The 72,089-nt window shown below is 38.0% G+C and overlaps 1 protein-coding gene and 1 long non-coding RNA gene across 2 annotated transcripts; one reads left to right on the top strand and one right to left on the bottom strand.

Moving 5' to 3' along the window:
* The first annotated feature begins 10,749 nt into the window (after nt 1–10,749).
* Nucleotides 10,750–11,617, top strand: LOC110872050. The gene is made up of 3 exons (XR_002554098.2): nt 10,750–10,909; nt 11,031–11,096; nt 11,338–11,617. It is a non-coding gene; the product is annotated as an uncharacterized LOC110872050 (long non-coding RNA).
* A 21,214-nt stretch (nt 11,618–32,831) lies between these two features.
* LOC110927306 lies at nt 32,832–33,401 on the bottom strand. Its single transcript, XM_022170971.1, has one exon. It carries the CDS (start codon nt 33,399–33,401, stop codon nt 32,832–32,834), a length of 570 nt encoding a protein of 189 aa, XP_022026663.1.
* Nucleotides 33,402–72,089: the final 38,688 nt, after the last annotated feature.

The raw sequence follows: 72,089 nt of genomic DNA on the forward strand, positions 1-72,089 counted from the left end.
GGTTTTGTTAATCTGAGGTCCATACTTTAGTACAAAATATGATGAATTCATCACAAATTTCATAACAACAGTTGAAATCAATTTGGACTGAAGATTATCATACCATAGTTACCAGATATGTCTTCAGATCTGAAAATTATGGGTGATTTGTATATGACATCACCAGTTGTATGAGATTTGTGAATCTTATGACATCTTGGTTGTTTTACAGAGCTTTTGAGTCGTCATTTTGAACATGATTTCTCGTTACTCTGTTTTTCAACTAAAATACGGCCAACCTTAGTATCAATGAATTGTGAGCTGAACTGTTATGTCAAATTGATTGTTAGATCGAATTTGACTGTCCAAGCTCTGATACCAATTGTTAGGATCGGAGGCTCTCATGATTGTGTTTGTTTGTATAAATTGAACAGTCAGAATATATGAAATGATATAAAGTGCAGCGGAAATGGATACAAACTTTGTAAACACAATCAAAGAGGAAAATAGTTTGATAAACAAATGCTTTTCATTAAGTTGAATGATTGAAATACAAAGCAAATGATTACAGCATGTTTACAGAACTAAGCTCCCCCTCAGCCTGATACCTCAAGGTTGGTTGCACAAGATGAAAGGATTGGACTGAAGAAGAAGATTCTACTCAGTCAATCAAATGTAACAGTACAGGGTACTGCTCCATTTATAGGCAAACCAAACCACTGAAGCATCTCAGCTGACGTCCCCATGATAGTGACATCTAACAAACTAACAACCTATATACACTGTTCTAAACAAGCTACTGATATGCAACATCTGATTATTAGTACAATACAAACCAAGAGATAACAACTGCTTCACGTTCCACTATTGTAGCCTGAGCACTGATGTTGAACTTCAGTGCTTTCTTCAAAGGTGATCAGTCTTTGAGTGGGCAGTGCCTGTGTCTTTCAGCAGTACTTAGGAAACAACAGTAGATAAAGAAACAGTACTTTAGCAGCATCAGTCATTAGAAACAACAGTTGTTACAGGAGCAGTACTTGAGTCATCAGATGTTGGAGCCACTGTTAAGGGGAAAGTTTAGTGCAAACCGCTGCTTATGATTAATCCACTGTTGTGATCCGGTTTTGGCTTTACATCATCTGTTCCTCTGTAGGGTTCAATCCCAACAGCAACTAAGGAATACCTTACAAGACCTGCCAACTAGACTGCACCCTTAGGAACATATGGATAGTAAGAGTGATCATATCTTGCTTAATTCTTCGTCTTCTCCATTGTATCTTAGCATTAAAGTAAATGATTTGTCCTTAGTGCCTTCAAGTTCAGCTTATGCTATGGAGTTCTATTACCATTGTCCAAAATAAACATAAATTGTTAAAGAAATAAACATAAATTGTCCAAAATAATAAATGTGATCATTTGAAGTTTTAGACTTAGGGTTTACATATCTTTATTCAATATGTTGACCCGTTTAAAACAAAGTTTCTAAAAATCTCATTTGAATATTTCAAAATGCACCTTAAGCATCTCCTACCCTTTTGATTAAAATAGGTCATTTGAGTAAAACAACAGTTTAGACTCAGAAAACATAATATAGCACCTTAAGCCAAAACAAATGGCTTTTGAATGGTATTTTCTATGAAACTCAACATTTCGGTTATTCATTTCCATTTTTTTCTTCAAATATGTTCTAAGTAATATTTTTATCATTCCAATCTTAACTATGAATGCTTAAACATACTTTAAAATAAAATACCCAATCTGGGTCAAATTTGGTCAAAATAATATTTTTTCCTTAGAATCTTCATTTTTTTTCTTTAAGCTAACTATACATAAATTCATGTTGTTTCAAGCATCATCTTAACAAAAACCCATTCTAGACCCGAACTCTTTAACATTCTTGGAAAACACTTTAACTCTGATTACAGAAGCAGAAGCAGACAAGGGTTGATCCCACCCCCCCCCCCACACACACACAGTTTTGACCTCTTGGATACTAACCATAATGTTATTCAACCATGAAATCTAGCCAATTGCAATTGCTCAAAAACAAGATAAAATTACCTTATGATAAACTTCGTTGGTCGTATGGTGGTCGTCTGGTGGTGAGAAAAGAAAGCTCTGGTGGTCAGGCGTGGGTCGAAGGTGGTCCTATGGTGGTAGTGGGGGTTCGCCAGGGGGGAAAATCAGTGATGGTGAAGGTGTCGGGGATGGTGGGTGTTCATCGTGGGGTGATTTCAATGCAGGTGGAGGTTCGTCATCGGGTGATTGCGGAGCAGGTGCTGATTTTGTCGTGGAAACCTTTTGCTCCAATTGGGGTTTTGGGGGAGAAAAGCACAGGGAGGGAAAAGACACGCCTTTTTTTTAGGTTATTAGTCATACCATAAAACACCAACCGTTGGATCTACCACTTATCAACGGCCAGAATGAATGCGCACATGGATCAGCCCATGTCGCCCTATGGGAAATTGATTTTGGGAGAGATGGTTTAATTTGAGAGGGAAAACTAAAAAAAAAAGAAGAGGGAAAAAATTTAGAAGAAATTTTATTAAAGGGTTTTTAGGAAGGAAAAGGAATGCTTGAAAATTTAAGTTTTTAAAATTAGTTGAAAATTTAAGTGGCATATATAAAGTGCCATTAAAAATTCATATAAGCTTCAGTGGCACATACAAAGTGACATTAAAATCCTAAATTAGTGGCATAAAAACTAAATGACATTAAAAATGTGTACTAAGCAAATATGGCATACACAAAGTGCCATTAAAGCCTAAATTAGTGGCACAAAGGCTAAATGCCACAAAAACGTGTGCCACTAAATGGCATTTTTTTGTAGTGATTCCAGTATATAAACAATATACACTTTTAACTCATTTAATATTTTAATACTTTTTTCATTTATCATTTAATTTTATTTTTCTATAATAACCTGCAAATTTATATATAAAAATTAAATACGCTGATTTTTTTCTTTTCAACAAAACATTCCGATATAAATTTTATTGAAAACAGAGTTATATAAGTTTTGGTATCATAAAATAATATATTCAGTGTTGATACTATTATGAAACGAACTAATGTAGAGCAAACAACATTGATACCGGTATTGGTATTACCGGCTTTGGTATCAGTATTCAACTAACATGTCTCTCATGGGGATGCAAACGAACCGAATGAACACGAACAATGCAATTTTTAATCTCCGTTCATTAAGGAAATGAACGTGCTTGTGTTCGTTCGTTAATTTTAGGTTACGAATACAAATGAACGTTCATAAACACAAACAAAAGTTCATGAACACCAATGACCACAAATGAACTCAAATGAACACAAACAAGCGTTCATGTACAAAGTCGAACATATATTAAATTTCGAACACAAAGAACATAAACAAACAAGTTACCAAACGTTCACGAACATAATTGAACAAACGTGGTTGTTGTTCATGTTCATTCATTTAACTAAACCAACGAAGTTTCATGTTCGTGTCCATTCATTTATTAAACGACTAAACATACACAAATGAACTTTTGTCACACGGTTCATAAACTGTTCATTGAGTTCAGTTCATTTGCAGTCTTATGTCTTAACATTCCGATATAAATTTTTATTGAAAACAATATCATAAATCATATAGCGTACCAATACTGTAATGAACCGAATGGTACCTAGCGAACAACATTGTTACCGGTATTGGTGTTATCGGAATCAATATCGTTATTCGTTAAACACGTATTTTGGTATTGTAAATTACACCAAGCTTTGATATCGTCCCGGTACCATAATGAATCAAGCCGATACCGAACGAACAATTGCGGTAACGATATCATTGTTCATTAAACACGTGTTGAGGAATATCACTACTTTATATTTTGGGTTACATGATATACTTTTGTGTAATTAAACCAGTGTGAGTAAACGTTTTATTTTATTTTGTACTACACATAATTTTTTTACTGAACCTAACCAATACCGTCTTGGTTCTTGGTTTCAATACCAGTGACTTTCGGCATTTCCTTGTATTTTTTTCATTGTCGATACAGAACGACATCATACTCACAATTTATTTTTTTTAATTAGGTCTGACACTATTACAAACATTATTTTCTCGACATTTCCCGTAGAAATTTAACTCAATTTGCATTGGAAGGGAAGTATTGATTTGGGTTTGAGACCATATTTCTCAAGTTCGAATCGGATCCTAACCAGGTTTTACCGTAGTGAGTCTTCGGGCTGTGAGTTTTCCCCTGAACTAAAGATGGTGGGCTTGAGCTACCCTGTGTTGTTTGCGGTCGTAGGCATGTATAGGGCCACCTTTTGTCATTGGATTACCCAGGTAGCTGAGAATTTATTCATTGGTCATCTTAAAAAAAATAACAATAAATAACCAACCCTCTCTTTTCCAACCTAATTGTCTTCCTCATTCCCACCATCAAAATTTCCACCGTATAACTTCCCCCACAATCCACGTTGCCTTGATTGTCGCCACCATAATCCCCGCTAAAGCCTTTTGATCACGTGGGTTTTATGTGGTCTCATCAACTGGTCGGTGTTCTGTGTGGTTGTCTCAAATGCATAGAATAACTTCATAATTATCTCAACTACTAGAAATTATTTTATTCAACGAAAAGAAAACTCCTCCAAACATGAAACAGCTGTTGAGCGGGTTCATTGGGGGCTGTAAACGAGTCGAGCCAAGGTGGTGTCGAGCTCAAGCTTGAAATTAATTCAGGCGGCTAAACTCGGCTTGAGCTTTACATCGGAGTTAAACGAGCCTAAGAATGAGCCAACGAGACGAGCTATGGGCCGAGACGAGCTTAGCTCGAGCTGGGCTCAGTTACAAAATGAGCCATCTTGGTTCACATCATCTCAAATTGAGTTTTTTTAGCTAGTTTTTCTTGAGCTTCTTTCGAGCGAGCTACGAGCCGAGCTGCGAGCCGCGAGCTTTATGAACAGTTTGACGAGTCAAATAAAATGAGGAATCGATAGGGGAAACATGTTTGGCTGATCGGATAGTTTTCAAATTAGAACCAAGAAATATGTTCACAGCAACCAAAACCACATAATACACTTGTATCAGGTAGATAGATCAGCCTTACTTCGTGAGGTCAGGATGAGGTGCCCTTCTATTTCTTTGTGGGTGTAATTTCTATATGGGCAGCCAGCAAGATTGTATCTTGGAGATGGACACATTTGGTCTACCACGGGAGTTCAGCAAGGGGACCCATTGGGACCACTTCTTTTCGATCTTGTTTTACACCCCCTTGTGCATCAGATTAGAGACAAATGCAAGCTTCTCTTTCATGCTTGGTATCTTGATGATGGGACTGTCATTGGAGGGTCAGAAGAGGTGGCTAGAGTGTTGGACATCATTAAGGTGTCGGGTCCAACATTGGGTCTTGAACTTAATATTAAGAAAACTGAGCTATTTTGGCCTTCTTGTGATGGTAGCAAGTTTCGTGAAGGGTTATTTCCTAAAGACATCGGGAGGCCATTAGTGGAGGTCAAGCTTCTTGGGGGAGGGCTGTTAGTAGAGACGCAAGCTTTATTAGTGGGTTGGCAAAGAAAAGAGCTGCTAAGGCAGTAGATTTAATGCGTCTTCTACCGAAATTAGGTGACCCGCAGAGTGAACTACTCTTGCTTCGAGCCTGTATGGGCATTGCCAAACTTTTCTTTGGCTTGAGGACATGCCAACCTGTACACATGGAAGATGCAGCGTTGTTCTTTGATAAAGGATTGCGTGAGGCGATTGAGGAATTGGTGGTTTGTAGAGGTCCTTTCTTTGGAGACCTCCAGTGGCGGCTTGCTTCTTTACCTATTAGGTTTGGAGGTTTGGGCTTGTATTCGGCTGTAGAGGCTTCATCCTATGCTTTTGTGGCCTCGAGGGCCCAATCGTGGGTGCTACAGGACCACATCTTAAGAGACAGTGGCATATGCGGTATGGATTCTGATTATGTTTGTGCTTTGGCTTGTCTTCATGATACGATTCCAAGCTTTGACTTCAGCGATTTCACTAATAAGGACACCCCCCCCCCTAAAGCCCAACATGCATTGGCGAGTGCTCTTTTTAGTAAAATTGTCCACGAAATCGAAGTACAGTTTGACTTGACCATTAGACAAAAAGCCGTTTTTGAGTGTCTCTGAACACCACATGCACAAGATTTTCTTCTTGCTATACCTATATATGGGTTAGGCCAGCATATGTCTCCGGTGGAGTATCGTACTATCCTTAAGTATCGCCTCATGATTCCTTTATTCCCAGTTGATGAGGTATGCCCGGTTTGTCACAAGGCGTGTTTGGATTCCTTTGGTGAGCATGCAGTTCATTGTAGAGAGCTCCCGGGGTTCAAATACCGACATGATTTGGTTAGGGATGTCCTTTTTGACATATTCAGGTGCGCTGGTATTTCTGCTAAGAAAGAGGCACCCGTTAATTTCTTAACAGACCCGTTGGAAGGGAGATCTACCCTTCGACCAGCTGACATTCTGGTCTTTGGATGGGTAGGAGGAAAACATGCCTGTGTGGATCTAACAGGGGTTTCCTCGCTTGTGGGCTTATGGAGTAGTGCTTTCACAGTGGGTCAGGCTGCTTCGGGTAAAGTGATCAAGCATGAGAAAGCATGCCTTGACAACCAACATGTGTTTATCCCATTTGCTTTTGATACTTTTGGTTTTCTGGCGCCGGAGGCTGTGGACCTACTTAGTCGAGTTCAAAGGGTCATGCATAGTAATGTTATGACCCCGAGATCTATGGACATAGTTTTTAAAAGGCTTAGTTTTGCTATTCAAAAAGGGGTAGTGGCGCAGCTTGTAGCCCGTTTACCAACTATCTCGATATAAATTATCATTTATATATATTTTACAAATCTATACATAGTTATTTCTTTTCATGCATTATATAAAAATGCATTATGCGGTTAAAATGGTTTTCACATATTATTGGTTCCGAAAAGAATGCGTCCGATAAAAACTAAAAAGACAAGTTTACTAGTGAACTAGTAAAAAGTGATATGTGGAATACATGGCACCTATATACAATGGCACATGAGTGTGAAATAGTAAGAAATGATATTTTAGGCCTAACCATTAGGTTGTGCATGGTTTCTACTTGTTCACTGTAGAGCTATGGTGGTTTGTTGTATGTCTATATTCAACATAGTGTGAAATTGAGAGAACCAGTGTTATAAGATGGTTCATGATGGATGGATGGTCTCTCAAAAACAAGAGCAGAGAACGAGAACAACTTTCTGAACTATTTTTCTGCTCTCTCAATTTATAATCACAAGTTCTTTTTATAGGCTACAATGCAATGCCAAGTAACTTAATAACCACTATGACACTAACCCACTACTTACTTTTTGGAGCACACATGCCTTGTAAAAAGGATAAATTACTTTCTAGAAAACACATGTTATGAACTCAAATCTGTTGTTCATATAAATTAATTTTAGTCGATTAGCGTTTTTGAAATCGATCATTCTTGTTATACCCAAACTGCACTTCGTACCTTTCAATATAAACTCAAATCTGTAGCAAAACATGAACATAAAGGTTGGTTTTTTGCAATTTAGTCAATATTCTATATAACATCATGAATCATCTAGTGTGTAGTTATTTTGGAATGGTCAATCTTGAGTAATAAACCTTCGTTCAAACGTAGATATTCTTGCGTGTGGCCAAAAGGGCATCTAATAAACTAGAGTGCTAGACGTTTGATCCTTGAAATGTGTTATTTATTGAGGAATTTTTTAAAAAAAAATGTCTCTATATCTAAATTATGGGCCATGGGCCATGTTGTGCTCCCTCCCACGAGTTGAGGAGAACTGGACCGGAGATTGTTGTCCTTGTCCATGAGCCCCATGTTGTCTAATTATTGTTTTTGCTTGTCAACTTATTTGAGATAAGAGCCGAAGAGGATTATCTTCTAACTTTAAAAAAAAATATATATTTTCTAGAGTATATTCGGAAGTCTAAATCTCATCTATACTATATAATAAAAGAAACCATTTATGGGACACATGTCACTCATTGAAGCCATCTATTTTTTAGTAATTAATTTAATTAAAAGATAATTATACAATTGAATTTAATATAAATTTAATTATTAATTTTACATTATTATTATATTAATTTTACATTATATTGGGGAGTATTCCTTAATGATAATTGTTTCCGTTATAGGCAAAGCAATATTTGAAACAATAGAAACATAGTATATAACGATGTCTTTGTTTGATTATGACTTGAATATTTTAAAAAAGAAAACAGAAAATCTATATCTATATATCTTAATAAAAGAAACCATATCTATTATTTAGTAATTGATTTAGTTAAAAGATATTTTTACAATTGAATTTAATACAAAATTAATTATTAATTTTACATTATATTAGAGGATTTTATTCAATCTCTGGAATCAAATGTATCATAATACAATTCGATTCCCTTGACAGATTATAAAATTTTCAATATTATATGGACTAAACGTAACTATATCTTTATTTTTTTAGAGCAAGTAAGATATATATTGTATTTGCATCCATCCATTTTCTTTATTACCCATACTAGGTTAGAACCTCGTGATATAATAAAAGAAACCATTTATGGGACACATGTCACTCATTGAAGCCATCTATTTTTTAGTAATTAATTTAATTAAAAGATAATTATACAATTGAATTTAATATAAATTTAATTATTAATTTTACATTATTATTATATTAATTTTACATTATATTGGGGAGTATTCCTTAATGATAATTGTTTCCGTTATAGGCAAAGCAATATTTGAAACAATAGAAACATAGTATATAACGATGTCTTTGTTTGATTATGACTTGAATATTTTAAAAAAGAAAACAGAAAATCTATATCTATATATCTTAATAAAAGAAACCATATCTATTATTTAGTAATTAATTTAGTTAAAAGATATTTTTACAATTGAATTTAATACAAAATTAATTATTAATTTTACATTATATTAGAGGATTTTATTCAATCTCTGGAATCAAATGTATCATAATACAATTCGATTCCCTTGACAGATTATAAAATTTTCAATATTATATGGACTAAACGTAACTATATCTTTATTTTTTTAGAGCAAGTAAGATATATATTGTATTTGCATCCATCCATTTTCTTTATTACCCATACTAGGTTAGAACCTCGTGTATTACACGGGTTAAATAAATATAATTTTATATATTAAATAATTAAAAAAACCCTGTATATTTCACAAGTTGAATAAAACTAATTTTATACACCAGATAATAATTATAAAAAGTTTTATTTTTAAAACCCCCATGTATTACACGGGTTGAATATATGGAATTTTGTATAGTAAATAATAAAAGAAGTTATATTTAAAAAAAAACTTTGTTCATTACACGTGTTGAATAATCTAAATTTATATACCAGATCAGATAATTATAATTATTATCTGGTGTATATAATTAATTTTATTCAACTTGTAAAATATACGGAGTTTTTAATTATTTAAATATATAAAATTATATTTATTCAACCCCCTTACCAGACATAAACCGCGGTATGCGGTGACATAGCGAAATCGTAAATAACCCAAAAAACGTCACAGTTCTTGCTCCTAGCAGCAGCGTAAAGTATATCAGTCACACCATACTCCCCTTCCCCGAAAACCAAAAGCGGGTCTTTCTGCAGCAATTCTTGAACAAAATGCAAGTCACCAGCAGAAGCAGCAGTGTACAAAAGCCACCCTCCATACCCAGATCCGATTAACGAGCTTTTCCCTCTTTTGCATTCGCCCTCGTGTAGCAGCCTCCGGGCGACGAAAGCTCGGTTTTTGGCGACGCATTCAAACTGTTCTTCATCATCCCAGACAACCTCGAGGCGGCGTATACGGCGAAGAGATGTCAGTTTGATTAAATGGTTGCCGTCCATTCGAAGAAGCTCCCGGACCAAATCGTAGTGCCCGTTGGCCGCTGCCCAGTCGATCGGAGAGGCGAACCACCATTGGTCCCCTGTGCTCTCCCATCTGAGGGGAAAATATGTTGTTGGCATTGATCTATAACACACACCCACTAAATGGTTATCAATTTCACCCTAATTGAAGTTCAAGATCACTGCAATAACAGAACAAGAATATTATTAAGCTTAATGGGTGAAAAAGGTATTTTGAAGGCCTCAAAACACAATCAAAGCATAAACATCATGTGAAAGTAACCACTATAGCTTGTCAGAGGCATAAGCATGCTCACTTAAAGAAATATTAACCACTGTGGATGTACAACCTCTATTGCAACAAAATGTTGCAAATTAGAGTATTATATAATGAGTTTAAGTTTCGAGTTTATAGTTGTTTATGAAACTATTCTTATGAGCCGAGGTAGAATATAGGATATAGACCTCGAAATAAGAGAAACTCGACCAAGTTAGCTAGTAAAATCTCTACTTAACTCCTTTGCATCGTTAAAAAGTTTCTAGTTTCGTGATCAAGTATGATAGAGTGTGGACCTAGCTCACTTAGGAAATGTATATGCCTTTTAGAAGTGAGGTTTTAGGTTTAAATAAGGGCAAATATTGGTGTAATAAAATGTTGCCATAAAAAAAGGGTATGATAGAGTGGTTCGTTTATTTTGAGAAAGTTGATAACATACATGAAATTCAACCAATAACTCAAGAAGTGATGGTGATTGGTGAACCGTGTGGAATATAACAATTAATTATGAACATACGCATGTGATATCAAAACCATACACGTGTATGGTGATGATATATTTATTACTCTATAAATACCACCAAATTATCACACAAGAAAATCACCAAGCTTTTAACAACAATCTTTCTAGTACCCAAACTAATCTCAAAACCTTCGAATCAACATGTCTTGCTCAAGTGGAAAGTGCAACTGCGGCTCAAGCTGCTCATGCGGCAGCAGCTGCAACTGCAACTCGTAATTTCAATTCTTTTTTTTTATTCTTGGTTCTTTATATATAAATATTTAATTCATTACTTATTTTTATATTTTTAGTAATTTTTAACCTCCTAACCATTTTTGTGATTTGTCACGACAGCTGCAACGTCGAGATGTCGACCACCACCACCACTATCATTGTTGACGGTGTTGTACCCAGGATGACGTACGTACTTCTATTGTTTTAAATACATATATATCATGTGTCATGGGACGGAACTAAGGGAGGGTCAGGACTCAATAGCGTCTCTATTTTTTTTCTTGTAAAATCTAAATAAACAAGTTCATTGAACTTTGTAACGACCCCTTTGACTAAAAAATTTTGGTTCCATCTTTATCTGTGATATATAAATTAATAAACCCTATTATGGGATCATAAAATGATTTTAAGTTTATAAAAACTGCAGTTTTGCTGAGGAAACCGAGGTTGCCGAGAGCGGAAACGCGTGCAAGTGCGGAAGTAGCTGCAAGTGCGATCCTTGCAACTGCTGAAGATGAGATCGAGCCTGCATGACCCAAACAAGAACTGGTGTTTTGTTTTCATGTAATAAATAAAGAAACCTTTGTGTGTGTTATTTGGATTTCTATTGCGGTTTCCTTGTATTGTGTAACAGTCAAACGTTATTTAAATCAACTTGTTTGGGTATTTATTAAAAGTTTGGAATTGGATGTTATGTATGTGTGAAAGAATGACTGAAGAAGTTGTATGATATGCCCAAAAAACTATATTATATTTCTTAATGTATTTTATTTTTGTTAAAAAAAATTCTCAATGTATTTTATTTTTGTTAAAAATTTTATTCTAGAAATCTTAAAGCATTAATAAAAGTATGAATAACATTATTTCTAAATGAAAGTGCGATCTTTTCTTTTAACCATAAGAACCAATTATCAGAAAGTTTACAGGACCTGTCAACACCATACTTCCGCTCGAAGTAAGATCTTTGGTTTGCATGCCATGATTACGATAATTCCTATTTTAATGGCTATTATAGGTAATCCAAGATCTGTGATGGATATCTTTATTTAGAAACACATATTGAGGGCTTGCATCAAACACTAGTTTTGTTTAGTGGTTTTATTTAGGGATGATCATTTGGTAACGGGTACCGGTACTGAACTGTATTGGTACTAATTATATGAAATGTCAAGTCTCACTCAAGTAGTTATTGAGGATAGAAAGCTAAGTATAAGTGATGAAATAACGGGTGTGTAGGAAGTATTGAATGTGATTAAACACCCGATCATTACTATTAGAGGTTAACAAATTGTGATATTTTGTTCAGCTACAAGGATACTTGTATTATTTATTTATTCGAATATGTTATTTTAGTTATTGATTCAAGTTCAAAATTTGTGTTACTCATGCTATAGCTAACATAAGTGATGTATGTCAAGTGAGATGAAGGCTAGTGCAACTACAAATACAAAGGCGGAAAATTGTTTAAGGATCTTGTGATACAAGGAAAAGTTATATTTCATTTACACACCCCTCAAATATGTTTAATGAACAATAAGGTTGTGATTTTAAATATAATACTTTGGTAAACTCTACAATGTAAGGGATGTTATATCAGTTATTATGCATGTAAGATATCTTTTTAGGTATTTAAGTTTGTTGAATGTTTATTCTTAAATTATGACCGATATGGTGATCATCTTGGTTTCTATATGTAGATGACACGCTATTTACCAAGTCCTGATATAAAGATCTATTAAGCGATTTATACGGTTTATCATATTAAGTTGAAGCACACATGAAGATAAGTTTTGAAAAAAAAAAGGTTTAAAAGGGTGTCCAATATATATAGGAATCACTTTGGTTAAAAAAACTTGACAATAACACATGTAGATGGTTTCACCCTCCGGCTATAAGATCTAATGATCTATCATGTATGGCATGCTTTGTGCTCTCACTTGTTGTATTGAGTGCTATAAGTACGAATATGTGTTTTGCTTGAATGAGGTGTCATCAACTAGAAAAAGTTTGAAGCAAAGCATAATCGGTTATTCCACGATAGAATTTAGTACATAACAATGATATACGTAACTAAGTAACCGATTTTGATTTGGAAGTTTTTGACATCTATTGCGGTAAAGTAGGTGCAGTTGTGCAAACGAGAGATCCTAGATCGTATCCCGAATCTATATAAATACTTGCGAAATTTCATGACTAGCAAAGGTGCACAACATATCATTGAAAGAGAAGATGTGAAAGGCTTGGTAAACACAAGAAAGTTATTTTTTGGAATAACAAAGCTTAGCTTATCATTAATAGACAATTTAGCTTTGGGGAAAAATACTTCTTTAATCTATACTATATAATAAAAGAAACCAATGAATGAACACTTGTCATTATTTTAGACTATCTTAATTATAAATTATTATTAATTAATTTAATTTTAAATTCAGGAAAATTTCGATTCCTTATAAAAGTCATAATTTATATCCAAATTTAAATTCCAAATGGATAATTATGATCTCAAAGCATTAAAATTCTAAACAACTTCAAAATCGTACAAATTATGTTGTTTTATATATTGGATTCATTGGAGTTTGATACCTTATTTTTTTTGGTTAATTACTTTAAGATGGTTAAGACATTTATAGTTTTTGATTTACTGAATTTGTTATTATATGTTTATGTTTGTTTATCAAGTTGAATACATGATCAATAATAATTTGACTATTAAATATAGAACCGTTATTATTATTAATTATAAAAAAAAAATATAGAAACTCTTAACTAATTAAAGTCAATTAATAAGTTAGTTAAAAACATCTATATATAAAAGAAAAACGTATTTGGGGACACATGACACTTCCTCGGGCCCTCTCTAATTATGTTTTCCCACTTAAATCAATCTACTAATTTGGCTGTCTTTGTTTTACAGGAAATATTTATTATATAGTTTAAATTGTCCAGCCTTTGTAACATACGGGGAACTAATCTAGTTTTATAATATCTTAAATTAACATTACATTTACGAGGACAATATTAATAACAGAAATAGGAAGATTATGTTCTACATTAGGCCATCCGTAGTCATAAAGCCCCTTGTGGGGCGTTATGCGACACGTGTCGTGCCACGTCACACAGAGGCTTTATGGGGCGTTATATCACTAGAGCCAGTAGTCATAAAGCCCCTACCCATCATTACCTAATTATTAATTTTCGTTTTTATTAATTAATTATAAAAAACCTTGATTTTTTGTGATTGGTCAAAGTTTTGAAAACAACCTCCATCACGCCGCTATATACACGGCGCCTCCCCCCCAAAAATCCCCCATAGCACCGTCTGTCGTAGTGTGTGGGGCGCTATGGAGCGCTATAAATAAAAAAAATTGCCAAATAACGCTTCTTAAAACAAGTTTCCATAGGAATCAAATCATGACAGATAGACAGGAGTTCAAAGTCCCCTTTTTTTAATTACCATTAGAGAAGAATTTATTCACACCAAGTTTTATTCAATTCATTTAACAATGGTCTACAAAGCACGTCCTGTTTGTTTATTTAAATTTTATTAAAAAAAATGGTTATTTTTAAAATAAGAATAGCGGATTAAAAAAAAGTAAGCGAATCTGGAGAGGATGAAGCAGGAAATTCGACACTATGGATATCTTTGGATTAGGAATCGGTTCAAGGCGCAAAACCTCTCTTAGGAGCAATGGTGTAGTATGGATAGATCCTGTATGAACGATTAATTTTTGATGTGATTGTAACCTGGTATGAACTAACTGTTTCTGGTTCTAGTTAAATAAAATTTGTTTGCCTTTCAAAAAAAATACTTACTAATGTGTTTTTGTAGTTTCCGCAATTTAGAAAAAAGACGCATGATGGCAAATGAGTGCATTGACCACCCTATCAATAATGTATTTGCTTCATCATAATCATAAACTGTCAGATACATGCTTCAAATTTTTATTTGCACCAATATTATCATGTGAAATATACACAATATATTATGAATAACGTATATATACTAGATTATTTTTATAGGGCGTGCGTTACGACATCAACACCTTAGTTGTATATAGCATGCGGCATGTTATGTGATTCGTTAACCATATAAAAAAGTATGTTTCGATGTATCCAATCTAAAGTATCGCGGTTACAAAAGAAACAGAATCGAACCTGAGTTGGTTCGTTTAGTGAGCGTTCCACTTAACCACTGCACTATTGATATGCGTATAAATATACATGTTTTCGTATCAAAATAAATCCACCTTTTATTGTTATTATTGGAAATATATTTGAAATAAACTTACTTTAGCTTATTTGATGATTTTTAGGACAAAATGGACCGCAAATGAACAAACTAAGGTGGTGTTTGTTTTTTGGAAGAAGAGCTTCCTGGCCTCTTCTGTCTGCACCGTGCAGACGCGGGAAGAGGTTTAGGTGCTGTAGAGTGTTTGTTTTTTATTTTCGAGAAGTGCTTTTTACCTCTCCCCAACCTCTTCTTAGGGAAGAGATGAAACCTTAGCTTCTCCAAGCAGAGGTTTACCCCTTCTTGGCACCACCTCCACCTCCACCCCTGCTCTGCCGCCACCACCACCCCTGCTCCGCCACCACCACCCCTGCTCCGCCACCACCACCCCTGCTCCGCCACCACCACCCCTGCTCCGCCACCACCACCCCTGCTCCGCCACCACCACCTCCACCTCTGCAAACCCTAATCGACCACCACCTCCACCTCTGCAAACCCTAATCGACCTCTGCAACAAAACCCCCAAATCGACCAACCCGCCGCCCCCAAAATTGATCTGATGAGAAGATGAGAGAGAGAGAGAGAGAGAGAGAGAGAGAGAGCATATCTGATGACAGATGAGAGAGAGAGAACATCACCTTCGCATCATCGGAAAAACGACCGGAGAAAGAACATCAACGGAACCGCCGGTCATGTCGCCGGAGCATCTGGAACCGGTGTGGGGGGTTGTCGGAGTCGTTGCTGGCTCCGCCGGTCATGTCGCCGGAGAAGGAGGGTGTACAGGGGGATCAGAAAAGATGAAGATGGTGGTGGTAGAAAGAGAGTAGAGAGAGATCTGTGTGTGTTTGTGTGTCTTTGTGTATGAAGAGGTTTTATATAAAAAAAAAACAAACCCTCTTCTCCTTGCAGACTGAAGACATTTTGTCCACCTCTTCTCCTGCAGATGCGTGCAGATGTGGCCTGCAGCAGAAGAGGTTTTCCAGCAGAAAAAACAAACAGCACCTAAGCAATTCTTGGCGACAATCAGAAGATCTGCTAAAACGGAGTCGACACACGTCTCGTACCCTGAAGGCACGTCTCTGCCTCGACCAAAAATGATTAAAAAAAGAAATATCTTCAAAGGAATCTTCAAGAAACAAGCTGAAGAAAAGTCGAGACACGCCCCGTGCCTCGACCACAAAACGACAAAAATATTTTCAGAGAATTTTCGAAGATACAGTGGGGTCGGAGACACGCCCCATGCCTTGATACTAGCAAGATTCATCCGATTTTGCTAGGCACCGGTCGTGCCTCACCGACAGAGCCTATAAAAGAAGCCTTCACCCTCCCATTTCAATTGGTCAATTCTTTCCCACTCTTCCATAACACACTCTACGTACTTTCTTTAAGCTTTATAATCATTAAGAATTATAAGAACATCATTAAGTAATTATTAATCTTGTGATTATTAATATAATTTTTTCAAGTTTGTTAAAAATTAACTTTGAAGCCATAAGTGGCTAAGGTTCTTATAGGTGTTTGGGGGAAACCAACCCCTTGATAAGGAGTTAACTAAAACAAGCTATGGAGATAAGATCAAGATGCTGAGGACTTGGTTTATATTATTGTCACTATTCTTGGAAAGATAGGATCAAACCAAAAGGTCCATAATGATGGGTGATATAAACCCTTTATGACTACTTTTTACTTAATACTAAACCGCAATGATATATTCTTTCCCTGTTGATTCTGCAGTATTGTTGTGGGTTGATTCCGACCTTGCGGAGGGTTTCCTGCTTATTCCATCCAATATGGTTGAGATGTGAGAGGGTCACTAACCATGAACTCCACGGCTTTATGCATTAACAGAATACAACTACTCACTAGGTGTTAAAAGAACTTTGGTGAATTGTCTCGCAGAATATTCGGAATAACCCACCAAAGACGTATAGTATAAGTATATAATGAACTCTTATGATCTATGGTAAAGTTTAGTTAACGAAGCATCAAGAGGTAACAAAAACCCAAACACCCCTTTTCTTAAATATGATTTCAAAAATATCTTTTATTTATTTTTTATGTTTTCTTTTATAAAACTTGAAAAAAAAAAAAAAAAAAAAAACCTTCCTTTTAGCTTTATTAGACGTCACTAATGTAACAACCATGATTTCCTTGCCATGTTAATGTAACAAATTAAATATCTAATAAGTGTCAGTGTATTATATATTCTGGTCATGAACGATTATTTGTGTTCGTTTGTTTCTATTTGTGTTCATGAACATTAGTTTGTACTCATTTGTGTTCGTCAACGTTCATTGCCCAAAATTAACAAACAAACACAAACGAACACGAACAAGTTCATTTCCTTAACAAACGAATACGAACCTAAAATCTCTTTCAATAAGTGTTCGCGAACGGTTTGCGAACACATATATTTCTTAACAAACGAACACGAACAAGGTCTTGTTCGTGTTCGTTCGGTTCGTTTGCAGCCCTACTCAACTCCCCCCTCGATCGACTAGTCGGCGACGGTCAACATCGGCCTACTCGGCCTTGTACTCAGAATAGTCGGACTTGTATTCCGAATACTCGGACTTGTACTCGGACTACTCGGCCTTGTACTCGGTTCGTTTGCATCCCTACTCAACTCATCCCTCGATCGACTAGGGAGCGCTTAGCGAATTTTGCAACCATGCCTCCAAGTAAGATCTTTGGTTTGCCATGATTACGATATTCCTATTTTAATGGCTATTATAGGTAATCCAAGATCTGTGATGGATATCTTTATTTAGAAACACATATTGAGGGCTTACATCAAAAACTAGTTTTGTTTAGTGGTTTTATTAAAGCTTTGAATTACTATGTTGATTTATACTTATTCATGTTTTTTCTACGTACTATCATAAACCTAATGATTGTTCTGGTACTAATTATATGAAATGTCAAGTCTCGCTAAATTAGTGATTGTGGATAGAAAGCTAGTATAAGTGATGGAATAACGGGTGTGAAGGAAGTATTGAATGTGATTAAACACCCGATCAAGATTATTAGAGGTTAACAAATTGTGATATTTTGTTCAGCTACAAGGATACTTGTATTATTTATTTATTCGAATATGTTATTTTAGTTATTGATTCAAGTTCAAATTTTGTGTTACTCATGCTATAGCTAACGTAAGTGATGTATGTCAAGTGAGATGAAGGCTAGTGCAACTACAAATACAAGGCATTGTATTTGTATATATAGCTAACATAAGTGATGTACGTCAAGTGAGAGTCCGCTGACCCCCCGGACATAGAAATTTGTAATATTTTTATATGTACAATCTGAGATTTTTCTAGGAAAAAATATGTTTTAGACTCTATAGTTGTAACCGGTAGAAACGAGAGTCTTATGATGACCCCCTGACAAAAAAGTTCTGGTTCCGCCACTGTATATAGAAGATCAAAGGCGGAAACATTGTTTAAGGATGTTGTGATACAAGGAAAAGTTATATTCCATTTACACACCCCTCAAATATGTTTTATTAACAATAACTTTGTGATTTTAAATATAATACTTTGGTAAACTCTACAATCAATGTAAGGGATGTTATATCAGTTATTATGCATGTAAGATATCTTTTTAGGTATTTAGGTTTGTTGAATGTTTATTCTGAAATTATGACCGATATGGTGATCATCTTGGTTTCTTCTATATGTAGATGACACGCTGCTTACCAAGTCCTGATATAAAGTCTATGTTTAAATATAAAGATAACCACGTATACATCAGATATAAAGATCTATTAAGCGATTTATACGGTTTATCATTTTAAAAGTTGAAGCACACATGAAGATAAGTTTTAAAAAAAAGGTTTAAAACGGTGTCCAATATATAGGAATCACTTTGGTTAAAAAACTTGACAATAACACATGTAGATGGTTTCACCCTAAGATCTAATGATCTATCATGTATGTCATGCTTTGTGTTCTCACTTGTGTATTGAGTGCTATGAGTACTGTTAAACCTGAGGTCATTTACACAAGTGAACTAAGAATACGATATAGCAACAAACAATTAAACTCAAGTCTTTTAGAGCTAACAAAGTTTGCTATTGTAAATAAAAGCTTGTGCTCGTCGGTATACAGAATGCACCAAAGAAAAAAAACAAACTTTGTTTTATTTATGAAGAATACCAAATTTGTGAACACACTATTCAAAAAAAGGGAAATTAGAACCTATTTATATACTAAATAAAACTAATCCTAGTTAGCTACCAATTCTAATGGATTTAAACACTACTCCAACTCAAATTAAAATTTGTTTCTCATATAACATATCTATCTACTAAAACTATTAAATTTATAGTCAAATATAAGAATCAAAATAATAATATTAATATTATTATCCTTGATCTCCTCCAAGCCACCCCATGAGATCAAAACCGAACCACCCTTATACTTTCTAGATTAACCATTTGGGTCCTTCAAGTTGGTATTGTACCAAGTTTCACGCTCCCTCTCAATACCAACTTTGATTGTTCCACCAAGACCTTTCACTTCGCGTAACGCTCGCACTTCTTTGAACTTAATTCTTGGACTCACTTTTATCACAATATCTTCAGGTTTCTTTTTCCTGGTTACAACTTTACTAGTTTCGAGATTACCTATCAGAGCATTATTCAGAACTGCATTACCTGGTTTTAAATGGGAAACTATAACAACCCTCCAAAATATTTTCGACGCCCTAAAATATATTAAAATACCCCAATATGTCTTAAAGTATACCCCGTATGTGAAAACCGAACCCAAATACCTTTATTTTTATAAAAATTAATTAAAAATAAAATTCAGGTGTCGTTCGCGGGCCGCGTAGAAGTAAGCCCAAGCTTACGCGGGCCGCGACAGCGTGGTGATCAGGCCGAAACCGTAGGGCGCCACGTGTCGAGACGCGTGTGGAGGCTACGAGTCGAATCAGCAAACCTAGGGCCTACCCTAGGGAGCCTCGTGGGGCGCGTAGGCCTTGGCTACGTCTTATGCGGGCCGCGTAAAATTCGAAATCAGGCCCTATAAGTAGAGGGCTTCGGCTTTCGTTTTCCGACGCTCACACACTCTTTCTCTCTCGAATTTCTGAAGATTTAACATAATTCTCGGGTATAATACCCCCCTAAATAACGAAGTTCTGCTCCGTTGTAAGTATCATAACCCCGGTTACATATTAGATACGCTGCCCGATTGATCCAGGGTTCCGTAACGGCTGTCGTGGTTCTGCCCGACGTAGTCGTTGGAATGCCGTCTCGGGGAGGGTATCGTTAATATAAATATTAGGTTATTATACTAACGCGTGTGCATTTGTGTAAATTATAGATAATTTCCAGGAAATCCTTAAAGAAAACCTAAGACAGCAATGTGAGTAATCTCCTTTTTGTAAACTGTTTTTACAAAACCTTAAATATATTACAATGTGATTAAGCAGTGATTGAGTCTTTGTAGTCTTCAATTACTGCCGGTATGTTGGGGTTTTGTATACAAATGTTGAACACGTTACCATTGGACAAAGGGTTAGCCAATGGGTAATATGACCCACCAGTCAGAATTGACAGTACTGAATGAGTAATTGTGTAGATATAAACATTGTAATCGCTCTCAATACTGTAAATGATAAAACTCTTCTTGATTAAACTGGGATTCACTCACCAGTATTTCCCACTGACAAAATGTTTTTAAACGCGTTTCAGGTAACAAAATGTGAAAGCCAACTAGAAGCCAGCTGGACAGCACTGAAGGCTTGGAAAAAGTGGCTATAAAAGTTACCTAAATAAAAAAAGATGTTTTATTCAATAAAATAGGGTTTATCCCTATGAAAATGTTTGTAATGAAAACTTGGGTTTTATCCCAATATGTTTAATATTATAAAATTGTGGTATTTACTCTGATAAAATATTTCCTAACTACGATCCTCATGTAATTTCCGCTGCCAAATTGATAAACACCGATACCACCGACACTGAGTTCGCGGTCGCCCGTTCCCGCGACAGATAGGGGGCGGGGGTTGCGACAGAAGGTGGTCTCAGAGCTAAGCCACTGATTCAACCACAGAAGTGTTCGGCTGACACCAAGATATTATTCAAAGTGTTAGGAAATAAATTATGAAACTACGTGAATAATTGTATATTATGTATATTATTGTTGTGTGTTATTTGACTATTTGTTAGTTTACAGTATGAGCGACCAAGGACCATCCGACGCGTACCGTCAGTTGTCCGGTTCGCCTAGAAGCGAAGGCGCCTCTTCACAGCCTGCCCTCTCAGGGTATTCTTTTGATGATGAAGAAGGAATATTCGTGTTTAAGGCTCAATCTGAAGAGTCATTCCCTCCTAAAAAGAGAGGATGGTTCAGTAGGGGAGCATATGAGCGTAGGAAACAAATGAAAAAGTTGCAACAACAGAGAGCCCTAGCAGCCGCTAAAAGAGAAACTGATGCCCATACCCAAGATATGCTCAATAGGGGTATAGCAAACATCCATATTTTAGCAACCACACCAGCTGACCCCAACATGGAGCAACTGATAGCACCCCGACCATTACAACCAATGGAAATGGAAATAGAAAATAACCCAAAAAATCAAATAGAAATGCATGATTTCAACCCGGAGGAGATACCTAGGGTACCAGCACCTGATCCCTTAGACCCAGATTATGACCCGTGGTGGGATGATAATAGGGACTATGTGCAACGTTACCCCATACTAGAAGACATGCCCATGCAAAATCTAGGAGCCTACCCAGGTTTGGACCCTCTAGATCCTTACTATGATAACGATGTATTCATTAGGGAAATTTTAGAGAATCCTTACCCGTACTAGGAACCCGCACCTCAATTCCCAAACCCGGTATCCGCACCTGCACCCGCAATGAGTGCAGAAAATGTGCAAGAGCTCCGAACTTTCGGTGAAGACATTTTAGAGAGTAGTGAGAGAATGAGACAGGTAGGAGAGCGTCTCGTCTGGAAGTACGACGAGCGCAATATGGATTTCTGGATGAATCCATATCCGTGAAGATGATGGTTGAGGTAGTAGTAATATTAATAATAATAATAATATAATAATATATAATATGTGTGTATGAAAAAAAAAAAACTACGGATGCCTACTACTAGTAGTGTAATTTTTATTTCAGTTGTAATGTAATTTTAATTTTCAGTTCTGGCTTGTACTAGATGCATATTATATAAAAATAGAGTAAGTCGCAATGATCGACGCTTTTGACCAAAATGTGTGTCAAGTGATTGGCTATATTAAATATTATTTTGTGATATTAATACGTGGCAAATGTTTAAAATTCAGATGGACAACGAAGTGAACCAGGAAAACCTGAATGACAATAACCTGAATAATGAGTATCCGAACAACATTAACAATGGAAACCAAGTGGATAATAGTGCCATCCAACACATTGTGGCACAAGGAATCATAGATGCAATGCCCTTTATTATTCAAACTGTTAAAGAAGCTGATAATAAAAGTAAACATAGCAGTAAGCGACCAACTGAACCAGAACACAGCGTAAACAATGGACCCTTACTTCAAGCGCCCATTCCCAAAAGAAGAAGAACCATGCCTTATGGTTGTTCTTACAAGGAATTCTGGTCCTGTAAACCAATATAATTCCCGGGCAATGAAGGACCCATTGCGGCTCTACGCTGGGTAGAAAAGACTGAGGCAGTCTTGAAAATAAGCAAGTGTGCGGAAGAGGATAGGATAATGTTTGCTTCCAATCTGTTTAAGAACTCAACCTTAGAATGGTGGAACACAGTCCTCCAGTCTAGGGGAAGTGATAGGGTTTTTAATATGGAGTGGGAGGAATTAAAAAACATGGTGGAAAGGAAATTCTGCCCTCCCAATGAAAAAGAACAGATAGCAAATAAATTTCTGAACCTTAGAATGACTGGAGTAGATAGCAAAGGGTACACTACGTTATTCTTTGAATATGCTAGAATAGTGCCAACCCTTGCATCACCAGAACCAGTATTAATCTCCCATTACATCTGGGGATTAATCGAGGAAATAAGACATGTAGTCAAGGCAGCTAGACCACCAACTATAGAAGAATCTGTAGAACTAGCAAACACCTTGACTGATGAGTTAGTGCGTACACGAGAGGAGGACCAAAGGAGGAACTTAGCTCAAAGGCTTACCCAGGAATTTCGCTCTGGAAATTCCAACCGTGAGAGAAATGTAGGTTCTACATCTGCACCTTACTGCAAGTATTGCAAAAGGAAGCACTCTGGAAGATGCTCCATCTACTGTAATTTCTGTAAAATATCTGGACACAAGGAGGAAGACTGCAGAAAGAAACCTAACAACAGGATATGATACAACTGCGGAGAACAAGGTCATATCAAGCCAAACTGTCCTAAATTAGCTCCAGCTACGAACAACAAGAACACCAAAAATGCTAGAGCATTTGTTCTGACGGCAGATGAAGCCAAGATGATTCCAGACGTAATAGCCGGTACGTTTTTAGTTAATGATGTTTTTGCTAAAGTATTATTTGACTCTAGTGCGAACCAAAGTTTTATTAATACTTCATTTTGCAAACTTCTTAATCAATCATTAACTAAACTCCCACAAGAATGTCTGGTAGAAACAGTAAATGGAGAAACCATTAAGATTTCTGAAATCTTGTAGGGAGCAAGAATAGAATTTTTAAATCAAAAGTTTATTGCAAACCTTTTCCCAATGAATCTGGCAGGATTTGATGTTGTTTTAGGAATGGATTGGTTAATAGCCAATAAAGCCAGTATTTTATGTGATCAAAAGTCAATTCAAGTAAATTCACCAAGGGGTGAAAAGATCACAATTAAAGGAGATAAGCCGTCAAGATCCACAAAATTCATCTCAGTGATGAAAACAACAAGTTGTATAAGAAAAGGATCTATAGTGTATTTGATTTCTATAATCACTAACACTAAAGGAAAAGAACTGAAAGATATCCCAGTAGTGTCTCAGTTTTCAGATGTATTTCCAGAAGAATTACCAGGATTACCACTGGACAAGGAAGTTGAATTCAGAATCCATCTGCTACCAGGGACAGCACCAATTGCCAAAGCACCTTACCGTTTGGCACCCGCAGAAATGCAGGAACTGAAGAAACAGTTAGACGAATTGTTAGAAAAATGATTTATACAGCCAAGTTCATCGCCATGGGGAGCACCAATTTTATTCGTCAAAAAGAAAGACGGATCAATGCGTATGTGCATTGATTACCGTGAGTTGAACAAGGTCACGACTAAGAACCGGTACCCATTACCAAGGATCGATGATCTATTCGATCAACTACAAGGAGCTCGATTTTTCTCTAAAATCGATTTAAGGTCAGGATATCATCAATTAAAGGTACAGGAAGAGGACATTCCTAAGACCGCATTTAGAACAAGGTATGGCCATTAGGAATTTACTGTCATGCCATTTGGTTTAACCAATGCCACAACTGCATTTATGGACATGATGAACTGATATGCACAAAATGCAACATATAAATTACATCAATTGTGGCATAAAACTAACCCTTTTTAGTACTAATGTTGGAAAAAGTGTGTTTTTGTCTTCCTTTTGTATTTTCAGGATTAAATGAGCTCAAATGAACAAAAGAAGCAAAAAGGCAGCTAAATCTTACACAAATACAAGAAAAGGAACAAACGTGGCATGCCCGACCCCCCGACAGCATCTTTCCAAGCAAAACAAGAGAACAGAAGGCTGAACACGCCCCGTGCTCAGTAAGCACGGGGGCGTGCCCAAGTGTCAGCAGAAAAGACAAAGTTGTAGAAGCTTCCATCGCCCACCACAGGGCCGTGCTTACCGGACACGTGGCCGTGGTCAACTATAAGATTCGTGAAATCCAGGCAAATCTTGATAGTACAGATATGCTTCTGCACACGGGGTCGTGCTCAGCGGACACGGGGGCGTGGTCAACTAATGCAGACAAACTGCAATTAATGAAGAAAGAGAGAAGGATGGACACGGGGCCGTGCCCGAGCTTCTGTTCAACCTATAAATAGGAGTGCTTGGTTCACGTGCAACTCATCCCTTGGCACACCACCTCTCTCACACTTCATCCACTACCCACCACCATCACAACACCATCATCCACCACCATCATCCATTATCCATCATAGAGTATGTGAGTCGTCTCGGGATCCAAGATTGATCGTAAGAGTTCTTGACAACCAAAGGCCATGTTTGCCTAAGTCTCTTACATCACTTGGTGAAGACAAGTGTTTAGTGTAATACTTTTTATTTTTAATCTTTTCACACTTTTTATTTGGTTATGTATTAATGACTTTAATAACTAGTTTCTTATGTTGAAGGTGATTCTTTCTTATCGTTTGTCCGTGGTGTCTTGGCATTAGTTTACTGTCTATATAAAATAAAAGATTTTCACCATTCATATCTCCACGGTCTATATGGAGATATGTTGGCTACCTGGTCGGGGGTTAAGGGAACGGTTTGGTAAGAGTCTTGCCATTGTTCAGTGTATAGATCCTGCAAAGGACCTGGGTCAAATTTAGTAGGACCTCCTTCAATACCCACCGGTATTGGATGGCGGGAGTCCAAACTCTTTGACCCCCTCATTAGTTAAACTACTATTAAAACTTTAACCCGGCTACATAGGACTGTATCCCTGCTGACTCAGACTACTTAGCCGAGGGTAACGTCACCTTCAAAAGAGGGGCCTACCACATTATACATTAATAACTTAATTAATTATCTTTCAATAATCTGACCCTTTAGGATTGTATCCTTGCTGACTCAAACTACTGGGTTGAGGGTAACGTCGCCTTCAAAAGAGGGGCCTACTACAATAACTAAGATAATCTCTTAAAATGTGCAAAAGTGCGGAAATAATCAAAGGTTACACTACACACGAGTCGGATCCAAGTGATTCATCTTGTCTATCTGTTTTTACTTTTATTTTATTTTCAGCATTTTAGTTAGTTTTATTTTTCTAGTTTAAAAACCTTTTTCTAACTTTTTGATTTGGTTAGACGTTGAGGATAAACCGGTACTAAAAGTTCTTGTGTCCTTGGACGACCTCGGTATCTTACCAACACTATACTACGTCCACGATGGGTGTACTTGCCCATATGTGTGTTTAGTGTTAGTAAATATCGTGTTTTATAAATTTAAAACTTGGCTAAAAAGTGTAAAACGGGCTTAAAATATACACCTAAAATATATAGCACTTCACACGCATCAAGTTTTTGGCGCCGTTGCCGGGGACAAAAGGATTTTAAGAAAGTTAGGAATCAACGGCCTAATCGTTTTTTCTAAAATTTTCTTTTATTTTTAGGATTTTCGTAATTTTTCAGCTTCTGCAGAACTCAGCACGGGCTGTGCCCGCTGAACACACCCCGTGCCCAATCATTGGAACTGGCAATCTTGCTTTAAGTCAGACAGTAAGCTGAACACGGGGCCATGACCACTCCACACGCCCCCGTGCCCAAGATTCAGTTACTGAAAACGGAACCGTAAGATCCTGACGGTTGGTAATTTCTGACACAAACATAAGTGATACTGATACTTTTTACTTTCGGTACTCTTATGGTACGTGGTGTCAAATATGTGGAGGCTCTCATGAAGAATTAAAATGTTTTTTTCTGAATTATAAGCCCCACTATATAGACCCATTGTTTTCCTATATCCTTAAGAGGGGCGAAAGTAAAAATAATCCTTATCTCTCCCTCGAATGCGCCCAACCGGACATTCTAGGAGAAATGCTTCTTGATGAACTATTTCAACTAGAAGATCTAATTCTTAATTAGTTAAAAGAACTTGAGAAGGATTTCATTGACTCATATCAAGACGACACCAAAGAAGAATTGTTGGGATCGCATTCAAACAACTCTAATATTCCCGATGATACCTCCAACTCTAGCGAGGACTTGATCGATAGTCGTCCCTGTGCCGATTATGCCGTGAAGGACTCTCCATCGACTTCGTTCGGTGCATACATAGACCTGAGCGATTCGGCATACACCTTCTTTAACGAGAGCCCGGGAAAGGGTTGGACTTGTCCACCTACATATAGCATAGGAATCACCCTCACTGACAACCTCTTGCGTTCTTGTCATAGTCTGCAGCAATTAAGGTATCTTAGGCACTTTGGGGTTGTCCCATCAAGTAAGGAGCCACCCGATAAAAAAAAAATCAATTCCCTAGAAACCAGAAAGTCCTCAAGACAGCTTCTAGACACGGGGTCGTGTCCAGGTCAACACGCCCCCGTGTCCACTGAAAGATTCTTTTCTGATTTTTATCAGAATACGGACAAAATGTGTCAGGATTCCATCTGCACACGGGGTCGTGTGCAGCGTGCTGTCGTTTTCTATAAATGCAGCAAGATTCCTGCTCATTTGGACCACTCCACAGATAAAGATCTGCTGAAATCTTCACTTATACCATCCTAGGTATGTTCTAAAGAAGGTTCTTAACAACCATCTTGTCTTTTCCATTTTTGTTCATTGCCTTCTTCTTCAAATTTTCAATCAATACCTCCATTGAAGCTTGAATCTCCATGATTCCAAGCTTTATTGTGATGTTTGTAAGGTTACTATTCAAGGGATCTTGTTAAAATAAGTCTTACAACTTTGTTTTAAATTTTTTTCATGCTTAAAAACAACTTACAAGTGGAAAAATAGTTTAAAACTACAAGGTTCCTTGCTTTAAAAAACCTACAGACTATTGGACACGGGGCCGTGTTCATTGAACACGGGGCCGTATCCGAGGTACTGTTCCATAGAAAAATTTAAACTCTTATCGGTCTGTTTCTCAGAATGGCGAGCCGAACTAGCGGAACATCTTCATCACAATCAAGAAACAACCGACATGGAAGGAGATCATCAACGGTGGAGGACTCTCTTATAAACTATGTTTACGCTTTGAGAAAAGCTATTAATGAAATGACGGGGGTGGAAGAAGCGTTGGTCGATCGTATTAATCACCTAACAGTGGGACTAGAAGGGTGTCTCCGAGAGGTCAACCTTTTGCACCAAAGGTTGAACATTCTCGCCTCTCCTCCTTTGGTACCGGTCATTACCCAAAGGGCATGGAATGTGGTGCCCGAAGTCATCATACCAGCCGAATGGTACACCGTGCACCCAAGGCCTACTCGTGATATTCTACAAGGAACCCCGGTTGGTGCCGCTCCCCCTCCACGAGATGTTGAGGAGAATGAAGCTGCCTTCTTCCTCCCAAGGGAGATAGAAGAATGGCTTTAACAACATCTAGGAACACTCCTCGGCCGGAGTTCTACCAAACTTTTAGATACCGGAATATTATTCTCGGAATTTTGGTTCTTAATGTAAAAGTAGAGCTCCTTAGTATGATTTTAGGCACCACTTGACCTATCTAATTTAACTCCTATCTTTCTTTTTCTTTATGGAAGTGTGTTGGACATTTAGTAGATCATGAAGGAATTCATATAGATCCCACCAAGATCAAAGCAATTACTAAATGGAAAACCCCTGAATCGCCAACCGAGGTTAGAAGTTTCTTAGGATTGGCCGGTTATTATAGAAGATTTATTCGAGATTTTTCTAGAATAGCCATTCCCTTAACTAAGTTAACCTGTAAATCTATTAAGTTTGAATGGGGACCAAAACAAGAAGAAGCCTTTAAGATTCTTAAGCAAAGATTAACTAATGCACCCATACTAGCGTTACCATAAGGAACTGAAGACTTTGTAGTCTATTGTGACGCTTCTAAGTTAGGTTATGGAAGTGTGTTGATGCAACGCTAAAAGGTTATAGCTTATGCATCCAGACAACTTAAGAATCATGAAGAGAATTATTCAACCCATGATTTAGAATTAGGAGCTATAATTTTTGCCTTGAAAATTTGGAGACATTACCTTTACGGTGGTAAGTTTACCATATTCACAGACCATAAGAGTTTAAGGTACGTATTTGGGCAAAAGGAGTTAAATATAAGGCAAAGACGCTGGATGGAGATACTTAGTGATTATGATTGTAATATCTAGTATCATGCAGGAAAAGCCAATGTAGTGGCTGATGCTTTAAGTCGAAAGTATCATGAAAAGCCAAAAAGGGTACGTTCTTTTAAGTTAAATCTGCAAGTAGATTTAAATGATCAGATTAGAAATGCACAAGAATCAGTAATCAAAGATGATACTGAAAAATTAAAAGGAATGATCAAGGAATTAGAACAAGGAACAGATGGAATTTGGAGATTCCATAAGAAAAGAATGTGGATACCTAAATTAGGAAACCTACGCCACCGTATATTAGAAGAAGCCCATAAGTCTAAGTATACGATGCATCCTAGAAGTGATAAGATGTATCAGGATTTAAGAAAGAATTTTTGGTGGATAGGAATGAAAAAGGACATAGCAGCATATGTTTCTAAGTGTTTAACATGTTCACAAGTTAAAGCTGAACATCAGAAACCCTCAGGTTTGTTGCAGCAGTTAGAAATGCCAGTGTGGAAATGGGAATTGATAACAATGGATTTTGTTACCAAATTACCCAAAACAAGAAATGGTAATGATACAATCTGGGTGATTGTAGACATGCTAACTAAGTCAGCCCATTTTCTACCAATGAAGGAAACTTTCAGTATGGAACAATTAGCTAAGTTATATGTAAATGAAATAGTTTCATTACATGGAATTCCTTTATCAATTGTTTCTGATAGAGATAGTCGTTTTACCTCTCATTTTTGGACAAGTTTCCAAAAATCAATGGGAACCAAGTTGAATCTAAGCACAGCTTATCATCCTCAAACGGACGGACAAAGTGAAAGAACGATCCAAACAATGGAAGACATGCTTAGAGCTTGTGTAATTGATTTCGGAGGTAATTGGGATGATCACTTATCATTAATAGAATTTTCTTATAATAACAGTTACCACACAAGTATCAATGCTACACCATTCGAATCACTGTATGGACGAAAGTGCCGAACCCCAGTCTGTTGGGCAGAAATTGGGGAAAAGCAACTATCTGGGCCTGAGATAGTGCAAGAAACGACTGACAAAATCATTCAAGTCAAGAAACGACTGAAAGCAGCACGTGACCGACAAAAGAGTTATGCAGATAACAGACGCAAGCCATTAGAGTTTCAGGTAGGAGATAAAGTGTTATTGAAAGTCTCTCCTTGGAAAGGAGAGGTAAGATTCACCAAGAGGGGAAAGCTAAGTCCCAGGTATGTTGGACCTTTTGAGATTATTAGAAGAATAGGACCTGTAGCCTATCAACTACAACTGCCAGAGGAAATGGCAAGGATACATGACGTATTTCATGTATCTAATCTCAAGAAATGCTTAGCCGATGAATCACTAATAGTACCTCTTAAGGACATAGAGGTAAATGAACAGTTAAAGTTTGTAGAGAGGCCTCTACAGATTGAAGACAGAAAAGTTAAGAAACTCAAGCACAAGAGATTAGTTCTGGTCAAAGTGAAATGGGACTCCAAAAGAGGACCAGAGTACACATGGGAACCTGAATCAGAAATGCAAAGGAAATAACCACACTTGTTCCAGTAGATCTCGAGGACGATTCTCTAAAAAAGGTGGGGAGGATATAACAACCCTCCAAAATATTTTCGACGCCCTAAAATATATTAAAATACCCCAATATGTCTTAAAGTATACCCCGTATGTGAAAACCAAACACAAATACCTTTATTTTTATAAAAATTAATTAAAAATAAAATTCACGTGTCGCTCGCGGGCCGCGTAGAAGTAAGCCCAAGCTTACGCGGGCCGCGACAACATGGTGATCAGGCCGAAACCCTAGGGCGCCACGTGTCGAGACGTGTGTGGAGGCTACGAGTCGAATCAACAAACCTAGGGCCTACCCTAGGGAGCCTCGCGGGCCGTGTAGCCCTTGGCTATGTCTTACGCGGGCCACGTAAAACTAGAAATCAGGCCCTATAAGTAGAGGGCTTCGACTTTCGTTTTCCGACACTCACACACTCTTTCTCTCTGGAATTTTTGAAGATTTAATATAATTCTCGGGTATAATACCCCCTAAATAATGAAGTTATGCTCCGTTGTAAGTATCATAACCCCGGTTACATATTAGATACGTTGCCCGATTGATCCAGGGTTCCGTAACAGCTGTCGTGGTTCTGCCCGACGTAGTCGTTGGAATGTCGTCTCGGGGAGGGTATCGTTAATATAAATATTGGGTTATTATACTAACGCATGTGCATTGGTGTAAATTGTAGATAATTTCCAGGAAACCGTTAAAGAAAACCTAAGACAGCAATGTGAGTAATCTCCTTTTTGTAAACTGTTTTTACAAAACCTTAAATATTTTACAATGTGATTAAGCAGTGATTGAGTCTTTGTAGTCTTTAGTTACTGCCGATATGTTGGGGTTTTGTATACAAAATGTGGAACACGTTACCATTGGACAAAGGGTTAGCCAATGGGTAATATGACCCACCAGTCAGGATTGACAGTACTGAATGAGTAATTGTGCAGATATAAACATTGTAATCGCTCTCAATACTGTAAATGATAAAACTCTTCTTGATTAAACTGGGATTCACTCACCAGTGTTTCCCACTGACAAAATGTTTTTAAGCGCGTTTCAGGTAACAAAATGTGAAAGCCAACTAGGAGCCAGTTGGACAGCATTGAAGGCTTGGAAAAAGTGGCTATAAAAGTTACCTAAATAAAAGAAGATGTTTTATTCAATAACATAGGGTTTATCCCTATGAAAATGTTTGTAGTGAAAACTTGGGTTTTATCCCCATATGTTTAATATTATAAAAGTGTGGTATTTACTTTGATAAAATATTTCCTAACTACGATCCAGATGTAATTTCCGCTGCCAAATTGATAAACACCGATACCACCAACACTGAGTTCGCGGACGCCCGTTCCCGGGACAGATAGGGGGCGGGGGTTGCGACAGAAACAACTTTTGCTTTCTCAACTTCATGACCAACCATCATGGTAGTCAAAGAAATTCTTCCATCCAAACTTGATGCACGCTCCCTCTCAAACTTAACTCCTTCATCTTGACAAACCGTGATACTAGATGAAACATTCTCTTCGCGCAATTCAACTAACGCAGTTTCTCTCTCGCCTTGTTCGGTCATGACCATACTTTGATTATCCGTACTGTCTTCTTCAAACACAGTTTTCTCATCATTTAGATTCAAAATAACTGTAGATGATTCCAAGGATGTTTTCAATTGATCCGACTCGGGCTCTACTTCTTGACTAGTCAACCAATAAGAATCTCCATCAAACCACTCATCTAACAAGTCCGGTTTGGATTCGGTGATGGTTGAAAAAGCATATTCTTCTTAAACCTTGGCCATATATGCCTCAGCATCGCACAGTTCTTCTTCTTTAATCATAGCCGCGTTTCCTTACTCCTTAGGTTGCCGACAATCTTTTGCCATATGCCCTTTGCGTCCACAATTATGGCACTTGTATGAAAATCGTTTTGATCGATACCTTGATTCTTTTTCTTGGTCCTCTTCGTCCGATGAATCTTCTTTAGAAGTTTCGTTTTGGTTGCCTCAACCTCTTTTATTCCATTATTTCCTCTTTGGTCGGTCACTTTTATTCCTGTACTTATCCTTGCCTTTCTCATCATTATGGTTTTGATTTTTACTAAACTGATTCTTCTCCTTTCTCCCAACATATAAGATGGTTTCAGTCTCGGTCTTAAGTGACACCTCAGCTAACTGTTTTGCTAAAGTTTTTTGCCAGCAAGAATATTCTCGAACTTGGTTATACTCGGTTGGGTCGCCCACCCTTGGATAGCGGTAACAAAGCTACGATACTCCGGTCTTAAACCGTGGATGAGTATCCGCTTCATACAAGCATCGCTAACCCGAGACTGTGGATCTAGTTCTCCAATTTCACGACATAGGTTTTTAATTTTTTGAAAATATTGTGAAATAGGAAGATCACCTTGAGATGCCGTCATTAGTTCGCCTTTGACTAGTTGTAACTGAGCATCTTTCTTCGTAAATAAGGTTTCAAGTGTATCCCACGCTTGCTTTGGGAATTCGAGATCTTGAATGTGATCAAGAACATCTTCATCAACTGTTGTCTTGATGATAAACATCACCCGAGTCGCTTTCACCTGCCACTTCCCGATAGTACTGTTGATATCGTTTGTGGGTTGTCTTGTCTTGGTACCGTTCATCACCTGCCAAAGATCTTTACCTTGAAGATACGATTTGATGCATGTTGACCATTGTTTGTAGTTGCTTTGGTTCAGTTGCTTGATTCCTCCTACGAGCTGTAACTCTGTCATTGTTTCGGTTTCTTTACTAACTTTTCTCTGCGATCGGTTTTTCTAAGAACTTCCCTTCAATCAGTTACTTCCCGCGATTGGAATCTGTACGCCTGCAATCAGAAACTTGCTATGATCGGAGCTTGGACACCTTAGATCGGAAACACTACGAACCGGAAACAGATAGGTAAACTATAACGGGACTGAGCTTAGATCGTCAGTCTCTGATGCCACTTGTTAAACCTGAGGTCGTTTACACAAGTGGATCAGGAATACGATATAGCAACAAACAATAAAACTCAAGACTTCTAGAGCTAACAAAGTTTGCTACTGTGAATAAAAACTTGTGCTCGTCGATATACAAAATGCACACTAATAAAAAAATAGGAAATAAAACCTATTTATATACTAGTTAAAACTAATCCTAGTTAGTTACCAATTCTATTGGATTAATTCTATTGGATTTAAACACTGCTCCTACTCAAATTCAAATCCTATTTATACACTAATAAGAAAAAAACCTATTTATACACTAATAAGAAAAAAACAAACTTTGTTTTATTTATGAAGAAGACCAAATTTATACACTAATAAGAAAAAAACCTATTTATACACTAATAAGAAAAAAACAAACTTTGTTTTATTTATGAAGAAGACCAAATTTATACACTAATAAGAAAAAAACCTATTTATACACTCAAAATGCACACTAATAAAAAAAGGAAATAAAACCTATTTATACACTAATAAGAAAAAAACAAACTTTGTTTTATTTATGAAGAAGACCAAATTTACATACACACTAATAAAAAAAGGAAATAAAACCTATTTATATACTAATCCTAGTTAATTACCAATTCAATTGGATTTAAACACTGCTCCTACTCAAATTCAAATCCGTTTATCATATGACATATCTATCTACTAAAACTATTAAATTTAGAGATAAATATAAGATTCTAAATAATAATAATAATAATATTAATTATTATTATCCTTGATCTCCTTCAAGCCACCCCATAAGACCAAAACCGAACCATCCTTATACTTTCGAGATTAACCACTTGGGTCCTTCAAGTTGGTATTGCACCAAGTTTCACAGGTACGAATATGCGTTTTGCTTGAATGAGGTGTCATCAACTAGAAAAAGTTTGAAGCAAAGCATAATCGATATTCCACGATAGAAGTTAGTACAAAACAATGATATACGTAACTAAGTAACCGATTTTGATTTGGAAGTTTTTGACATCTATTGCGGTAAGTAGGTGCAGTTGTGCAAACGAGAGATCCTAGATCGTATCCCGAATCTATATAAATACTTACGAAATTTAATGACTAGCAAAGGTGCACAACATCATTGAAAGAGAAGATGTGAAAGGCTTGGTAAACACAAGGAGGTTATATTTTGGAATAACAAATCTTAGCTTATCATTAATAGAGAATTTAGTTTTTTTTTTTTTTTTTTTGGGGGGGGGGGGGGAGGGAGGGGTGTTTAGTTTTTTTGGTGAGGTATAGTTTTTTTATCAAAATTACTCTACAATAACATTTTACAAAATTACTTTACAAGATTAAAATTACTCTATAAGAACATTTTACAAATTATTTTACAAGATCAAAATTACTCTATAGGATCATTTGTAGAGTAATTTTGATAATTACCTTACGAGCAAATAATTACCAAAATGTCACCGCGTTTTTTTGCCTTTTCCATGCTATTTGTACATTTAGTACGTTAAAGTTATTTGTACAGGAACTTTACTCTAATTTTATAATATCTTAAATTAACATTACAATTACGAGGACAATATTAATAACAGAAATAGGAGGATTATGTTCTACATTAAAAGAAGTTTCCATAGGAATCAAATCATGATAGACAGGAGTTTTAAGTTTTTTTAATTACCATTAGAGAATAATTTATTCACACCAGGTTTTATTCAATTCATTTAACAATGGTCTACGAAGCACATCCTGTTTGTTTATTCAAATTTTAATTTTTTTTTTTAAATAAGAATAGCGGATATTATTACTTTACTAATGTGTTTTTGTAGTTTCCGCAATTTAGAAAAAAGACGCATGATGGCAAATGAGGGGTGCTACTTTCTACACCCCCCCTATTTACTTTTTTCACCCCCCTCCTCTCACATACTTACAGGTGGGGCCTGTGTGGGACCGACAGTTTTCCTCTCACAAGGAGGAGTGTAATCAGGAAGGAGGGGGGTGTGTATAGAATGGGCCAATTTTTATTTGCACCTATATTATCATGTGAAATATACAGAATATGAATAACGTACGTATATATACTAGATTATTTTTATAGGGCGTGCTTTGCAACATCGACGTCTAAGTTGTATATAGTTTGCGGCATGTTACGTGATTCGTTAACCATATAAAAAGGTATGTTTCGATGTATCTGATCTAAAGTATCGTGGCTACAAAAGAAACGGAATCGAACCCGAGTTGGTACGTTTAGTGAGCATTCCACTTAACCACTGCACTATTGATATGCGTATAAATATACATGTTTTTTCGTATCAAAATAAATCCACCTTTTATTGGTTTTATTATAAATATATTTGAAATAAACTTACTGGTGTGCTAAGAGTAGTGATGAAACAATGGTTAACCGGGCAGGGTTAACACACTGGTCTCGTCAAGAAGGGTTAATCCCTTCCTCTCGAGGATCGCTAGCTGGATCGTCCGCTGGTTGATCTCCTGCACAAGGAAACAAACCGTGACTCGTAACAAGGAGGATGAGGTGGGGGGTGCTCCTTGTTGCCACTCTCCGGCGTGAGAATCAGTAATCTGGTTGGGAAGCAAAGTATGATAGTAGTAGTAGTGAGAGAGTTGTGAAGAGATACCTCAAACCTGGTTTGGGGTTGGTATTTATAGCCGAGGAGTGAAGGAGGAGGTGGATGGATAGACTGACGACATGCTTCACCTTTGCAGGTGTGTCAGGTCTGTCGATTGTGGAGGTGAAGCCACGTCAGCCTGTCGCTTACGTAGACCTGACAGGCGGCTGCCATTGGTGCTACTTGCTTTGTAGTGTCAGTCCCACTAGCTGAGTGTACAGGATGCGGTGCAGGCCGCATCGCTGCTTGCGGTAACTCTAGATGTTCCCGCGTCTCATTCTTTGATCAAGAAATACGCGAGATGCGATGCCAAGCCGCATCGTCGTTTGTGGTGACTGTTGCTGTTATCCAGCTCCCTTGTATTGATAGAAGTGTTCACTGGATGCGGTGCTAGGCCGCATCACTGTGAGTACTTCCGTTTTCATACACCAGATGCGGTGCCATGCCGCATTACTATACCGTTCTCATATTCCAGGTAAGTCCTCCTCCATCGTTGGGCAGATTGGATTCAACCACTGTGTTCGCGCGTTCCCGCACGGACACAGGTAAGTTGTTAGCTAGTGGGGGTTTTGATAAGGGTAATGGTCACTCGCGGTCGTGCTGACGCGAGATCTAGGACCATACCCCTTCAAGTAGTTTAATAAAACCAACTTAAATTAACCTAATTTAGACACTAAGGGGTGTTTGTTTTTTTGTGAAAAGTACTTCTGGATCTCTTATGTCAGCCCTACGCAGACTACGCGCAGACGTTTGAGTCTGCAGTGTGTTTGTTTTTTGGAAGTGTTTCATTAAAAAAGATCTTCAAGACATCTTCCTCGCGCAGATCAGGACTCACATCTTCAAAGCTCTTCTCCTCCTTTGCTCTTTCAAAACACAACAAACCATAACATGTTCCTCCTCCCAGCTGACACCTCCACCTCCTCCGCCACCACCTCCTCCGCCACCACCACATCTCCGTCACCTCCACCTCCTCCGCCACCTGCTGCCATCGTCGACCCTTGTTCATCATCGACCCCATTTAAATTTTTCTGGTTCTTGAGTGATTTGAGAGTAACTTGGTCTAAGAGAGACCTGTTCAGTTTTTGGCAAACTGTCAGCCATCAACGGATTTGATGTGCCTTTACCAGAGCCGTTTGCATCTGGAATAGATGAAGATTGTAGTCCTTCATTTACTGTATATTTGTTTTTTTTCCAAAGCAACAAGAGTCAACAGACTTTATTTTTCTTTACCCTTCGCCGTTTGTAAGGGAATAGATTCAGATTGTATCCTTTCGGATTCATGTTCGGAATTAACAGTTGTTTCTAGACTTTCGTCATAGAGAGTTATTTTTCCTTGAATAGCTTTTAATTCTATTAAAATAATTTTTTTCTTTCAGGCATAAAGCTTTTAATTCTTCCGTCCCCCTTTCTTTTTTGTAAAAATGTTTTGTGTTTGAAGGTGGTGATTTTTTAAGAAGAGATGCCTTCTATTTATAGAGGAAGAATGACATTATTGATTATGTTTTTGAAAATCTCGTGTCAAGCTATCACGTTCTTTGTCCCGTCTAGGTGTTCTACATTAAAAGTATACCTAGAAAACTACATTTTCCATCTGACAAGACGACCTTGTTTATTATCTCCTGCAATTTTTGTTTTTAGGAAATAAGTAAAATTTTTATTATCTGTTCTAACTAAAAATTTAGTTGGGGTTAAATGAATAGAGAACTTTGAATCGTGTTTTTCACTGCCAGTAATTCATTTTCATTACTGTGATAATTTTGTTCAGCTTGCTTGAAGCTTCCTGAAGTGTACCTGCAAATTTCTTCTCTTTCTGCAGTCTTAGCCTTTAAAACACCTCCCCAAAAATCATGAGAAGCGTCTGTTTCTATGATTAAAAAATCATTTTCTTTAGGAAGATAAAGTTTTGAAAAACTAATTAAGTTTTTCTTTATCTTTTTAATATAGTCGGTATCGGAATGTTTCCAATCCCATACGTATTCCTTTTTTAATTTAACCTGTAAAGGTTTTCTAAGCTCTGCGAGCTTGGGAATATAGCTTTCTGCATAAGTTAATATACCTAAAAATCTTTGCAGATGTTTTTTATTTTCTAGGGTATCTGGAAATTTGTGTAAATTTTCCAGAATATGTTTTTGTGGACAATGTGTCCCTTGCTCAATCTCAAGACCTAAAAAGTTTATTTTTGTCTTAAAAAGATTAGCTTTCTTTTTTGACAAAATAATTCCATATTTTTCAATTGTTTTTAAAACTGAAAAGTGTTGGGTCAAATTGGAGAATGATGTTATCAATTATGCCGACGTTATTTAGTGTCCTTATTGTTTTGTAAATGTTGGCATTTTTATTTGTAATTGTCGGATACTTTAGTGACTTTAGTAGGTTCTCCAAGCAAGAGGCGGCTTTCTTAGAGGACAAGGCTCAAGGGTCTATAAATAGTAGAGTAAACCTCACTTGGAGGGTGTGCATTTTGGGAGCCACCACCCCGGGGGAGCTCACCCGGGGTGGATGATTATCTTTTGTAATCTTTTATCAATATCAATGAAAATATCTTTTGGTCCAATCCTTAAAGTTTCCATCTTTCTTGTTTATTTTCGTTTGTTCTTGGCTCGAATCACCCGTCTCACTATTATTCACCGAACCGAGACTGAAATCGGATCGTTACGGACCTATCAAAAGGACAAGAAAATAATGTTTGTCTTCTGAGTTTGAGAAAACTATAATATCATCTACATAGACGGCACAATAATTTTCTAAACCTCAAAGCATTGATAATGACCATTTGGACATGTAAATGCAGTCAATAGCTGTGATTCTTTGTCTAACAGTACCTGCCAGAAACCACTTTTACAGTCGAAACTAGAAAAAATAGTTTTTCCTCTTAAGAGGGTTAGTAATTCCTGCATACAAGGAAGATTATGACTGTCTCCAATAGTAGCGTTATTGATCTCTTTATAATTGACAACCATTCGTTTTTTACCTGTTTTTTTCTGCCTCGTTTTCTACTAAGAAAGCAGGAGACATGTGAGAAGATTTACTAGGAATTATTAGTCCCAAATCAAGAAGTTCTTTGATTTGTTTACTAAATTCTTCCATGTCCTGAGAACCATACTTCATAGGTTTTACCCTTATAACAGTTTTAGGATCTATTAATTTAATAGATGCCTTCATCCAATTTTTTGTTTTTTCTGGATCAATTAGATTTTCTTAACAAACTTTTTCGAGTAGTTCTTAATTTTTTTGAAACTTGTGTATTTCAAGTAAGAATATTTTTTCTAGTTTTATAACTTCTTGGGCTATATTAGTTCCAGGAGTTTGTTTTATTTTTGAATCTTTTTTCATGGATTCAAGAAAATTTAATTTTCTGATTTGAAAAGCTTTTGTAACATTTTTAATCAAAATCATTTCTTGATTAAGATGAAAAGATATCATGTCTAACCATTGGGTAAAAGGTCCATAAAGTTGACAGAAATTATTTCCAAAAAGTAAATCCATTCCCGAATCTTGTTGGTAGATGGTTGGAATAGGAAATGATTCTCTAGAAAAAAAATATATTATTAGATTTCTACAAACATTATCTAATTTAATGATTTCTTGGTTAGCAACAATTGCCTTAATATCTTTGGGAGTATTTACCATAGATCATCAGGGATAACATGCTTGCTTGCTAAACAGATACTTGCCCCTGTGTCTACATAGCAATGTAGAGTAATTGTTTTATATCCTTTGAGAAGGATTTTTCCTTTGATATAAATTGAATTTAGATTAGTTATATTTGAGTAAACTAATTCGTTGTTTTCTTGAAAATTTTTACAAGAGTGAATGTGTTTAGGATCGTCATCCCCCCATCTAAAAGAGTGGTTATTATTCATTATGGGTCCTCTGTTGAAGAATCGGACGATGAGTTATTCAATATTTCTAATGTATATACTTGTGTATAGCCATCAAACATATTTTCAGAAGGAAAATATCCTTCAGAATTTGCTTCTGAGATAAATTTTAATTTTTCTAGAAACTTCTGTCTGTTGGGACATTCGTTGGCATAATATCCTTCTTCAGAACATATCCAGCAACGACAATTTTTCTTACCTTGAGGACAAACCTTAGGTTTTTCTTTAGAAAAGTATTTTTCAGGTGAAAACTTTCTTTTCTTGGTTTTCCAAAAACGTTTGTTAGTTTTTGTTTTGTATTTATTTTTGTATTTCTTTTTGAAATAACCTTTATCTTTTACTGGTTCACAGCCAAAAGATAATTGTGGTAACTCAGTAAGTTTTTTGCAACAGTTTTTGTTAAAGCGTTTTAACTATTTTTTGTTTATTAGAGAAATCACAATAAGTTGTAATTTCTTCTTTAACATTTTTTGTAGCAAACCCAAAAGAATGCATAGTTAAATGATTCTTTTCTTTATTCCCTCGTTCTTTGGCCTTTTCTCCAACGATGGAAATCTTCATTAAGTAGGCATCAATCCAAGAATGGAATTCACCTGAACTAAATTTATATAAATTTGTTTCATAAAAACAAGAGAAATCGTCTAAAAGACATATATCACAAAGTTGTGCTTTAGCAAGATTTTGTCTCGCTTTTTCTAGCAATTTTTGACTTTCTTGGTCTTTGTCTGTCATGAAATTGAGACCTAAAAGCATCATATATATTGCATTTTTTATTTGATCAAAAAGATCCTAACCATGCAAGTCCTCATTCCAAGTTGTTCCTTTGATGAAATCTTGGATTATTCCTGCAGACTTGTGTTCGACTAATAACAATAAAGCCTTAGCATAAGAGAATTCTTCTGGATTAGTCTGAATGATCAGACTAATCTCGGTATTCCATTTGTCGATTACATCTTTTCTTTTGTTGAAATTAAAGATACAATCTATTTTAATAGTATTAATAGTAGTTGAACTACCATTATTATTTTTAAAATCAGGTATACTTTTATGATACGGCATAGAAAATGTCGTACTCTTTTTTCTATTAGAACGTTTGTTACTACTACTAGTAGTCGTTTGATTTGCTCTATGGTTTTAGGACATTTGAATATCTGAAGAGCTTTCTTCAGTTTCGGGTTCTTCCTCTATAGTAAAGATTCGTTCTTTATTTTTTGGAAAATATCTTTCTTTTAAGTTTTTATTTTCAGAAAATTTGTGTGCACATTCTTTGTCATCTAAGGACATGAGCTGAACAAGCTCATTTACTTGTTCAACCGGAAGGGTTTCCAATTGTTCATCTAAAATTTGCTCTAATTTTTGAGTGATAGAGCTCATTTTACCCACAAGATAAAATAATCTTTTTGTTTTTAAGATCTTGAATTTTTTGTTCAAGCCTCTTTATTTGACCCTTATAAAAATGTATTATTTAGTTTGTCTTTTGGATGAATGCTCCAATTATTATAACTTTCAATATGTTATCTTGTCGGAGTAAATGACATCTTGTGATTTTTGCATTTATGTTTTGAAAAGAAAGCTTTATATGCTCAGCACTAGTCATGTAGATGATCCAAAAGGCCATGTTAATGCATTCGGACTTTTAGAACTTCCTAGTGATGGATTTCCAACGTTGAAATTTGGAAATGAATATTTTTGAAAGCTTTTTTCATTAACAACTTTTTCTTTTTGCTTTTCGGGAACAAAAGTTTCTGAAATTATTTTTTCATCAATTTTGTCTGAAACATCTTTGATGATTTTTGCAGCAATTGCTTCAAGATTTTCATTGGTAGATAAACTTTCTACCTTGTTAATTAAATATCAAAAAAGTTCTTCTAACTTTACAAGGGAAGTCATGTTATAGATATTATTGTTTTTTTAGCTTTAAGCCCAATAATTTTTTGCTCAGAAGCAATAATGTTCTTTTTAACAATTTCTATATTAAGAGATTTTATTTTATGACTCATCATAAAATTTTCTTTTAATTGTTGTATTCTAATAAAAGAAATTTGTATATCGGCCTCTTTAGAAGAGACTTGCTCATCAAGAGTTTGTAAATATTTTAAAATCGGTTTTAAAGGCATTATATACCAATAACTTCTTTTAAAATTTCTCCATACTTGTCTAATCTTTCCGACATAGATCTTATTAATTGTTTGGTATTACTAGGTTCTCTTATTTGTAAAGAGGTTCCAACAAAACTGTGTCTAGGATTTGATCCTAGAATTTGTTTATTTCGTGCAATATCTATTGCCCAATTTTCTTGTAAATGTGACGGTTCAGCGAATTTACTACCTTCAACAATTTCAATTTCTGAGAATATATCTTCAATCGATATGTTTTCTTTTCCTTTATACTCAATTGAATGAGTGCTATTGGTTAAAGCATATGAAATTAAATGATTAATCATAAATACTTTATTACTTGGCTCCATAAGATCAGTTCTTTCGCACTGATGTATGAAACTTACAGTTTTGTCGAAATCTTTTGACTCTCGATGTAAAGAAAATTTAGGATAGACAGTAAACATGAATTTACCATATGCTAAATTTCCTTGAATCGCTCCAAGAAGAGCGTCTTGCCTATTGATAATTCTGTTATCAACGAGGGTCATTTTTATAGGAAAATTAATTCCATCTCTAAATTGTACTTTTAGGAGGATTTTAACTGTAACAACCCGCCTTCCCGGAAAGTCAAGTTCTTACGTAGATCTGTCATTTATTGCTTAATTGACTTGTACTCTCGAGATTCCGATTATCGCTACGGGTTAACCATTTTTTAAACTATGTTTTACAACGCATGCACAACGCTTATTCAAAACGCAGTTATCGCATTTCAACGCTATTTACAACGCATACTATTTAAACACATTTTATCGCATATTATATCGCATGTTTACACTAAACGCTATCGCAACACTATCGCAACACAATCTCAACGCAACTTGAAACGCAGATTTACTATTATGCATTTACGTGATATGTGTGTCATTTGTGTGATTACTTGTTTAAATGTTATGGGGTTATCTCATCGCAAAGCTTACTCGCAACTCGCTTAAATGCAATGCAATGCTTAATGCACGAAATGAAGGTTGGAAAACTAACTCGCACAACTCGACTGGTCGAATGACCATTCGATTGAATGGACATCCGTCAGGATGACCATCCGATCGGATGGCCATCCGACCGGACATCCATTCAACCCTCGCGCTTGCACCGCCTCACTCCCTCTCTCACATTATAAATACCCGTACACTCCACTGTTCACTGATGTGACAGCTCTATCCGACCCAACTCGCTCCCAAGTCACTTTTAAGCACTTTTCACTCGATTCAAGGCCACTTCGTAAGTATTTCTCCCTAAATCTTGTACTTCCATCATCACTACACACTTCTACATCATCTTCTCCATCAAAATCACTGGTTTTCATCTTGAAATCACCTGATTTGGGCTACTTGAAGGTGGTGTTCACTTGGTGACGTCATCTCATCAAGTTTGGCTCAGATCTAAAGGATTTTCACACTTATAGCTTGAAATCTTGTGGAGATTTTGACATATTTCCACTGATTTCGACATATTTCAAAACTTTTCAACAAATCTCATCATTTCTTCAACTTTTCTTCGCTTTTCACTCAAAACCGATGGAATCTAGGTTCATTCAGGCTCCCTACTCATTCCCTAGTTGAGAACCGGCTTGAAAATCGATTTCCACCAGATAGATGACCGACTCACGGGTTAAACATGAAATTTCAACAAGAACAATTATTCTGATCAAATGAGGTGATTCCCATCCGATCGGTTGAACTGGACTTGGTGTGGTTTACGTTGTTTGACACGCCAGCACGCCGTCTCCATTAAAACTCAAATTTTTAACTTAGAAAACTTTTTGTGGAATTTTCAAACAATCACATCGCCCAATCGAATGAGCATTCGACCAAGTGACTCTCCTTTATACTAACTCTTGTTCAAAATAATTTGCTCAAAATTTCAAACTTCTAATTGCTCGATCGAATAGCCATCCGATCGAATGGCCATCCATCCGGATGACCATCCGACCGGATGACTTGTTATTATACTACAACGAAAACTTTAAAAGCTCCAAAACAAATTACAAACACACTCACTCAATCGAATGACCAACCGTTCGAATGGTCATCCGTCCGGATGACCATCCGATCGAATGGGTATTCACCCGTTTGACTCACCATTCGACACTCATCTCATCCGACACGCTGTTTTACACACTGTTCAATGCTTACGCTACTATTCTATGCTCAGGCTAATCTCCACGCGCTCCCTTCAATCCAAGTACTGTGTTTACTAGCTAAACACGAACTGTGAGTATACTCGAACCCATTTTCTTTTAACGCACTTTGGGTGTTACATACGTTCTCTATCAAAACACATCAAACACACAACGCAAACACCTTTAAACGCTAACCGCTCCCGCATGTTATACGTGACTCGATGAATGCTTGTATGTTATGTTTACACAGTGATTTTTGCCTGACACCTTAGCAACGATAGTACTATAGTTTGGACTCAGCACCTGTTGTGGATAGGGGTTGTTAAGGGTATTACTTCACATGGTCACAGTGGTGATAATGTGTTGCCCATTCTACACTCGTAGTCATGTCGGTTGCATACGTCATTGTCGATAGCTTACTTGATTCACATTTCTACATGTTACATGCTGGTTATGCGTAAACGCTTTCGCTATACTATATGCTACTCAAACTTGTGTACTCACCTTTACATTTTATGTATTGACTTTATTTTAACATATGTGACAGGTTGATAGGATGCTATGTTTGCTGTGACGAAATGAGTAGGATGTCCAGAAACCCACCAAATAAGAAATCTGAGATGTCGGAATAGTTTACTTGTTCTTGAGAAACAATGTCTGTAATAACTGATTTTTCTTTAGATGTTATTGGTATGGGACTTTAACATTAAATGTATTGTCATTAATAGTTGTTATGGATTCTCTTGGACAATCTGTTTTGCTCAGTGCCATGCCCGGATGATTTCGCCATCGGTTGGGGTGTGATAGATTGGTATCATAGCCATAACTATAGGGAATTAGGTTAGACTCGACCTAGTCCGGGTTTCTGGGTCTTAGAATTGACCTAGTCTATAGTCTAAACACCTACAAACCAGCTCGGTGCGAACCCAGTAGGGGTTTTGCACGAGCCGCTTTTGATACTCTCGCTCGAACTCGAAAACTATATCCTTGTGCGAACACCGCATACTACAGGTTAGCACAAGAAAAGCCTTTCCTAAGGCTCTGATACTACTGCCTTTCCTAAGGCTGACACAATACATATGTTCGAGATTAGGTGTGAAAACCAAGAACTCTCGATAAAATCGCTCACTCTACGCGAAATTTTTACTCTCAGCACGAGAACCTTCGTTGAGTCAGGAGTGAAATGCATATCTCGACTAAATTCTCCATCTCTATCTCGTGACTTTGCCACAAAAGCAGGAACAAGATCGTTAAGTTAGGGGAGAAACCCGCATCTTAATGGCTAGTTCCACTCTCTACTTTGGTTTTACAAAACTCTCACCAAAGTCTTGATGGATTCCAATGACTAGATTTACATAAGTAACCGAAGGGATGCGTGTCGTTCGCCATATTTTGGCGAGAGCACAGTCTACTTGGCTAAAGCGTGTACTCGAGGTCATTGTGGATAGTCGAATCACTTTGGGTAGTCGGTGTCTAACACCCAAGACAATCAGTTTCGATTCTAAGCTCGCAGCCGCTGATTCTATGAGTTATCGATTTTATGTGCTTTTGTTTATATGATTTTGGAGATTTACTTGCTTTTCTCGCTCCTCAAAACGCGCACAACTCGCACAACTCTTCGAATCTCAAACAATAAGTAATCACAACGATGAACGCACCTCGCTATACTACTCGCTATTGCTACTCGCTATCGCTATTCGCAATTGCTCGCAACTCTTGTACGCTATATGCGGCTTTGAAAGATAGGTGAATACGTGCAAAATATGTAGGTGAATACGTGCAAAATATAGGTGAATACGTGCTTATGTGCTTACGTGGACTACGTGCTTTTGTGCCTACGTGCTTATGTAGACTATGTGCCTACGTGTTCCTGAGCTTTACAAAAGAGGATGTTTTACGATACACTAAAATTTTCAAAATGTAACCCGATATAATCGAATCTCGTCTAAATCATACGACGATGTCTGCTGCAGACAATGTCTTCCCTTGGTTCTCACACTAGCCGAAACGCACAGAGAAGCAGAGATGACAAGCGCATTGCTTCTCTTGTCGCCAAGGAAATGGCTAAAGTCATACCTCAGATCGTCAGCGAGATCAATGAGGTCAGAAGAAAGTCATCTGTCGAATCGAAGAACGACTCTCCGAAAGCTCCTTTCAGCTTTAAGCAATTCAAGGCCTGCGGTCCTACTAACTTCACGGGTGAAGATAGACCCAACACTATGTTCGAATGGTTTGACTCCATCGAAGTCACCCTTCGTCAAAGCGGATGCCTAGACAACCTCCGCACTGTGAATGCTACTGGAGTCTTCCAGTCTAGGGCACTGGATTGGTGGACTGCTGAGCGCAACAGGCGCGGTCAAGATGCAGCTTATGGACTCTCCTGGGAGGAACTGAAGGAAGTCATGACAACGCAGGTCTCACCGCTCGCTTCAAGCAGCTCAGTATTATCTGTCCTGGTCAAGTGTCAACACCAGATATCACGATCAAGAAGTACATTTGTGACCCGATTGTGTAGCTGACTTTGTTCAGGCAGCTAAACCTGCTACCATTGAGGAAACTTACCAACTCGCAGCTGAGATCAATGATAAGCGAGTTTTGGCTGGTTATTTCAAAACCTCAACCAAGAATCTCCACCAGGTCACTGCTACTCCCGCTATCGAAACCGCAACACCTCAAGTTTCAAAGTCTTCACGTTAGAATCGCAAACGTAAGGGTAACAACAACAAGAACTGTGCTGCCACCGCCGCTCCTCTCAACGTCGTTCTCGTCCAACCCAACAACAATCAGAACTGTCAAGTCGCAGCACCTGTGACCAACGCACCGTCTGCTAAGCATGTGTATACTGGTCCTCATCCTCTATGCCCTACTTGCACCTATCATCACCCAGCTGGGATAGCTTATCGTTTCTGTGTCCACTGCAACCTCTATGGACACTTCACAGCAAACTGTCGTACTGGCCCACGTCAATAAGCTCAAGCTCCTCTAGCACTGCCAGCTCCACTCCCAGCTCCTCAGGGTAACCAAGCAGCTCCTGATCTCGCTGTTCATGCTCGAGCTTGCTACTCATGTGGTGACCCGAATCATTTTGCAAATGTCTGCCCGAATTGTGTGGTGAAACAAGAACCGCAGCAACCACCACAGCAGCAACAACATCAACAGCAGCAGCAGCAACCACAGCAAGCAGCCCGCGGAAGAACCTTCAACATCAATGTCTGCCAGGCTCAAACTGACAACAATGTTGTCAATGGTACGTTTCTCGTTAATGGTATTTATGCTTCGTGTTTATTTGATACTAGAGGCGATAACTGTTTTGTGTCGTTTAATTCGAAAAGCTCCTAAACCATAAACGCACTAACCTCCCAACGACGTTCGAAGTAGAAATTGCCACCGGAAGAACCGTCACCGTTAGTTTTGTTCTCCGTGATTGTACTCTTGAACTCAACAATCATGTTTTCCCGATCGATCTCATCCCGATGCAACTTGGTAGTTTCGATATAATAGTAGGCATGGACTTTCTTCGTGAAAATCGTGCTGAAGTTGTTTGTTTCGAAAAGATGATTCGTTTCTCTCTTGCTAATGGCGACCAACTCTGTGTTTATGGCGAAGTATCCTCGAAGTAATTGAAACTCATGTCGTGCATTCAAGCAAGCAAGTATCTCCGAAAGGAATACATGGCTTTCTTGGCTCACATCGTAGTAGCGGAGAAGGAAAAGGAAAAGAAGCCGATGGAAAAAAGTACCTGTGGTTCGTGATTTTCCTAATGTCTTTCCTGACGATTTACCTGGTCTACCCCCGAGTCATGATATTGATTTTCGTATCGACCTCATTCCTGGAGCTAACCCTGTCACTAAAGCTCCTTGTCGTCACGCTCTGTCGGAAATGCGTGAACTTTCCAGTCAACTCCAGGAATTACTTGATAAAGGCTTCATACGCCCTAGCACATCTCCATGGGGCGTACCAGTCCTTTTCGTGAAAAAGAAGGATGGATCGTTCTGAATGTGCATCGGAACTCATCAAGCTCAATATCAAGAATCGCTATCCCTTACCCCGAATCGATGATTTCTTTGACCAATTGCAAGGCACTACGTGTTTTTCTAAGATCGATCTACACTCTGGTTATCATCAACTACGAATTCAGGAGGAAGATATCCCTAAAACCGCTTTCCGCACTCGCTATGGCCATTATGAATTCGTCGTTATGCCCTTTGGACTTACCAACGCACCCGCGGTTTTGATAGATTTGATGAATCATGTGTGTAAACTGTCACACCCCGATTTCCACACGTTTCACCGGTGGGCCCGGTGGGGGACTATCATGACGTAGTTGGCAACAATACAGTCAAACAACACAATAATTAAATGCACAGAGGAAGCAAAAGATAGATATATTTCAACTGAATGTTATTGTAATATCATGTATCACAAATAGTTGAAAATAATCCACAGGGGATCAAAATAAATAGGAACATTGTTCAACAGTTTGACGTCCAAGCTTGCGAGACTTATAGTGGGCGCTAGGAGAAAGCCAGCCTAGTTCGCATAGTACCTGCAGTTAACCTTTTTGGGAAAATACGTCAGTTTACACTGGTAAATACATTCAACCGACACTTTTAAAAAGGTTTAATAAAATTGATTTAAATGTACGTGGCACAAACTTTCATAACTTGGGATAATTATTTTAATATAATACTTGTAAATGAATTACATGTTTCTTATGCGTTCAGTAGGTCGATCCGTAGTTCGGGTTAAAGATCAATAGACACACCACATTATATATTCATTTATGCACTGACGGGTGTACGCCTACACCCCGTGCTCAGGTCGTGGCCATCTCGTAAGATGATGCCAAGGATATCCGGGACATGGTCATTAACCCCCCAAAGGCTTTAAGCAAACAAAACATTTCAAAACAGAGCATATCAATAATTTAACCTCTATTCGATTAAAGATTCAATGCTGGACCAAGCGGTATTCTATATACCGTACCCCAAGCCCGTATAAGGGAAATTAAGTTAAAAGTATTTACCTTTGCAAGTATAATTCACAAACAGCAAGTGCAAGTAGCTTTTACCGGGTCTCCTATTCTGGAACGAAGGTTTATAATAACCTATTAGAATCCTAACGGGTCTTTAATTAAGCCTAAACTTAGACCGGTTAGTTTTAACGAAAGATACGGTTCAAACGCGAGATTAAGCGAAGACCGGAGTGGAAGGTGATTTAGACCCGACAAGTCTGAAGACTTGCATAATATGGGTAATCCAACCACATCCTGGATTTTGAGATAAAAACGACAAGGTTTGACCCGTTCCGGCTAATTTATGTAAACTAGTTACATAAACCGAACCGAACGCGTAAATGGCATACCAGGTAACCGCAAGAGTCCTACACAAGTTTCCTAAGTCAGTATGCTCTATAGATATGTTGTGATATCAGTAGGATACCTTCCATTATGCCCATAACGAGTTTAAACCCATAATATGCCCCGTAGGGGTATTTTGGTCATTTTAAAGATTATAAAAGTGATTAATTTCATTCCTGTGATTCGGGTCTGAATAAATCAGTAAAATAACTTATTTTAACAAGTTACATCAGTAGGTAATAAGTCTTTATGACAAAAATGGTTTTAAACCCAAACTATGCGTTTAATACGCGTATAAAGTCGTTTTAAGCGATTTCCGGGTTATATAGGAAATCTGAGTTTTCTGATCAAGTTATATAGTTCAAAATACTTTATTTATTATATAAAATCAGTAGCAATTGGTTTGGCATCAAAATACTCTGTAGAACTCATTTTATGTCCGAAAAGGGTATATTCGGTATTTACCGAATCCAGGTCATAACCGTAGGTTATGAATAGGTTAAAAATAATTAAAAATCTCTAAAAATCCCAAAATATTATATTACATCAGTGTGTAAAAGGTTTGGTATCAAAATTTGGGTTTAGATAGGCTTTATGCTAAGTGCGCCGTTTAATTAACAAAAGTTTCTTAATTGCGCTATTTAGCATAACTCCTATTCTAGACCTCGAATTGACATGAAATTTTAAGGACATGTTTAGAAATCAGTAATTAAGGTTATTGATCTTTCATATATCCAAAATTCTCATTTTAAGGTCAAAAGGGCATTATGGTCAACATTTAAGCATTTAACGGAAATGTGCAAATGACTCGGACAAACATCGAACCAGCCACAGAGGGTTATACCATCATGTAACCTGGTCCTAAGGCATTTCTAAGTCATACTAAATCGGGTCAGAACTGAAGTCAAAGCAAAAGTCAAAGTTTTGCGACTTTCGGTTCCGAACCAGGTCAAAACAGTAAATGGTAGGATCAAACAAGCTTAGACCAGTTATAATACTTATTATCAAGTTATATGAGTGATAAAACAGGTTACATGCCATCTACATTGTTAATTATGCATTAAATCGAAAATTAGCATTCTGTTGACTTCTTCTAAACAACTTTGACCCGACATTTGAACTAGTTAGAGTGGGAATCAGAGGGTGCCCTTTTAAGGGTTTAATGCCCACATAATTACCAACATATAACTACCTTTGATTCGACTAATCACTGGACCATTAGTGATTAATCGCTAAGTCAACCGCTAATTACGACGGTTTGACTTTTAAGCTAAAACTAAGCAAAAACTTAACTAAGAAGGGTTAGGCATACTTACTGAAGTCTAGTGAACGACCAAAGATGCTTAGAGAGAACTCTTGAGCTCCAGAGGTGATCAAGAATGCAGAATGAAGGTGTGTTTACAATGGTTGCACTTAATGGCCTTTTATAGTGATCTTGGATGCATTAGATCATGCCACACAACTCTACAAAGCATCCCAGACCATCAACAAGTGTCTCTGAGGCCTAGGGGTCGTTTAGGGGGCGCCCATGCTGTTGCAATAATGTTTAAAGTCGGTTAAAACACCAAACAGTGCTGCTGCCCACGTATTCTGCATCTGGGAGTCTGACGCGGCCCGCGTAAGACCTTAACAAGGCTTACGCGGCCCGCCTTAATCTCATTGACAGAAATCAAATCTTCGCACTATTGACGCGGCCCGCGTAAGCCCTTGCTATATCTTACGCGGCCCGCCTGAGACCTGCTGTAAGATTTTTCAAATCTTTTTCAATTATTGCAGTTGGCTCTTGGTTTTACGGAGGGGTAACTTTGCATTATGGGCCTTTCTTATTTACGTATAAGGGCCTCGTGACTTTTACCCGTCTTGTTAAGTCCTCGGTTACTTTGCTACTACCCGAAAAGTCATAACTTTCAATGTTGACGCTTTTAACCCCTCATGTACGAATTCGATCATGACTTTCTCATTTGATAACGAAACTTTATGAAATTTATATCATGCATTCCAGTGAGCATAATTTACCATTACAAAGCCTCGGGTTTGATAAAGGGTCACTCAGAGGTATAACTTAAACATGTTGACGCATTTAACCCCTGTAGTTTGTAATTTCTCACTTTCTTCCACATTTAGTTCCGTATGATCCATGATTCATTCGTTTGAAGGTACAAACATCATGTAGGGTTACTGTAAAGTATATTTATCCCTTGTTGACATTTTGAACCCTTGAATTCACATACTTTCTATGTTTGTCAACTTTAGTCTCTCTATAGTATTCATTAACACGTTCCAGCTTATGACACGTGTCAATACATTATAGGACGTAAATTTTCGAGGTGTTACATCCTCACCCCCTTAAAAGAAATCTCGACCTCGAGATTTACTGAAACAAATGAGGGTACTTTTCTTTCATCGTGGACTCTACCTCCCACGTGTACTCGGGACCTCTACGGGCATCCCATTTAACCTTTACAATCGGTATATACTTCCTTCGAAGCTTTTTACCCTGTCGTTCCTCGATCGACACAGGTTTTTCAATAAACTTCAAGCTCTCGTCTATGTGCACATCTGTATGCGGTATAACTAGTGATTCATCAGTGAAACACTTCTTTAGATTGCAGATGTGGAAAACATTATGAATACTACTGAGCTCTTCAGGTAAGTTTAACTTATAGGCAACCGATCCGACACGTTCAATGATCTCGAAGGGTCCTATGTATCTCGGGCTTAACTTGCCTTTCTTACCAAATCGCATCACTCCCTTCCAGGGTGATACTTTAAGCAATACTTTGTCACCTACCTCGAAGTTAAAAGGTTTACGCTTCAAATCTGCGTAGCTTTTCTACCGATCACGGGCAGCTTTCAGACGGTCACGAATCTGGACAATCTTGTCCGTCGTTTCAAATATTATTTCTGGTCCTGTCAACTGGACATCTCCAACTTTCACCCAACAAATGGGCGTTCTGCACTTTCTACCATACAAGGCTTCGAAAGGCGCAGCCTTAATGCTGGTATGGTAGCTATTGTTGTACGAGAACTCGATTAATGGCAGGTGGCAGGTGGTTATCCCAATTACCACCTAAATCGATCACACATGCACGAAGCATGTCTTCCAAAGTTTAGATTGTACGCTCACTCTGTCCGTCTGTCTGAGGGTGGTAAGCCGTACTGAAATTTAAGCGCGTGCCCAAAGATTGTTGGAAACTTTTCTAGAAATGTGACGTGTATCTAGTATCTCTGTCAGAGATAATAGATACAGGCACGCCATGTAGAGATACAATCTTATCTATGTACAATTGGGCTAACATGTCGGAGCTATAAGTCTCCTTAATGGGCAGGAAATGTGCTGACTTAGTCAGTCTATCAACTATTACCCATATCGTATCATTTCCTTTCCTTGTCTTTGGCAACTTGGTGATAAAATCCATCGTCACCATTTCCCACTTCCACTCGGGAAGTTCAGGTTGTTGTAGCAAACCTGACGGCTTTTGATGTTCCGCTTTGACTTGCGCACAAGTCAAACATTTAGCGACATAGGTGGCTATGGACTTCTTCAAGCCTATCCACCAAAAGTTTGCCTTCAAATCCTGGTACATCTTGTCAGCTCCAGGATGAACGGAGTATTTGGAACTGTGGGCTTCCTGGAGGATAACATCTCGTAGTCCCCCATAAACTGGAACCCATATTCGTCCATTTAACCTCAGAAGTCCATCCTTTCCACAGGATAACTGTTCTTCAGTTACTCCTAACTTTTCATTAGGATAGTTAGCTTCTAGCACAGCTTCCTTCTATGCAGCTAACAACCTTTCATTCAAACTGTTCTTTATCTCAATGCTCTTGGCATTGATTCTAATAGGCTTCACTCTTTCCTTTCGACTCAAGGCATCAGCGACTACATTCGCCTTGCCAGGATGGTATCTTATCTCACAATCATAGTCATTCAAAGTCTCCATCCATCGTCGTTGCCTCATGTTCAAATCCTTTTGGTTGAACAGGTGCTGGAGGCTCTTGTGATCAGAGTAGATCAAACACTTGATGCCATAAAAATAGTGTCTCCAAAGCTTCAGTGCAAATACAACGGCACCCAACTCCAAGTCATGGGTGGTGTAATTCTTTTCATGCACCTTTAATTGACGTGACGCATAGGCAATAACCTTGCCTTTCTGCATAAGCACACATCCCATCCCGGTGTGTGATGCATCACAGTATACTACAAACTCTTCTATTCCATCAGGCAATGTCAACACGGGTGCATTGCTTAGCTTCTGCTTAAGGATATCAAAAGCTTCTTGCTGCTTAGGGCCCCAGTTAAACTTAATATTCTTTCTAGTCAAAGAAGTTAGGGGTGCAACAATCCTTGAAAATTTTTCAATAAAGCGTCTGTAATAACCTGCCAATCCTAAGAAGCTGCGAATTTCTGTGGGCGTCTTCGGCTCTTGCCAGTTCATGACAGCTTCCACCTTCGCAGGATCCACTTGAATACCACGCTCACTAACCATATGTCCAAGGAATTGGACTTCTCGAAGCCAGAATTCACATTTAGAGAATTTGGCGTAAAGCTTTTCTTGTTGAAGTAGTGAAAGAATACATCGAAAATGCCTTTCATGATCAGCTTGGTTCTTCGAATAGATGAGAATGTCGTCTATGAAGACGATGACAAATTTGTCTAAGTATGGCTTGCAGACACGGTTCATGAGATCCATGAATGCCGCAGGTGCATTAGTGAGCCCAAAAGGCATCACTAGGAACTCGTAGTGACCATAACGGGTCCTGAATGCCGTCTTGTGTACGTCTTCATCTCTAACCTTCAGTTGATAATAACCTGACCTCAGATCGATCTTAGAGAAGTAGCTTGCCCCTTGAAGTTGATCGAACAGATCGTCGATCCTGGGTAATGGATACCTATTCTTGATAGTGACCTTGTTAAGTTCACGGTAATCGATGCACAGACGCATCGATCCATCCTTCTTCTTGACAAACAAGAATGGTGCTCCCCAAGGAGACGAACTGGGTCTAATGAAACCTTTGGCTAGTAATTCATCCAGTTGGGTTCTCAATTCCTTCATCTCTGTTGGTGCCAATCGGTAGGGAGCTCTGGCAACAGGTGCTGCCCCTGGAATAATGTCAATCCTAAACTCTACTTGCCTATCTGGGGGTAAACCAGGTAGTTCTTCGGGAAAAACTTCAGGGTATTCAGAAATGACAGGGATATCTTCAATCTTGGGTTTTGGTTCATCAATAGTCACTTGTGCCATGTAGATGACGCAACCCTTTTTCAAACACTTTGAGGCCTTGAGCATAGTCACATGCTCAGGCAGTCCATACTGGGTATCTCCCTGAATGGTAAGTGATTCACCAGACGGAGTCTTGATCACCACTTGCTTCTTATTGCAGACAATCTGGGCCTGGTTATGAGATAACCAGTCCATACCCAACGCTATGTCGAAACCAGCTAACTTCAAAGGAAGTAGGGACAAAGGAAAAGAGTGGTTCTTGATGGATATGAAACATCCATCTAATATGGTTGAGGCGGTTTCTAAGGTGCCATCAGCTAGTTCCACCTCATACTTCACACTTAAAGTTTTGACAGGTATATTCAGCAATTTGCAAAACTTATTGTCTACAAATGATTTATCAGCTCCTAAATCAAATAGTACTCGTGCATAGACATCATTTATAAGGAAGGTACCTGTGATCACATTGTCATCTTGCACTGCTTCCTTTGCATCCATTCTGAAGACTCTAGCATTGGTCTTCTTCCCTTCATCAGCCTTCTTTGCATACTTTGGGCAGTTTGTCTTAATGTGCCCCTTCTCGTTGGAACTATAGCATGTCGCGTCTTTCAGTTTCTTGCACTCAAGGGTTATATGTTCCGTGGATTTACAAATCCCACAAGGCCTTGTCTGAGATTGGGATTTTGTGTCAAGTCTGCATTTCCCAAAATGGTATTTCTGACAAGTCTTACACTTGGGCTTATCTCCAGACTGATGCCCATCTTTCCTTGAACCAGATCCCTTCCTGTGGTCATTGTTTCCTCGGTGCTTCTTGTTTGATCGACGAGAGTTGTCCTCATCATCATGCTTCCTATTCTCGGCATCCTTATTCCTCAGCGATCTCTGCCTGACCGCATCCAGTGTGAGGGATAAGGATATATCAGCTACTGACCTGAATGTAGCTGGCCGAGAGGCTTTTACACTTGCCTTTATTTCCGGAGCTAAGCCCCCTATGAAACGAGCTATTCTTTTAGGTTCCGGGGTCACCAGATAAGGATCCAATATCGACATCGTATTAAAGCTCGTAAGGTAAGCTTGGCAATCCAAATTCTTCATCACTAACGACAGAAAATCTGACTCAATCTTCTCAACCTCATGCTGAGGGCAGTAGTTCTCTCGAATGAGGGCAACAAATTGTTCTCATGACATACTGTACAGTGGAACCTTCCCAGTAGCCTGAATCAATGATCTCCACCAGGCCAAGGCCTCACCCTTGAATGATTGTGATACAAATTTCACTACATCTTTCTCAGCGCACTCACTGATATCAACCACCGTGTCTATCTCATCCAACCATGTCATGCAGTCTATTGGTCCTTTCTCCCCTGTAAAATCCCGGGGCTTGCATGAAACGAAGTACTTGTAAGAGCAACTCTTATCACGGGGTCCTTGATTCAGCACAACTTTTTGAGACGGGACACTATGATGGTTTGAAGAGTGACGATCGTCATCATCTTTCTTTGGTTCATCTTTCTTGGAGGGAGGCTTGCTATGTGCCTTGGAATGAGTCTTGGGCTTTGAATGCGGTGCGGATCGGGTCCTACTCCGAGTCCTGCTCGACTCACTGTATTGCCTATCTAAGGCTTTCGTAACAGCATTGTCAATCAACGCTTGCAGATCCGCACCCGCTATATTAATACGAACTTCATTCTCATTCTCCTTTGGATGACTATTTATATCATCCGAGTCAGCCATTTTATCTTGAACTGCTACATAAGAAAATGACAAAATTTATTTGGGAGTTTATTATGGAATTGCCCTTTTTGGCAATTCATTAACCATGGTAAACATAGGCCATATTTGGTTAATTTGTTACTCACATTTATTTAGGATTTTAATATAACTTATCCTAATTATGAAAAATATTGTTAGTGGCACAAAAGCCTAGTCACAAGGACGTTTTAAATTATAAGCCATGATTTCAGAAAATCAAGGCATGAAGGTTTGAACATAGTTCTTTTACCTTTTCTTGACAGGGAGTCATAGACTACTATTGTCTTTTGTCTTATATGACAATGAATATGGCCCGTAGGCACTACATCACTAATGGATGCTTGATATGTGATCATCTTAATTGATGATTTAAACCCATGATTTATAGATCATTAAGTTAGGGTTAGGAATCCTTTGAAGGATCCTTGTACAAAATGACGTGTGTGATTTTAACGAATCACGTCTGCCAGGAGTGCTAACATGTTTACAGAGGTTAACAGGAATTTGAATCTTTTAACCAGGTCTTACCATCTTGGCCAGGTCTTATAGTGACACGAGGGCTAGGTTATACCTTAAGATTCTTTATTAATATTTGAACAGGCAGATTTATTTTTAAAATGAATGATTTTTGATTTATTTATTTCATATATAATGTACGTAAGGACAAAAATGAATTTCATAAACTTAACATTCCATTAAACATAAAAAGGATTACACACTGCCCTAAACGGGACTTTTAATAGACGAATTACCTACGCAGAGGTTAACTAGAAAACAAGTCCTCGCAGGGACTAAATACTTAGGATAGATGTCCTCGCAGGGACTGAAAGGCAAGTCCATGCAGGGAATGAAAGACAAGTCCACGCAGGGACTAAATACACACATAAATGTCCACGCAGGGACTTGATTGAAATAGGAAATACAATAGTACATATAGAGACTAATGATCTCGCTTCTTCTTTCCTTTTAACAGGTTTGCTAGGCCTTTAAGGAATCCACGGTTGTTCTTACGTTCTTGCTCAAAATCTCGTTCCACCCTGTTCAAACGGTGGAGGATTTCTTCCTGCTCCGGTGGGGAAAAAGGTGGCTGCTACGATAGGTGCTGAGCCGGAGGTCTAGCAGGTATTGGATACCCATGAGTTGAGTATCCCATTCCCCAAGGTGTTTCATAAGGTACCTCAGGATGAAGGGCGTGGTAGTTTGCCGCCGCTTCAACATATGGGTCGACACCAATATAGATGTAGTGAGTGTGAGCTGGCTGCTCAAACAGGTTGTACGCCGTGGAACCGGCGTATGTAGGTATCGGGTTATCATAACCAAATGGTGGCGGAGGTGGTGCCACTGGTGCAGAATTCACCTCTGCAGCTGTGTTAGAAGGTCCACCCATTTGTGGGTCTTCATGCAGTGGCGGATAATGGCTGCCACTGGAGTGTCGAGGGGTGCTAAAGTGAAAATCCCCTCTTCATGCGGATATCCGCGCGCCTGTTCTCCTACGTCTTGGAGGATCTGGAGGTGCTTGATGAACTGGCGGCGGTGGAGGCGGTGGCGTGACTGCCACGAAACGCGAATCCTCGGAAGGATCCTGCTGCTGCTGTTGTTACTGTTCATGAGGCGATAAATGGTGAGAGGGTGTAAAGTACCACTCACACTGGTTGAACCTTGCTTGATAACTGTCTGGACCCTGGTAGGGTGTTCCATGGAAAGATGATCCATCAGAGATCTCGATTGGATGGTTGGGGGTACCTCTTGCAGGTTCGACGGGATCCGTGTCCTCGTCCATGTCCATCGCATTGTCTTCTGAGAAATGGTCCTCTGGTCCCAATGGGTTAAAACCCACTGGTTCTTGGATAAAGTTTGCCGGGTTGAACCGGCCCTGAAAGACAGGAGTAGGGTCGCCAAAAGAAGAGTGCGAAACGGAACGCTGGAGAGGTATGAATGAAGGTTGAGGGTTATCGGGCTCGTTTTCCGAGTTCGGCCCAAAAGAGTGACGGTAAGAAGGTGTTGAACTGTGCGAGATAGACCGTCTAGCGGGCTCGAAAAGGTTCATTCTGTTCCTCTGAGGATCGGCACTCATTGTGCTGACAGGAGCTCGCATGTGTGAAGGCCCGGCCTCGTGATCGTTGTGGGTAGTGATTGGCCCTTTGCCTCTTCCTCCTCTTCTGATTGCCGGTGGCATATTTCCTGCTTAAACAATTTTAAATCAACAACAAACAATAAAGGGCAAACTAGAACAACAATTCGAATTCGTCCTATGTTCTTGTCTAGACTCGAGTATGTGCAATTGTGTCATTGAGATTAAACACATAAGGATAGTGTTTAATTCACTCAACGTTGGCTCTGATACCAACCTGTCACACCCCGATTTCTACACGTTTCACCGGTGGGCCCGGTGGGGGACTATCGTGACGTAGTTGGCAACAATACAGTAAAACAACACAATAATTAAATGCACAGCGGAAGCAAAAGATAGATATATTTCAACTGAATGTTATTGTAATATCATGTATCACAAATAGTTGAAAATAATCCACAGGGGATCAAAATAAATAGGAACATTGTTCAACAGTTTGACGTCCAAGCTTGCGAGACTTATAGTGGGCACTAGGAGAAAGCCAGCCTAGTTCGCATAGTACCTGCAGTTAACCTTTTTGGGAAAATACGTCAGTTTACACTGGTAAATACATTCAGCCGACACTTTTAAAAAAGGTATAATAAAATTGATTTGAATGCACGTGGCACAAACTTTCATAACTTGGGATAATTATTTTAATATAATACTTGTAAACGAATTACATGTTTCTTATGTGTTCAGTAGCCCGATCCGTAGTTCGGGTTAAAGATCAATAGACACACCACATTATATATTCATTTATGCACTGATGGGTGTACGCCTACACCCCGTGCTCAGGTCGGGGCCATCTGGTGACATTCGAAGTGCACATAATTTATACATTTATTTACAGTGAACTTCGCACTCACGTGGGTTTTAATATTTATAAAAATGGTTTATACCTTAACATTAAAACACACACAACAAAGGACAAGTGTATCCCGTCATATATGCAGCAAAGTATTGGTAAGAGCCAGATATCGATCCATGGAACACGGGCGTTATAATGTACTAAATCTTTGTCATTAGATTACCAGATATAAAGAAAGGTGAATGGTTGTTAACTAAGTTATCTAAATTACATCTAAAACATAAATATACTAATATCTAGTTTCACAAACAACCTAAACATGTTATCTATCAGATATGTCACAAAAGCACTTAATCAATTTTCCAATTTCAAGACAGTTAGTCATCCGCTAGGAGTTTTCTAACATGATGATTCTTCGGAAAGTTAACACGATAAACACAAGTTAACCACCTAAACTCATTCTTTAGCGAGCTATTGATATTCATTCATGTGAACCTTTAACGATAGATTAGTCATCCGCCAGGAGTTTTCTAACCTCATTTATCAAAGAAAGCAGTACCGATGGTCACAATACAGCCACGAGGATAAGCATTTAAGTAGATCATATAACAACATATTTCACCTTTACAAGTCTTGAACACAAATCTACCATGTCAGCAATTTCAGACCAAAACTACTAAACAAGGATCATAAACCGCATGCAAGAACATGTAATCAACACCATATAATTCGTTAGAACCCTTACGTGCAAGAAAGTATTCCTAATCAAAATAAGATATATCTTGGATAAAACCAATACCCCTCTCGAGTTTCATGGTGTAAACAAGTTTACAAACAAGTGATTAATCAAGAAATAGTTACCATCCCACTAACCACAGATTCATTATGCGAAATAATCAAACATAATCAGGAACTCAACATCAATGAAACGTTCATTATATAATCATGAAGATTTGAACATGAAAAAGTATTAAAGTTTCATACAAACAAGATTACAACATAAAGTTCATTCAAGAAACAAGTTTATAACTACTATTACATAAACTACATTAAACATAAACTAACATCAGCTCGTAACTTGCAAAATGATCAGAATACATGTTCAAGAACAAGGAATCGAACCATAAACAAGCAAGGAATTGACGGGTTTGATCGGTTATGCTTCCACTCGATCTTCAAGCTTCAAATGGGTCTGATCAGGACTGCTTCGGAACCCATAAATCGCCCAGAAACATGGAGAAAAACCCAACATTTGAACCAGTGGCGATTGCTGCTATTTATAGGCGATTTCAATATTGGCACGGCCATGCGAATTTGGTACGGCCGTGCGGTCAAGTCTTGTCGGGTGACGTCAGTTTCAGCGATCCCGAGTCAGCCAAGTGGACTAGTGGACAAGTTGCCTGAGTCAGCAGATCGGCACGGTAGTGCCGATTTGGCACAGTAGTGCCAATCCTCGGAGATGTTGGTCAGAAGGCTTGGTTTGGCAATGGCACGGTGGTGCCGCTGGTGGCACGGTAGTGCGGTCTGAGAAATAGTTGGCACTCCTGGTTGCACTAGCAGTGCTTCCGAGATCGTAGCAGTGGCACGGTAGTGCTGCTGGTGGCACGGTCGTGCCACACCTGGCAGTCCATCAGATTTTTGCCATTTTCATCAGAAATGCATCAGATTTTGTCCGTTTTCACCAGATTTTTCCATTATCCTCTGTTTAAGACCTGAAAGTGTAAAAGTACCGATTTTGGTATCTATCCGTTGTGTTTTCGGTCAAAAATGCTAAAAACAGAAGTGTTTTGGGGTATAAAAATATGTATAATTTAACGTATATCAAACATCCCCACACTTGAACTTTGCTTGTCCTCAAGCAAACTTAAAATAAAATACGGAATCAAATCTGAATTTTTACAAAGTTACTAATTTGTTTGGTGGTCAATTTGGTTTTCAAAAAGTCATCATCAAAGATTTTAAAAAAACAAGCTTTGTTAAATGTATGAAAGGATAATTATAAAGCAATAATTCAATTTTCGAATGACTTTAGCATGCGAATCCTTATATTTCTCACAATGTTCACACACACTCGGTTATTTTTCTGAATCATACATATAATGTGTATGCTAAACACTCGATGCCTAGTTAATGAATCATGCAATATCATAAGCTTGTCAAAGGATCTAATCTTCACCAATTAATATGAGAAAAACATAAATCAAGAGGTCTTTGATGGGTTGTAATGATAGGCTAAGGTTAAGGGTATGGAATGGGTATTTGAAAGTAGTAAGAAAGGTTAAAACTTCGGCCATAAACTTGGTGCTTTATTTTCTATTTCTCTGAACACGTTGCTAAGCTACTTGAGTAGGTCTTCAGAGTTTATTCTTTTTGTGTGCCAACTCTCTATTTTTCATTCTTGATAGTCTTTCCTTAATTCCTTTAGAGAGTTTTGACAAACAGTTTTTTTTTTTTTTTTTTGAAATGAAACTTCTATCTTATGGCCAAATTTATAACAAAAATAAAGGTGAAAAAGAAAAGGTTATATTTGGGTTTTAAATTTTGGGTAAAGATTAAGAAAAACACGGAAAATAGGCTCAACATGGCGAACTAATGGATAGTGTTGGGTGCGGGATATAAACAAAGAAAAAGGCTGACAAAGGGGTTATCCTAATTGCCTCTATCATTTCTATGTAATTTCACATATTCATGGTTTTGAAAAGCATTCAAATGACACGTTCTAAATTACATAAAACATCCGGCTCACTCATTTTTTCGAAAAAACAAAGAAGCAATTGACAAGAAAGCTTTTAAAGGCTCAAAAATATGCTCACGTAAATGGAAGGAATGGGTATAAATACAAAGATAAACATGCAAGTCTTTCGTTTTTGTTTTATCACTGCTTTCTAGTTATCTTTTTCTAACATAAATTTGACTTGTCGAGTTTTATCAAATTCGATGCTTCCTAAAGAACACAAATTGACCATTTTTGTTTTATTTTTCGAAAATATTTACAGAAACGATAACAATTAAGGACAAACAAAGTTTAAAATCTTTTAAACCCCTCCCCACACTTGAACTTCACATTGTCCCCAATGTGAAATATATATTAGTTAAGCAATTATGAAGAGCTAAACTAATAATGTGAAAAGGGAAAGATGTACTCCCTCAGAGTTGGAGTTGATTTGTTTGAGTAGACTTTTTGTTTGAAGTCGTCTCAACTCTGTGTGCATTTCTTTACAAATCTGCCAGTTATGTCACTCGCTAGAATAGCCAACATTACCATTGTTCAAAATGTTAGATAATTCAACCAGATCCGTTATTTAAACAAAGCAAACAAATTAAAGTACTTAAAACAGGCATAAAGTAAAAATATCCCAAACAAAGTACTGAAATAAAAATAACATAACATAAGTTTCTGAACTGTTTCACCCTACCTCCTCCTACTCTTTATCATCGTCACCATCATGGTGGCGTGTTCCAGATGAACCCGCCCCATATGTACCTGTGTCTCCAAATGGAAACTGTGGAGGGTTGCCGAAATGGCCTGGATAGACACTTTCTAGCCCTCCAAAGATGTAGGAAAATCCTGCATACACTTCCTCCCGCATGGTCTGCTGAGATGCCCGTATAGCTAATTGGTCGGCTCTCATAACGTCTTGAGTTGCCCTGAGAGCATCTTGTGAAACCTGCATATGTTGGAACTGCTGGTACAACTCAGGGTAGGAAGGTATACCTGGAGGCCAGTTTTGTTGGTGCTGATACTGATGCTGGTGCTCATGCTCCTCATGTTGTGGCTGATCATGTGGTGGTGGCTCGATCGTTGCCATGTTGACGTCTTCATTCTGGGGTGGTAACGGTAGTGGATCCTACATTTCCCCATTTAGACCCCTTAGTCGCGGGCCATTATCTGTATCTACTACCAGCCCCATTGCTCGTAGAGATCTCATATCCACATCTCCTCCTGCGTGAACCATGTGGAGTCCGTTGACTACATCATCTGTCATAATACCCAAGTTGTATGCCAACTGAGTCACATATTCACCACCACGGATTTCACTGCTTGTGGTTCTTCCCACGCTGTGTATAAAGAATTCAGCCATTCTAGCTGCGAGATTGACATGTACTCCAGTTACTAAGGAATATATGAAAAGAAGATCTGGAGTGGGACAGTTTCTTGCACTGTCCACGCGTCCACAGATGGTGTGACTCATGACCTGATGAAGGACCCTCAGAAGCGGGTCTCGTAGTCGTGAAGCTTTAGCTTTCCTAGCTTCGTAGGGTGGTCCAACTGCCACTTGTGCCCAAAAGTTAGCCCGCTGCTGATCATTATCAAACTTGTAGATATTGGTGAAAAGTTCTGAATTGATGTCTTCGGCTGAATATATCCCCAATCTTCTTCCAAGTTTAGCAACTGACCATTTGTGCCACTTTTTCCCCAACCTGAACTGTATTGTCTCTCTGTTTTTGAAGTCTGGATTCTCGCTTCTTGGCTTTTCATAAGTGTACGAAGCAAAGAATTCCAATGTTAGTTCAAGATAAACGGGTCGTGCAATGTTGAACAACCTTGACATCGGATGTGACATCATGTTAGATAGCCTCTCTTCTTGGTTCAGGGCTGTCAGAGTATCCCAGTTGATCCTTCTTGGTTCACCAATTTGTCCCCGTCTATTCCATAATGCTTCTAGTCTGGCACTACACGGCTGTTCTCTCGCTTTGTTCTCGCTGAACTGGAGGAATCTGTGATTCATCTGCACATAGGAATACAATCAAATAAGAGCATAACATAAAAATTTCATTGCTGCCACCGGAACTGGCTGTTTTTGTTGGGATTGAACCCTACCAGAGGAACAGATAATGTAAAGCCAAAACCTGGTCACAACAGTGGATTCAAAATAAGCAGATGTTTAAACTAAGCTCTCCCCTTGACAGTGGTTATCTATCTGCTGATACACTCTAAACACTGCTCAGAAGAACAACTGATGAACCAAACACTGATGGAACAACTAAAAACTGCTAAAAGGCAAACGCTGAGCTCTATCTACTGCTGTCTCTTAAGTACTGCTGAAGATTCAAGCACTGCTCATTCAAAGACTGATCACCTTTTGAAGAAAGCACGATGTTCAAGTAATCAGTGCTTAGGCTACAAAAGTGGAACGTGAACAGTGTTAGACTTGTTTTGTATTGTACTATCAATCAGTTGTTAGACATCAGTAGTTTTGTATAGATCAGTGTCTATAGGTTGTTAGGCTGTTAGAAGTCACTATCATGGTGACGTCAGCTGAAGTACATTAGTAGTTTGGTTTGCCTATAAATATAACCGTACTCTGTACTGTTACATTTGATTCATTTTGAGTGAGTTCTTCTCCTCAATTCAATCCTTTCATCTTGCGCAACCAACTCTGGAGTATCAGGCTGAGGGGGAGTTTAGTCTGTAAGCTTGCATTATAATCTTTTGCTTTTAATGTAATCTTTCGACTCTATGAAAAAGCAATTGTTTATCAAGCTATATTCTCCTTTGATTGTGTTTACAAAGTTTGTTATCCATTTCCGCTGCACTTAAAAATGCTCATATCTATTTGATTTGTTTAAACATCACAAACAAACACAATCATGAAAGCCTCGGATCCTAACAATTGGTATCAGAGCCTGGACAATCAAATTCGATCTAACAATCAATTTGACATAACAGTTCGGCTCAAAATTCATTGATACTAAGGATGGTTGTATTCAGTTGAAAAACAGAGTAACGAGTGAATCATGATCAAAATGGTTATTCAGAAACTCTGTAAAACAACCAAGATGTCATATGACACACAAATTTCACACAACAAGTGATATCATGCACAAGTCCCTCATAGCTTTCAGATCTGTAAAATATCTGATAAATTATGGGATCGTTCGATATTTTCAGAATTGATTTCAATTGTTGTTTTGATATTTGTGATGTTTTCACTAAATGCTAAAGTATGCACCTCAGATCAGCAAAACCTATGTTCATCTGAAACACTAGCGTTCTGCTGACATAGAAAGAGGGAAATAAAGCTTTAGTCAAAATTCTTATGTGCTCAAAGGCAGGTTGAGAATCCTCAAAAGGACCAAATCAACGTTGTCAAAACACATTAAGAAAACAAGGTGTCAAAACAGTCCTAATCATATGTAATGTGAGATCTGGTAATAAAACATGCACAAATGTGATCAGATCTCTCAAAACATTACTTCAAAGTGATTCTGGACTAAGCGTGTTCAAAGTAAAATCTCCTAGTGAGTATTTCTGAACATGTGAATAAAAAGGGTAAAAAGGGTAAAAGAAAATAAACAAATCTCAAAGTGTGGCTATCTCAAAACTTTTGAAATCAAAAGAAAAGAGTATAAGCATAAAACACTTTTGAGGTTAAAGTTGGGTTAAACAATGGAATCATACAACTGTGTGCATTCATCAATACAGGAATTGTTCAGGTAACAATGACATTCCCAGTGATTGTCCTTAAAAGAAGGATTTACAATCAATTGTCAAGAAATTGACCCCAACCAATGGTCAAAATAACTTGAGAGTGATATGATCATGAACCTATTTGAAAAAGCTGTCAGATCCTTTTGTTGATTTTCAAAACTTCCTTTAATTTTTCTAAGGTGTTTTTCTTCTTAATAAAACCAGATATATATATTTTTTTAATATATGTTGTACTTTTACTAATTTTCGATAGTAAAAGTTCATCTCTGGTCAAGATGTAATTTCCTTATTTTTGTGTGAAATTACTATCCTAAATCTGATCAAAAGGAAATGGCACACATATCAAGGTCATGTTAAGCTCAAGTTTGGTTATCACAGATCATAAATTGATTGCAAATTGATTTTGAACTACTGAAATACTCATGTTCTAGTTCAAGTAATTAGACACAAAATGAGTAGCTCTAGTAGAAATGTCTTCATCATCTGGGATGTTAAACCACTGTCTGGAATAATGGACATTTGGCAAAACCTTGAACAAAAATTTCTGTAGATAACTGCTGGCAATTTAATCTTGATAATATACATCTAAAGTGTATTCTGTTAAGAATAGCATCTCTGGTGCTCAACAGATGTTAGATAAGATATTGTGCTTTCACAAGACAAAATCAATTTCTACATCTGAACAAGCAGATGCTAACATTATTTGTCAAAAGTTAAAACACTGCTGCACTATCAGTTGTTGCAATAAAAGTCTTCATTTTATTTTCTACCACTGTTGTACCTTAAATGCTGTTGTGCCTCAACATCTGCTCTCTAAAGTCTGTCCACTGCTGATAGTAAACCTCTGCTCTTCAAAAACACTGATGTTCAAAATCATTGTTCCATCCACTGATACACCTACTGCTTCATTTCATAACCGTTGTAACTACTGATGCTTGATCCATCAGTGGTTGTCAAAACAACTGTCCTCCATTATTTACCATTTCATCAGGGGTTAGCACGTGGTCAGTTTTTAGCCGCCAGATCATTATAACCGCTGCCACATCAGCATTCACTTTTTCCCTAAATAAAACCCTGATTAAACCCAAACAGGGGCTCACACTGTCGAATTGAATTCCAAACATTCACTTCACAAAGCAGTTTCCCTCTCATAACTCCAAAAACCTTCTTCGATCTTCTTCATCAAAAATGACGAAACCTAAATCAAAATCAAAATCAAAACCATCTTCTTCCTCCACTCCATCAGACGCCACTCAAATGGCTGCTGAAACTACGGAGATTCGTTACAAATCTCCTCACAACTATGTGGGTATACTCACAAAACCCATAACCGACAACACCTTCAACTCCATCCTGGATACCCTATCTGCATCAAAGTACAAAACTTTGATAACAGCAGACGCTCCCATTTATCTTCAAACCCAGAGAGAGTTCTGGAAGAATGCCACCCTTGAAAAACAAGGAGACATCATCACAGCCATCAACTCCTCGATACAGGGTAAGAAGGTTCAAATCTCTCCACAATCCATTTCTGAAATCTTTAAACTCGATGATTTGAAAGGAAAAACTTCATTTTCTAAAGACGGGTTGAAAAAGGATTTCATAAACAGGGGCTATGCAGAGCAACCTAAAAGGGATACCTTACAAAAAGGTTATTTTCCTTCTGCACCCAGGTTTTTATTTCACAGATTGTTAATGTGTGTTTTTAATAAAACAACGTCTTTTAATGAAATACCAACAAAAATTCAATGCCTGGGGTATGCAATTTTAAACAATCAAAACTTTAATTACTCCCAGGAAATATTTGATGACTTGGTAAAAAACGTTGATAATAAGGCATTTCTGCTCTTTCCACGATTTCTAAGCTACTATTTTGAACAAAAAATTGTAAAGGAAGATGCAGAATTGCCCAAACAAGGTGCCTCTTTTAAAATAAACTGCTTAACACCTGAAACATTCTCTAGAATGTTGGCACCAATAAAAACAAAAGCAGAGGTGCCTGAGCAGAATTTAGCAGATGAAACTGCTCCTCAGGTATCTGCTGCTGAGCCCACTGCTCTAGGTGATCAGAGCAGCACAACCACTGCTCTGAAACCCACACCTGACATTACCAAAAAGACCAAAAGAAAAACATCCAGAAAACCCACCATACCCAAAACAAAGGCAACTCTGGAAGATGAGATCCCAGAGACAATGCCAGTGACAGCACAAAAGTCACCAATAACCACTGCTGCTACTTCCTCACAGCAGGTGGAAGAAAGATCTCAACCCCAGCCTCAAACTCCTCCTGCATTCTCACAAAAGGATCAGGTTGTAATCACAGGGACACCAAATTATGAAGCTCTGGATCCACTCGGATCTATCTTCCACAGTCCTGATCCCAAGGACATGTCTCTTTCAACACCCATACCCTCACCAATCATAATGCCACAATCAATAATACCCCTGTTGCATGCAGTTGATATTGCACAGCCACAAACCAGTTCCTCTCTATCACCCATTACTGAGAGTATACCTCCACAAGTGACTGGGTCTGATGCTTATACCTCTGCTATCCCAGCAACAGCTGAGGAGGTTACACCCCCTGAGTTACAAGTAACTCTCGGTGGTAGTTCAAGTGGAGCAGCAACTACAACTGATGGATCAACAGATCTTCAGTTGGACAGTTGTTTCATCAATAAGACTCCCTTGAAGGCAATTTCTTCCATGGCAACATCGGTAACCACCAGTGAGTTGATTTTAACAACCGGTACCATCAAAGGTTTATCGAGTGCTAAAGAAAGAAGTCCCCAGTACCAAGAACAAGGGGCATCAATGGATGATTTTTGGGACTCAGTTCCTAAGTCACACATTGGTACAACCACCACTGGTGGGGATTCAGATGATCCTACTAATGTAGGTGATGATTTAAAATATCAGGAATTGACGAAAAGAGTTGAAAAACTTGAAGATTCAGTTGCTGAAATTAAAGATATGGTGCAAGAGATTTTAAAAGCTCAGAAAGCACAAGCTACTGCTGTTCCTGCTCAAGCACCTGCACAACATGCATTTGCTGCAAATGAGCTTTGGAATATTTTTCAACCCATGCTTGAAAAACAGCAACATATGGCTGATCAAAAGCATGCTATTCAAGTACAAATGCTGACCAACATGGTGGAATCAAGGTTTAAAGACACTCAAGCAGATATCAAGGCTATAAAGGCTAGCTTACAAAAGACTGCCCATAGTGGAAAAGTTCCATCTACCATTCTCTTGATGGATACACCCCTTGCAGATAATGCCAAAAAGGGGGAGAAAATCAAGTTGAGAAAGAAAGGAATAGAAGATGGGCTGTATATTGAACCAGAAGAAGAAAAACAGTCATCACCTCAAACCACAAAATCCAAAACTACAATTCAAACAGCTGATACATCACTAGTTACAAAAACTGCTGTCAGTAGCCAAACAGCTGCCATGACAACAACACACACACCTCCAACACACACCACTCTATCACATACCATCACAACCACTGTTCCACCACCATTACCATCACAAACAACCAAACCATTATCACCCCCTGCCAAAAAGTAGAAGACAACAGATGTTACAACATCTGTTGTAATGGCAACAGTGGTTGAAACACCAGTTGTTTCAACTACTGTTAGTCTACCACTGATCACCACTCAAACAACTGCCATCATAACCCCTGCTCAAAAGCAGAAGACATCTGCTGATACATCAGTAGTTGTAATGACAACAGCAGTTGAGACACCAGTTGTTTCAGCAGCTGTTAGTCAATCATCCACCACTGCTATCACCTTTCCTATATCACAACCAAAGCTCCTCAGTAGAAAAAGAAAGCCAATCCCTGCCAATGAGGAAATACATGATCCTAATGCTGCAAAATATCCACTGGAAATTGAAGCTCTCAAAAATGAGATGAGGCAATTCTATACAGAAGAAGATCCTTCAAAAAGAAGATTCTCCTCACTCATAGACTACATGCCACCAGAGGATATGGATGATTACCTCAAGATCAAGGCAAGGCAAGCTAAAGTAAAAGCTAAGGTTGAGAGTGAAAGTGAAGGTCTAAGCGACGAAGGCATTGCTAAAAGACTGGAGTTCTACTTCACAAAAGTAAAGCAGATAGAAGAATTTGTACAAGAGCTAATCAAAGAAAAGGCTGATCGAAAGAAAAAGTTAAGGAAACAGTATCTAGCCTACATCATGAAAGAGAAATTCTATCCTGCTGAAGAACAACAGTTTGAAGAATGGCCATTAGTTGCATTAAAGCATGAAGCTGAGAGGATCGAAAGAATCAAAAATGATCCTACAAAGAAGAAAAAAGCTCCAAACTGGAGCAAATACAAAAAGCTCATTGCTGACCTCACTGCTGAGTACAAAGGAAAGAAAAAGGAGTTAGTGGATGCAAAAATGGATACTGCTGAAGCCATATCAAAATGGTCCAGGCAGCAGACTGATGAAGCCTATAAAAGGCTGAAGAAAAGAAAGATAACTGCTTCAAGTGCTTCAAAGAAACGAGAACATATGATGAAACTTGAACAGCAGATTGAAAACCTCAGAACAATGTTCAAATCAGCATACAATCCTACTTTTGTGTCAGACCAAAAAGAAGGTAAACAGCTGACTGAGGAAGAGGTCAAAGAAAAAGAAGCAGAGTACTTCAAGGACGCCATCATGAAAATGGGTCTGAAAGAAGATAGCTCAATAAAGCTTCAGAACCTTTTTGAGAAGGTATTAAACAAGCCTGCATCACCAAACACTGCAACTGACATATCAGAAATTGAAAGGCAAGAGCTTATTGAACAAGAAACTGCTAAAGACATAGCTGCAGCAAACAAAGTCATTGAAGAAGCCTTCAAAAGAATGTCTAAGAGCTTGCAAGTGTTTACAAGGCCATCATCCCCCAACTCATCAAAGAATAAATCTCTCCCAAGAAACCCATTAGGATTTAAAATACTAAAGTGGATGTCTGATGAAAAGACCCACGTATTGACCTTGGTCAGATCCAGTGGCGAAATGAAGTACATATCAAGGAAAGAAGCACTTGGCCTTGGTGTTGAAGATCTGCATGATCTCCTTGAACTTACATTGTGTAGGGATGAGGATGACCAGAGTTCCAAGAAATTTGAAGCTGAATTTAAGAAACAAGCTAAGGAACTCTTGATGAGGAATAAAAATCCAGAATAATGACAAGTTTTGGCATTATCTGTTCCAGGGGGAGATTGTTGGGATTGAACCCTACCAGAGGAACAGATAATGTAAAGCCAAAACCTGGTCACAACAGTGGATTCACAATAAGCAGATGTTTACACTAAGCTCTCCCCTTGACAGTGGTTATCTATCTGCTGATACACTCTAAACACTGCTCAGAAGAACAACTGATGAACCAAACACTGATGGAACAACTAAAAACTGCTAAAAGGCAAACGCTGAGCTCTATCTACTGCTGTCTCTTAAGTACTGCTGAAGATTCAAGCACTGCTCATTCAAAGACTGATCACCTTTTGAAGAAAGCACTGATGTTCAAGTAATCAGTGCTTAGGCTACAACAGTGGAACGTGAACAGTGTTAGACTTGTTTTGTATTGTACTATCAATCAGTTGTTAGACATCAGTAGTTTTGTATAGATCAGTGTCTATAGGTTGTTAGGCTGTTAGAAGTCACTATCATGGTGACGTCAGCTGAAGTACATCAGTAGTTTGGTTTGCCTATAAATATAACAGTACTCTGTACTGTTACATTTGATTCGTTTTGAGTGAGTTCTTCTCCTCAATTCAATCCTTTCATCTTGCACAACCAACTCTGGAGTATCAGGCTGAGGGGGAGTTTAGTCTGTAAGCTTGCATTGTAATCTTTTGCTTTTAATATAATCTTTCGACTCTATGAAAAAGCAATTGTTTATCAAACTATATTCTCCTTTGATTGTGTTTACAAAGTTTGTTATCCATTTCTGATGCACTTAAAAATGCTCATATCTATTTGATTTGTTTAAACATCACAAA

The sequence above is a fragment of the Helianthus annuus genome, chromosome 1 (assembly GCF_002127325.2).
Source record: "Helianthus annuus cultivar XRQ/B chromosome 1, HanXRQr2.0-SUNRISE, whole genome shotgun sequence".
Taxonomy (NCBI): domain Eukaryota; kingdom Viridiplantae; phylum Streptophyta; class Magnoliopsida; order Asterales; family Asteraceae; genus Helianthus; species Helianthus annuus.

Coding starts and splice junctions, on each gene's coding strand:
- LOC110927306 (XM_022170971.1), bottom strand. CDS start 33,401: ATGACAGAGTTACAGCTCGTAGGAGGAATCAAGCAACTGAACCAAAGC.